This window comes from Lactuca virosa, chromosome 2, assembly GCF_052849685.1.
Source record: "Lactuca virosa cultivar CGN04683 chromosome 2, Lactuca_virosa_CGN04683_v6, whole genome shotgun sequence".
Lineage (NCBI taxonomy): Eukaryota > Viridiplantae > Streptophyta > Magnoliopsida > Asterales > Asteraceae > Lactuca > Lactuca virosa.
Genome location: NC_136427.1, coordinates 103,086,658 through 103,149,292, shown reverse-complemented (window position 1 = coordinate 103,149,292; position 62,635 = coordinate 103,086,658). Strand labels below are relative to the sequence as shown.

General features: G+C 36.9%; 1 protein-coding gene and 2 pseudogenes across 1 annotated transcript; all 3 read left to right on the top strand.

Annotated features, from left to right (window-relative positions):
• Positions 1 to 10,973: 10,973 nt before the first annotated feature.
• LOC145159335 (uncharacterized) lies at positions 10,974 to 12,593 on the top strand. Its single transcript, XM_079078278.1, is given in 1 exon segment — positions 10,974 to 12,593. A coding segment is annotated over 1 exon segment (1,620 nt).
• A 3,329-nt stretch (positions 12,594 to 15,922) lies between these two features.
• LOC145159336 (uncharacterized) lies at positions 15,923 to 17,482 on the top strand (annotated as a pseudogene).
• A 7,822-nt stretch (positions 17,483 to 25,304) lies between these two features.
• On the top strand, positions 25,305 to 34,396 carry LOC145157647 (uncharacterized; annotated as a pseudogene).
• The last annotated feature ends 28,239 nt before the right edge of the window (positions 34,397 to 62,635 follow it).

The following is a 62,635-nucleotide window of genomic DNA, read 5'->3' as shown; positions in this document are numbered from 1 at the left end:
GTAAGACAAAGACCAACTAGAACTAATTGTGTGAAGTGTTAAGCTTGATGAAAAGCTACACTAACTCTTGAATATTTGTTTGTCAAGAAATGTTTCTTGGCAAAAGAAGCTTATATGTCAAGGAGTCAGTGGGAGTCTTAAATGGTCTTGAAAAGATTTCAAGAACAAATCAAGAATAAACCTAAGTAATCATCACTAGCACACGACTTGAGGTTTATAGCCTATCGTGGAGGACATACTCTTTTTCTGTGCCATTCCAATTAAGTTAATTATGCATGTGAGTTCTATGAGTTCTTATTTGTATGCGTAAAGGCAAGCACCCTGATTAATGGAAAGTACATTGATATGTAAGGGTGAGTTGCTAAACTACTTGGAAGACATGGTGGGCACTCGTATTACCATGAGGCAAGAAATCAAGATTGAACAAATTCAGTCCATATGAATTTGGATTTGTCGCAAACCTTCGTTTTGGAAAATTCACATGGATAGGAATGCATACACCATAAAATCTAAGTGACATAAGGTTTCCATCCTTCATGAAAATGATTGTGAGGAAATGTTACACTAAGAGAGATTTTGAGAATATAGCAATTGTGAAAACATGTATTCTCAAATTCGATTATGATTACGGCATCCCTATTCATAGTTCGAATTGTGAGATTTGGCGATTAGTCTGAACTTCTGGGACTTAGTAACATAAGTTCTGAATTGTTTAGACACACATGTGAGCTATGTAAGGCAAAGGTGTATGAGCTTAAAAAGCTTAGATAAAGGCTTATCGAAGCATCTGGTATTAGAAATATGAACTTCAGAAATTCAATAAGCATTGTTTTCTGGAAGTTTAGCTGTTTTCTGAATACATGTCAAAGCTAGTGGGAGCATAAATGTTATGCTAATAAGGAAATAATCATCATGTTAGTGGGAGCATGATTATTATGGTAAGAATTGCAAGTTAGCAATATTAATTATAGAAAAACAAAGATTCAATTTGCAAAGTTGCAAGGGTTGAAAAGTTGTTTTACTATAATTAAGGGAGAGAATATTATACTTCGTTTCAAAATCTAAAATCTTAGATCGAGAAATGTTAATACAATTTAGTCAAGGATCCATAGCACGTTCTCAAATTCGATTATGATTACAGCATCCCTCTTCATAGTTCGAATTGTGAGAACATGGCTAACAAAATATTTTGGCAAAAGACTGGTAAAGTATCACTTTTTTATGTAAGACATTATGAATCGTGTCTCATACGCTTCGGGTATAGGATCGATTGCATATTCTATAATATTTGACCATTCTAAAATTTTCTAAATGCCTAGTGCATTAAGAGGGAAAAGGGACGAGAATCGGTTTTGACTAAAATAATTAAACAAACAATTATCAAAGGACGATCCAAAGTTCGTTGAGGATTGGTCGCTTGTGAGTAGTTGTAAGTATAGTATTGGATGGACCATATCGACATCATTATAAATAGATAAGATTCTATTAAGAAGGAGTTGTCATATGGAAAATATGGAAATGTTTCCATATTGGGAGTTGGAAATTAAGAATTTATGTCTAGATTAGAAAATTTTATGCAAAAAGGATGTTCAAAGGAATGTACTTTGAGTGAGAGACATCACATCTATAGAATTGTTTTGTAACAATTTCTGATATAGTACTTTGTAATTTCATTGGCCAAGTCTTGGTAACTTTTGTGCTATGACTTTACAAAAGGATCGTTGCATAAAATGTTAGAATCTAACATATTCTAATAGTGACAAGAACCTTGTATTCTTACACTAACGATGAGGATTGGGAATTGTGAAATGAACATCATTGGAAAAGTTTTTCAATTGATCTATTTTCACAAAGCATGGACCATAGGAAACATAGTGTGCATGCCTAGTGCATGGGACATCTATTTTTAAAATTCAAGCGTCGAGTTGATTATCGGAAACATTAAACAATGAATAATGAGTAATCAATATGGCGTTTAAATAAAAGTGTTTTTTTTACACTCAAAAGTTTCGAGGCCATATAGGATTAAGTATTATTATTGTGTTTCAGTTTGCATGTTTTGACTTCCAGAATAACTAGGTTATTCGAACCTCTACAGTCGGTCATACATTGGAAGTAGGTATGAAGCAAGACTGTCATGAATCTGTCTATAGATTGTCTGAAGTGTTTAGACATAGCACAAGTTTGCTGCACAGTTCATGAGTGCTTTAATAAGATTAGAGTATTGGATTAAACCCACGCTCATGTGAATCACTTCATGGATTTTATCACGAGTGATTGTGAGATGATAATATTGTATATTTCTAAAACCGAGACGTGTGAGTTGTTATTTGCTGGTCGGTTGCACATTGATAGTAAGTAAACGCACCAGTAACTTGGTGTTATAAAACATATTGTTGTGTGTGATTAAATCAGTAGGAGCAAGCAAGCATTTGAGTCGAAGTTTATCCATTCCTTTTACCCAAAGTGGGATAAAAGCGATATCTGTGGGCCCCTCGATGATTTAGTGATGATACTTAAGCGCTTGGCCAAGCCGGGGCTAAGTTGATGTGTTCAATTGTAGTCTGTTGTCAGTCGTCATAAATCGGATGTCGGGAAAGAATATAGAGAGAATAATTCAAAATCCATGTGTCAGTCTATACGATATCTTGAGAATGGAGGAATATATAATCCCTTATCTAAAGGACACGCGTATCTGATAAGATCAGAGTTGACAGCGGCTTTTGAAAGCTACGATTGCTAATCAGGTTCTGAAGTTATACAAAATAGTTATTAGACTTATCCAAGTGGGAGACTGTTGGATTAGTGTCTAAGTCCATAACTATTTTGGTATGTACTTGACCCGATTATGAGCATGGTCCTTTTAGGTTGCCTTCACCATAACAATATGTAGGATGAATTAAGGAGAGAAAGGTTTAATTATGATTTATTAATATATTATGAGAATAATATATTAAAGGAGAAATCATATAGTTTAATTAATATTAGTCAAGAATTAATTAAGAATTAATTTTGTGGCTAAAAGAGATTAATTAAACTTAGGGGACTGGAATTGTAATTATAAGATAATTGCAATTGGGCTATGGATCACCTTGAAATATAGGTTGGACGAAATCTATGGGAAGCCCATATGATTTTCGTCCAAGGCATGTTCCAGAAGGGGTCCATGGGCTGCTTAGGGCTTAAGCAGTCAAATTAAGGTTTCCTTGTTAGAAAACCCTAATAGCCTACCTATTCAAAGAGCCCCCAAGCCCCAAAAACGTGGCTAAGAGTTTCTCCAGGGTTTTTGGACGTTTTTGGGTGCCTCCTCCCTTCTCCTCTTCATCTAGTTGCTTAGTGATGTTTGTGACTTCATTAGAGGTGCAACACTTGAGGCACTAAGCTTTCTGAAGCCAAGGAATTGATTGTTATTGCTACATAACAATCAAGGTAAGATCTAAACCCTTTTCTTATGTTAATATTGATTATCATATGCTAGATCTAGGGTTTGTAAGTCTTGGAAGTTAATTGCATGTTCAAAGTAGAAAAACTAGATCCAAGCAATTAGGGTTGCATGAACATATAGGATTGATGTTATGCTCAAAACCCATCATGAACTATATAGGCCAGATACATAGAACATTCCTTCGATATAAATTTACGAGCTTTTAGGAAAGAGATTATTTTCAAGACCTTAAGTCTTTGTTCACCGTAGACGTAAATAGGATCTTCCTCTTCAATAGGAATGCGTACCATCTTTTCGTAGCATAAGAGTTCAGCGTGGTTCTTTGACAACCAATCCATACCGAGAATAATATCAAAGTTGGGCAAGGAGATAGGAATCAGATTAGCAAGAAAATTATGGCCTTCAATTTCTATGACACAATCTCTATATACTTTATCAGAGAGTAATGATATACTTCCCGCAATATCTACGTGAAATGGTTGCGCAAGTGCATAGCAAACAATTTGAAAAGAATGCGCAAATTCATGAGACACAAAAGAATTTGAGGCACCAGAGTCAAATAAGATGTGAGTAGGTCTAGAGTTGACATGAAATGTACCCGTCACAACATTCGGGTCCTCAAGTGCTTCCTCAATAGTAATCTGAAACGCACGACCTTTAGCTTTCGGCACCTCCTCCTTTTGAGTTGGAGTCTTCTTTGGTTGTTGAACAGAAGCTTGACTCCCCGCCATTTGACTATTAAGAGTAGGGCAGTAATGCTTCTTGTGGCCAGTAATACCACATGCATAGCAAGTAACATCCTTCCTGGGGAAAGCTGGCTTTATGTGACCCTTTTCTCCACGTCCATAACAAACAACGGACCCCTTTTCAATTTTACATTGACCCGGATGACTCCTTCCACAAATGCGGCACGACAACGATTGCATAGAAAAAGATTGTGATCGACCACGACCACGAAAAGCACTCTGAGATTGCACTCTTGAATTAGAATCAGCTCGAACAGGTCGAGGTGGTGGCATAGAAGGAACAACAACCGTTTGATCAATGTGTGGGTGCTTTGAAATAGAAAGAGTAGCACCACGTATTTCTAAGTCATGCTCACGCTTTCGAGCATACTCAACGGCCTTATCAAATGATAGAACATCCCGATTTATCACGAAATTGCGGATTTCATATCGTAACCCTTCCATAAATAACTGAATTTTATCATCTTCAGTTGGTATGTACTTTGTAGCAAATCGTGCTCTCTGATTAAATTGAGTCTCATACTCATTTACCGTCATTCCTTCCTTCTTAATTTCGAGAAATTCTTTCTCCAATCTTCTCCTCATGTCCAGAGGACAATACTTTTCTAGCAAACGGGTCTTGAACATCTCCCAGGATAAGTTCTCCTGGTCATACCCGTTGAGTGCTTCATACGTTGCTTCCCACCAGAGCAAGGCTTCTCCGATGAGCATTGCAGATACATAATTTGCCTTGTCTTCATTATCCACATGGGAGATACGAAATACTTTCTCTGTGTTATGAATCCAAGTAAGAACTACTATAGGATTAAGGACACCAGCAAACTCTGTAGCACCACTGCTCTTAAAAGTTTTAAAAGAGGGATGTCTCGCCTTCTCTCCCGAAGATTCTCCTACGGCTTTGTCTTTTCCTTTATTATTATCCTTCTTGTGTTCTTCGAAAGTCTGTCGAATAACACCGGAAAGTTTATCCATGAGTCGCACCTCACGAGGGGATACTGGAGTTTCTGCTTCATCTAGATGACGATCCCCTCCCACTTCTGGTGTATGACTACTTACTGCTTCAGCCATTACTCTGAAAATTTGGAGTAATATAGTAATTTAGAATATTAGGATTTATTATAACCTAATACTTCACTTAAGTCTTTCCTAAGGTTTGTATCCATATACTAATAATGAATCAGTTCATATATTGAACTTCCAATAGTTTAAGTCTAAATACTAATCCTTAGAATTTAATTCACTTAAACTACCACTCTGATACTATGATTGAAAGATCTCCTTATACTTTCATGAATTCTACACCTCATTACTCCAAAACATGCTACATGCATATTCATAAATAATATTTTATTATACAAAGATGGTCTTATTACAAAACATTGGATACAAACCGACTAAGTTTAAGTTTATTACAAAACTACCCAGGATATTGTAAAATTTAATACATACTAAAACTTAAATACAAAAGTAATAATATAAACTATTCTAATTCTTCCGACAGTAAATGGCTATACTGGATGCTTATTGCCTGCAATTTATTAAAATATTGAGAGGGTAAGCGGTGACGCTTAGTGAGTTCAATAATAGATAAAATATAACGTTATGCCATATACATACTTCAATATGGCAGAAGCAAAGAGGAACAACTAAGGCATATGTGAAATCATGTGACAAGCTTTCCATAATAATCAGTGACTTGATTCAAAGGTATACAGTCAAAGAGACTTAACAATTTCAATACTTGATAAATATCAATAACGCTTCGGCCCAAATGGCACAGAAGACATACAATTTCTGATAAATATTTTGGTAGATTTCAGGTTTTCACGCCCTGATTAACCATCAGCCAATGCCATAGAATACAAATCATTCTCTTACGGAGACCTGTTCTACATGGCTAGAGGCTTGTATCAGTACCAATGTGAATCTAAGTCCTTTCACTGATCACATGGTCAAAGGTATTACATTTGCTATCAAAATAGCGAATAAAAATAACATGGGAAAATAACCCGGAATAATAACACTGAAAAGCATATAGCACATACAACACATAACATACAATTGTTCCTATATATTGAACTCACCGTAAAATAACCAGGGGTTAAAATAGTAATTTGTGCAGCACTAATTACTATAATAAAGTTTCGTCGTTGAAAACCGGGAGCTTTATTGAAAACCGGGCCTTGCGAGGGTAGAGCTTCAAACCGAAAAGATAAATTTCTCGGGCTTCTCGGGCACTTCGGGGCGTGTTTCGGGTGTTAAAAATAATACCGGGGCTTCGGGGGAAGTGGAAATAGGTAAAATATTAAGTTTAGGGTGAAAAATGGCAATTTTCCCAAAAATACCCTGGAGGTCTCGCAGCCACTATATATAGCTGCGAGCCTCGGATCCGAAGCAAGGAGATGAAGACACGCGTCGCAGATCTTCGGCCGAAGAGAGGACACACAACAGCAGCAGCGAGGCGCGTCAGACGCTGGTTGGGCCGCGGTTTCGGTCCAATCGTAAGGCAACACGCGTCAGTATCAGATTCGACCACTATTTCGGACGCTTCATCAAGTCGGACACTGGGCGGTTCGGGAGAGCAGGTGACGTGGCCTATCCGGATGAGGCTTATCCATGCGAGATTCCTCGGAAATTGAGCCCAAACCTTCTAAAATCCATAACTTTCGCATACGGGCTCCGTTTTTTACGTTCTTTATATGCACGCGTAGGTGAGAATATATTCTACAACTTTAGTTTAGACTTCGTCGGCTAATTTTGAATTTATTTTTAATATTATTATTTTTAATAGACCGGGACAGGAAAATCAGTTAAAAATTCATAACTTTTTCATCCGACGTCCGTTTTCGTCAGTCTTTTTACCGTTGAACTACTATTGACGAGACCTTCGATTCTCGTTTAGGTTGTTTCGGTTAAATATCGCTCGATCTTTATTTAAAGTTTTTAGCTGTCTACTGCGAATCCGAAACTTAGAAAAATCATAACTTCCTCATACGAAGTCAGATTTAAAAGTTCTTTATATGAACGTCTATTATTTTCATGAGTTCTACGACTTTCATTTAGATCACTATGGCTAAAAAGTAGTTTATCAATAACTCACTTTTTACGCGACATAGTGTTTGTCGGATTTGTCACGGATCTTCGATTGGTCATAACTTCTTCGTTATAACTCGGATTTCGACGAAGTTTTCGCCTAAATGTTTCTAACGATATTCTCTACAACCCTCAATAATAGAATTTTACTTATTTCAAATTTTATATTTTCGCTAAATTTCACTATTTGTCTTTTAACTGGAATCTCATAAGACTTCAAATATTTTATGAGTGATTCTAAACATATTTTTACTTCATTTCTAGTAAAAACCATCTGTTAGAACTCAACATTCAATTTCACATAATATTTCATAATATTATTTACTTTTAACAATTTACAATACACGATAACTGAACGTGTATGTTACATACTTCGTAATGTATATTCAATAAAGCTTTAAAAGTTTTTGATGTATATCGAATTAAACTTTGATATTTGTGCTATCAATATCTATACTTCTATACATCTATATCTATGTCTATATCTATATCTCTATCTATACATCTATAGAATTATATAAAGCATATTGCTTCTTTCTTGAATTTTTAAGAGGCATAAGTTTCACTTCTTAATGCACACATCAACTTTGTATATAAACTGCTATGTGGCCATGATCCTTAAAGTAATCACTTCAATCTATATAGCTTGCTAAGCTTAACTCTATAAATAGTTTTGAAGTAGCAGAAATAAAGATTATGTAAGTAGCAATTGACTTTTTTATTATTTTATTTTCAAAAGTTTATATTTATATTCTACCATATACATAAAGTACAATGCTATTTATGGTTACGTCTTTTTTAGATACGAAAGAGGAATGGGTCGTGAAGGTTGTGCAATAATGGTTGTAGTTTTCTTGGTCTTGATAGATTTGTACTCTATATATTAAAGATAATAATATTTTGCAAATTTTAGTTTTATTTCACAATAAATTATTAGTTTTATCGAAATTGGTAGTTATTACTTGTATAATCTTGATCTATAAAGTATATGTGTTGTTTTATTTAGATCACACCCCATTTTGAACACATATGTGTTCTTTTATTTATATGTGATATTGTGAGGAGGTTTAAAAATTATATTAGTTGATTATTTGAGACTTGAGAGCTCTTAGCTTTTGAGGATATTGATAGTTAAAGAATTAGTAACTTCAGTTTTGTAATCATTCATGCATTTGGTTCATAGGAAATTGAATAATTGAATGTAATTTAATTTGTTCAATGTTTCTAAGTATAAAAAATTACGTATTTTATTTTGTTTGGGTAGATGGACTTCCATTTATCCTTTCATTTTATTTGTTTAGAATAAATGTTGGCTTAGAAATTAAATATTAAATATCTTTGATCTTTTTTTTGAAACAACAATGAAATCTTTGTTGATGTTTGGATTGATTGTGATAAATAAATAATAAGATTAGAATTTATTAATAGATAAAAGATATATCATCTTAATTACTTTTCATTTTTAATTATTTTTTTGTCAAAGAAAAAAAAATAATAAGTTAAATATTTTGTGGAACACCTTTGTTAATTTTATTAAAATAGTCAATTTAAGCTTTATAAAAATAAATGATATCTATCGATGGGTAGAGATCCTTACACGATAAATTTTCCTTATAGACAAACTATTTATGTTTTATTAAGTTGTGCAATGCAAATATATAAAACATAAATAGTTATATACAAATCACTACTTATCTATCCTTTATATATCTTTATAGCTGGTTAGTGGTAATTTTTTCTTTTGTAATGTGTTATCGACTTTTCATTCAACTGATTTCAACATACAACTTAATACAAATGCACAATAATAACTATTAGTTATCAGCCTTTTTATCTAAATGACTAATGTTTAAGAATAAAAAAAACTTAAAGCGTTATATAAATCGAAATTGAAGTATAAATATAATGTACATATAAAAATCGATATTCACAATAATGACTACTATTAATTTATATGATTTTTGAAAAACTAACTATCATTTTTATTAACTTAGAAAATAATTTCAAAAGCATAAACCACAAAAAATATTTTTTTAAAAAAAATAAGTAGATTATTTTTAATCGTTTATACTTTCCTATTTTTTATAATTTCAAAATACGAGTCATTTTCTTATTCTCTTATCATGGGTCAGAAGACTATAATATGTTTTCTGTCAACATTATTTTTATTGTCAAATTGAGCACCCCTAAATATAAAACAATAGTATATAATTTGTGAAGTATTGAAGGGGGCTAAATTGGCATTAAAAGAAACTTAATTTGTGAAGGTATCTAAGGTTAGAAAATATAGAATAAACTTCAATGTTTAGGGACTAATCCGTAAAAATTCGTCCATAAGCCCCAACAAGAAAAAGTTCAAAGCCTAGGACCAAATTGGCATTACAAGAAACTTAATTTGTGAAGATACCTCCAAAAGTTTTTTTGCGACTTTTCTAGCCTTTATGCACGGATTAATGGAGTAAACTCAAAATCGATCCTTTGCATCGCTCGGAAGTGGCATAGGAAAAAAAAGGCGAGGTAGGGTGGAGAAGGGAAGAACGAACTGAGAAGAGAGGGGGGAAAGAAGGGTCTGCCAGTGTCGATTTTTGAAGGTGTGTTGAGGCTGCGAAATCGACTCATACAATCCGGTAGTTCCTTGCTTTAACTCGTCTTTTGATTTCATGTTTCAATTGCTAGTGATTAGATTCAAGCAATCTCATTCTTCTTACTTCCAATCCTTGATATGTTATGTGCTTAATCCCCAGCCACGTTTTGTGTGTTTTTGATGGGTGATGGCTGTCAAAATATAGTTAAGAACACTCTGATATATGTGGTAATTGGTGAGTAAGGAATGGTTAGAATTGTAGAATAATTGTCTTTCTTTTTTCTCTTTGGTATCTTCGTTCATTATTTCTTTTGCTCCAATTCTCATAGATTCTTGTGTGATGTTTTTCTATAAAAAGACCATGTTTTGAACCCTCCAAAAGGTCTTCAAATCAGTCCTTTAAGTTTTCATATGTGGCTAAATGGTGGAGGAAACTCAAGCCCTTAATGGTGTTTTTTCTTTTAGCAATGTTTGAATCTGCAAGAAGTATTATTAGTTGGCTTGGTGATTGTGCAAAGGTATAAATTTTATATTTTTATAAGATAAGATTAATACGTTTATTGATTTTATAAATTTTGACAGGCTATAGCAGTGAAAAACAATCCAGTACAATGGACAACTCCTCTTGGACTTCCTGTTGTTCAGCCATACCGCAAATTAGGAAGACATCTTGTGACTTCTTTTAGTATGTCAAATTGTCAAGTAAAGTCCCTGTAGTTTGGCTTTTTTGCTAATATGAACCAAGACTTTTTTGTTGTTTTTTTGAAATGTGTAGATTAAGACATCTATTCAAGTTTTGACACTACAACGAGAAACGGATAAGGTTATATTTGCAACCTTTTCTTTATAATGCTAAATGAAAGAAAAATACCTTTTTTTTTGTTATAAAAGGCGATGGTGAAAAGACAAAGAACAGCCTTTCCTCACAACATTGTCCACTCTCTTGATGGGTCCCACATGATGATGATAGCCATTGCTTGTAAATAGGCTGCTTAAGTTTTGCAGGTTCAAAATCATTATTATTTCATATATTTAATTTCTCCGTTTTTTTTTCCATTAAAAATATATAAATTAAAATCCCATTTCAACTCCGCTTGATTCAGCCATGAAAAGCCCTAATTCTACTCTCCTTAGAAGTAAATGGAGTCCTATTGCAATACCCCATAGAACTATCCTTGAACCCCAAGGTCAAGATCTTGATTACATCAACATAGCTCACAGTCATCTTCTTCACTCTGATTGGGCTAAGCGAGCTAAATTATTAACCAAATCTAATTCATTACGAGTGAAGCACATTCTGTTAAATCTTCAAAACGACTACGTCATTTCCCTAAAATTCTTCAAATGGATTGAGCGTCACAACCCTAGTTTACTCACCCTCGAAACAAATTCCATCATCCTCCACATCCTCCACATCCTCATCAAGAATCCTAAATTTGTGTCAGCTGAATCCATTTTAAAGAAGATCATCGGTTCTTGTTCTTGTGATGTAAACCTCCATTCTAAGCTCTTCGATGTTATTCTTCACTCTTATCGAATGTGTGTTTCCACTCCTCGTGTTTTGGATGCCCTTTTCAAAATGTATGCACAGATGAAGCAGTTCAGGAATGCAACATATACATTTTGTCGTATAAAGGAATATAGATTTCTTCCCACCATTGAATCATGTAACATGTATATGAGTTTACTGCTTAGTTTCAATCGAGCAGACATCGCATTACCATTTTACAACCAAATGAGAAGATCCAAGATCACAATCAATGTGTTCACTCTCAACATGGTGATGAATGCTTATGTTCAATTAGGGAAACTAAAGAATGCAGTCCAAGTGTTCGATGAAATGCAAGGTATGGTAATGAACCCTTTTGTCTCCCCCTACAATACATTGATCACTGCATACATCAACCAAGGCCATTTAACAACCGCAATCAAGTTGAAACTTACAATGGAGAAGAATGGAATCAGCCCAAATGCCATAACTTACAACACAATAATCCATGGATTCTGTAAAGAAGGGAAACTACATGATGCTTTTAAATTTTTCCATGAAATGAAAAGGGTAAATGTGGATCCTAATACTGTAACTTACAACACATTAATCACTGCATGTTCCGAATCAGGTTAAATCGAAAAAGGGTAATCAGATTTTTTTGAAGAAATGATAAGAACCGGGGTCAAACCTGATATTTTGACTTATAACGCATTGTTGTTGGGACTTTGTAACGAAGGAAAAACAAAGAAAGATGCTTATTTGATTAAAGAACTTGATAAAAAGAAATTAGTACCAAATTCTTCAACATTTTCTGCCCTAATTAAAGCCCAATGTGCTCGAAAGAACCCAGATCGTGGTTTTCAACTTTATAAAAGCATGGTGAAAAGTAAATGTCGTCCAAATGAAGATACTGTGAAGATGTTGATCTTATCATTCTTGCAAACGGATGATTATGATGGTGCTCTTGGTGTTTTCAAAGAGATGTTAAAGAGGCCTATTGGGCCTGATTTGGTTGTTTTGAGTGGGTTGTGTAAAGCGTTTTCAAAAGCTTGGAAAGATAGATTGGTTATGGATCTACTAAAAGGGTTTTCAAAAGCTTGGAAAGATAGATTGGTTATGGATCTATTAAGAGAGGTTGATAATGGGTGTTTTAGTTATGAAGGTTATGAGAAAGATAAAAGCATTATTTGTGACTCTAACAATGAAGGTAAAGAACTTGAAGAAAATTTGTAAGTTGATTTATTTAATCATGACAATAATGAATCCGAATGCAGAATGTGTGTGGGAGAAAATAATGCGTTATACTTCGTAATGTATATTCAATAAAGCTTTAAAAGTTTTTGATGTATATCCAATTAAACTTTGATATTTGTGCTATCTATATCTATAATTCTATACATCTATATCTATATCTATACATCTATAGAATTATATAAAGCATATTGCTTCTTTCTTGAATTTTTAAGAGGCATAAGTTTCACTTCTTAATGCACACATCAACTTTGTATATAAACTGCTATGTGACCATGATCCTTAAAGTAATCACTTCAATCTATATAGCTTGCTAAGCTTAACTCTATAAATAGTTTTGAAGTAGCAGAAATAAAGATTATGTAAGTAGCAATTGACTTTTTTATTATTTTATTTTCAAAAGTTTATGTTTATATTCTACCATATACACAAAGTACAATGCTATTTATGGTTACGTCTTTTTTAGATACGAAAGAGGAATGGGTCGTGAAGGTTGTGCAATAATGGTTTTAGTTTTATTTCACAATAAATTATTAGTTTTATCGAAATTGGTAGTTATTACTTATATAATCTTGATGTATAAAGTATATGTGTTGTTTTATTTAGATCACACCCCATTTTGAACACATATGTGTTCTTTTATTTATATGTGTTATTGTGAGGAGGTTTAAAAATTTTATTAGTTGATTATTTGAGACTTGAGAACTCTTAGCTGTTGAGGATATTGATACTTAAAGAATTAGTAACTTCAATTTTGTAATCTTTCATGCATTTGGTTCATAGGAAATTGAATAATTGAATGTAATTTAATTTGTTCAATGTTTCTAACTATATAAAATTACGTATTTTATTTTGTTTGGGTAGATGGACTTCCATATATCCTTTCATTTTATTGATTTAGAAGAAACGGTTGGTTAGAAACTAAATATTAAACATCTTTGATCTTTTTTTTGAAACAACAATGAAATCTTTGTTGATGTTTGGATTGATTGTGATAAATAAATAATAAGATTAGAATTTATTAATAGATAATAGATATAGCATCTTAATTACTTTTCATTTTTAATTATTTTTTTAGTCAAAGAAAAAAAAATAATAAGTTAAATATTTTGTGGAACACCTTTGTTAATTTTATTAAAATAGTCAATTTAAGCTTTATAAAAATAAATGAAATCTATCGATGGGTAAAGGTCCTTACACGGTAACTTTTCCTTATAGACAAACTATTTATGTTTTATTAAGTTGTGCAATACAAATATTTAAAACGTAAATACCAATATTTAAAACATAAATAGTTATATACAAATCACTCTTTATCTATCCTTTATATATCTTTTTAAGCTGGTTAGTGGTAATTTTTTTTTTGTATGTGATATCGACTTTTCATTCAACTGATTTCAACATACAACTTAATACAAATGCACTATAATAACTATTAGTTATCAACGTTTTTAACTAAATGACTAATGTCTAAGAATAAAAAAACTTAAAGTGTTATATAAATTGATATTGAAGTATAAATATAATGTACATATAAAAATCGATATTCACAATAATGACTACTATTAATTTATATGATTTTTGAAAAACGAACTATCATTTTTATTAACTTAGAAAATAATTTTAAAAACATAAACCACAAAAAATATTTTTTTTTAAAAAATAAGTAGATTATTTTTAATCGTTTATACTTTCCTATTTTTTATAATTTCAAAAGACGAGTCATCTTTTATTCTCTTATCATGGGTCAGAAGACTATAATAGGTTTTCTGTCAACATTATTTTTATTGTCAAATTGAGCACCCCTAAATATAAAACAATAGTATATAATTTGTGAAGTAATGATGGGGGCAAAATTGGCATTAAAAGAAACTTAATTTGTGAAGGTATCTAAGGTTAGGAAAGATAGGATAAAGTTCAATGTCTAGGGACTAATCCTTAAAAATTCGTCCATAACCCCCAACAAGAAAAAGTTCAAAGCCTAGGACCAAATTGGCATTACAAGAAACTTAATTTGTGAAGATACCTCCAAAAGTTTTTTTGCAACTGTTCTAGCCTTTACGCACGGATTAATGGAGTAATCTCAAAATCGATCCTTTGCATCGCTCGACAGCAGCATAGGAAAAAAAAGGCGAGGTAGGGTGGAGAAGGGAAGAACGAACTGAGAAGAGAGGGGGGAAAGAAGGGTCTGCAAGTGTCGATTCTTGAAGGTGTGTTGAGGCTGCAAAATCAACTCATACAATCCGGTAGTTCCTTGCTTTAACTCGTCTTTTGATTTCATGTATCAATTGCTAGTGATTGGATTCAAGCAATCTCATTCTTCTTACTTCCAATCCTTGATATGTTATGTGATTAATCCCCAGCCACGTTTTGTGTGTTTTTGATGGGTGATGGCTGTCAAAATATAGTTAAGAACACTCTCATATATGTGGTAATTGGTGAGTAAGGAATGGTTAGAATTGTAGAATAATTGCCTTTCTATTTTCTCTTTGGTATCTTCGTTCATGATTTCTTTTGCTCCAATTCTCATATATTCTTGTGTGATGTTTTTCTATAAAAAAGACCATGTTTTGAACCCTCCAAAAGGTCTTCAAATCAGTCCTTTAAGTTTTCATATGTGGCTAAATGGTGGAGGAAACTCAAGCCCTTAATGGTGTTTTTTCTTTTAGCAATGTTTGAATCTGCAAGAAGTATTATTAGTTGGCTTGGTGATTGTGCAAAGGTATAAATTTTATATTTTTATAAGATAAGATTAATACATTTATTGATTTTATAAATTTTGACAGGTTACAGCAGTGAAAAACAATCGAGTACAATGGACAACTTCTCTTGGACTTCCTGTTGTTCAACCATACCGCAAATTAGGAAGACATCTTGTGAGTTCTTTTAGTATGTCAAATTGTCAAGTAAAGTCCCTGTATTTTGGCTTTTTTACTAATATGAACCAATACTTTTTTATTGTTTTTTTTTGAAATGTGTAGATTAAGACATGTCTTCAAGTTTTGACACTACAACGAGAAACGGATAAGGTTATATCTGCAACCTTTTCTTTATAATGCTAAATGAAAGAAAAATACATTTTTTTTTGTTATAAAAGGTGATGGTGAAAAGACAAAGAACAACCTTTCCTCCTAACTTTGTCCACTCTCTTGATGGGTCCCACATGATGATGATAGCCATTGCTTGTAAAGAGGTTGGCTTAAGTTTTGTAGGTTCAAAATCATTATTATTTCATATATTTTATTTCTCCGTTTTTTTTCCATTAAAAATATATAAATTAAAATCCCATTTCAACTCCGCTTGATTCTGCCATGAAAAACCCTAATTCTACTCTACTTAGAAGTAAATGGAGTCCTATTGCAATACCCCATAGAACTATCCTTGAACCCCAAGGTCAAGATCTTGATTACATCAACATAACTCACAGTTATCTTCTTCACTCTGATTGGGCTAAGCTAGATAAATTATTAACCAAATCTAATTCATTACGAGTGAAGCACATTCTGTTAAAGCTTCAAAACGAATACGTTATTTCCCTAAAATTCTTCAAATGGATTGAGCTTCATAACCCTAGTTTACTCACCGTCGAAACAAATACCATCATCCTCCACATCCTCACCAAGAATCGTAATTTTTGTGTCAGCTGAATCCATTTTAAAGAAGATTATCGGTTCTTGTTCTTGTGATGTAAACCTCTATTCTAAGCTCTTCGATGCTGTTCTTCACTCTTATCGAATGTGTGATTCCACACCTCGTGTTTTCGATGCCCTTTTCAATATGTATGCACAGATGAAGCAGTTCAGGAATGCAACAGATACATTTTGTCGTATAAAGGAATACAAATTTCTTCCCACCATTGAATCATGTAACATGTATATGAGTTCACTGCTTAGTTTCAATCGAGCAGACATCGCGTTACCATTTTACAACCAAATGAGAAGATCCAAGATCACAATCAATGTGTTCACTCTCAACATGGTGATGAATGCTTATGTTCAATTAGGGAAACTAGAGAATGCAGTCCAAGTGTTCGATGAAATGCAAGGTATGGGAATGAACCCTTTTCTCTCCTCCTACAATACATTGATCACTGCATACATCAACCAAGGCCATTTAACAACCGCAATCAAGTTGAAACTTACAATGGAGAAGAATGGAATCAGCCCAAATGCCATAACTTACAACACAATAATCCATGGATTCTGTAAAGAAGGGAAACTACATGATGCTTTTAAAGTTTTCCATGAAATGAAAAGGGTAAATGTGGATCCTAATACTGTAAATTACAACACATTAATCACTGCATGTTCCCAATCAGGTAAAATCGAAAAGGGTAATCAGATTTTTGAAGAAATGATAAGATACGGGGTCAAACCTGATATTTTGACTTATAACACATTGTTGTTAGGACTTTGTAACGAAGGAAAAACCAAGAAAGCTGCTTATTTGGTTAAAGAACTTGATAAAATGAAATTAGTACCAAATTCTTCAAAATTTCTGCCCGAATTAAAGCCCAATGTGCTCGAAAGAACCCAGATCGTGGTTTTCAACTTTATAAAAGCATGGTGAAAAGTAAATGTCGTCCAAATGAAGATACTGTGAAGATGTTGATTTTATCATTCTTGCAAACGGATGATTATGATGGTGCTTTTGGTGTTTTTAAAGAGATATTAGAGAGGCCTCTTTGGTCTGATTTGGTTGTTTTGAGTGTGTTGTGTAAAGGGTTTTCAAAAGCTTGGAAGGATAGATTGGTTACGGATCTATTAAGCGAGGTTGATAATGGGTGTTTTAGTTATGAACTTTATGAGAAAGTTAAAAGCATTATTTGTGACTCTAACAATGAAGGTAAAGAACTTGAAGAAAATGTGTAAGTTGATTTATGTAATCATGACAAAAATGAATCCGAATACAGAATGGGTGTTTTAGTTCTTGCTCTAACTTCTATATCTCGCCCTTTAGGGAGTACTCTTCTATCATCTTTGCTTTCAGGCCTTCCCAGCCTATTGAATTCTCCACCGTGAGGGTTAGGGACTTGACATGGCCATTCCACCATTTGAGGGCCCTGTCAAAGAATGTGCAGGCAGCAAACTTAACTTTGCTTCCTTCCGGGCACGTGCATATCTCGAATACCGATTCTGCTTTTTCAAACCATTGCATCAGAGCAATGACTCCCCCGCTTCCACTAAAGGATTTGGGTTTGAAGTTCATGAAGTCTTTGTATGTACACTCCCTAGAGTGTCCGTGGCTATTTCCGAAGTTAAAGTTGTTAGTACCACTTCCCGCCCCACTGGAACCATTCTCTTGAATTTGAGTCATGACAGCTGCTACAACGGCAGTTATGACAGCTGCTACAGCGGCAGTTATGACAGCCTGGAGTGCAACGGGATCAAATTGTGGTAGAGGCGGTGGTGGATTTGTTAACGTGTTGTTGTTACGCCTGCTATATCTACGAGGAGGCATCCTTCTGTCAAAAGATGAAAGGTTGGTAAGATACTGGCAATGGGTATAAATCGATTGTCATAAGAACTTGGCTATCTTAGCTTTGAATGTATCACGATTCGAAAGTGTTTTGCAAACAATTCATAACAGAGGTTTATATAAAATAAACTTATGAATTTTTTATATTGAATATCCTGAATTGAAATTCCGTGATTCGATTTACTGTTATTTGTCACGTCGGAAAAAGTATTAAGCTTAACACGTAGTGTGAGTAGTGTAATCACTAACTCACTAGATTATATCAATCTATTAGTTATTAGAATGACGCATCAGGTCCTTGATGATTTCTCTATTTCTTTGATCCTCGTCTCTTCCCTTCTCGGGATTCTCTTTATGAGTCTCTTTTTGATCTTCCTAGTCTCTTCTATTGACTGATGTAGTGGAGCGGTTATATCTAACTATGTTGTCGTGCGAGAATGGGGATGCTAAAGAATATCAATAGTTTTTATGGTGATCCTTATCGGGTCCTCCTATAATTATACAGTGTATACCAGTTGTATATAATTGAGATTAAATAGACTTTCGATTAAGTGATCCTACTCTAAAATCACAACCAAACAAGGAACAGGTAGTAGAGTGAAGATCGCTACTTCTAAGTCTATGAAATCTTAATTATATATAACCTTGGAGCATACACCCCGCAATTATAGACCTGCCACTAAGGGTCTTTTAGTTTTCACATAAGTTATCTTATTGCACTAAAAATACTCCCATAGTATTTTAACTTTATGTTTGATTTCCATAGTTTCTTTGGTATGAAGGGTTGGTAAGTTTTAGACCTTGTTGTAACACCATGACTATTCCTAGGCATATGCTAATCATCTATCGAACAATATAGTTGATTAGGCTATATTCATCCCAGACCTGATTATATATTCCAAGGCCTATTCGTGCTATTCAACAATCTTAATACTTTTGTCTTGTTTTAATTATGATACTAACCTTGTGTATATGCACGCGACTTTGATAACAATATTATTATATTTAAAAGTATAACTCTTGTCCAAAGTATTTTTGTCCCATTGTATTTATAGTTGTATATCTTTTATAAGTTGATATACTTAGTTAACTATAAACAATGTTCTGATACCAATCTGTCACACCCCCAAACAAGAACGGCGGAAACATTCGGGGGCGGAGGACATTAAGAACAGTATCATAATAAATTTAATATAGTAATCAAAGCAACAACAACCATTGCATTAATAATAAAGTTTTTACATTGAATACATAAAGTAGATTGTGTGATTTCAAAAGTAGATGACCAAAACAAAGACTTGAAGCTACTATGCTCCATCTTCTTGACACTTGTACGAGTACTTGTTTATTAGTTTCCTGAGAATACAAGTGATTTGGAAAGTGTATCAACATTTAAGTTGGTGAGTTCATAAGTATTTGATTTAGAAAGTAAGTTTATTGTTTCTTGAAAATGTTCGTGTGATATTACACAAAATCCTATATTTTCTTAATAATTTGAAGTGTAGCTTTTAGCCTCGAGAGCAAAATATATTTGTTTCTTACATTTGAAGAGTGATATATGATGCTTGGAATTTATATATGAAAAGTGACCAAATCTAGTTCCTACAATGATTACTTAGTGCATATTGTATCCCATAAGGGTAAAGTTGTGTTGTGAAGTGCTTTGGATGTTAACAATTTCATAAGATAGTTATAAAAGCAACATGAAAGGTATAGCAAAAGATTGATGTTTTCACTCGGGATTAACCAGGTGTTTACTTGTATCCCCCCCCCCCCCCCCGCGCTATAAAACATATAAAGAGTTTAGAAAAGTGTAGGGGTATGAACTCACTTGATAAGTGGTGAATCAGACGGCGTTTCGTTTCTAAGGGTGACCTTTCGTGACGTATCCTCGGGATTTTGGTGAAAAACCGGGCTTCACGTGGGCAGTTCTTCGACTGAAAAAGATTTATTTCTCGGGAACTTCAGGACGTCGGGCCTTGCGTCGTGTGTTAGCGGTGATACCGGAGCTTCGGGGTGGTTTAGAGGGGCTCACGAGGTGTTTCGAGGTGAAAAAGTTGAGAGAAAAGAAAACAAATTCGGATAACTTCGCATCATTTAAATAGGATGGCTGACCCCTCGTACGCAGGGAGTACCTGCGAGGAGCGCAGGGCGTTCCTGGCTCGTACGCAGCGCGTTCAGCAGCCCTTGACGTCATCGCTTACCTTAGCTTCGGACGGAGCACCCTGATGTGACCCGGAGCGACGTGGACAAACCGATACCCAACAAATCCAAACACGGGGCGTTCCTTCGGAACGCTTGGCGTTCTTTTCGGACCAGTCTCGATAATGTGCCCAGAACTTGTAAAATTCGTAACTTTCGCATACGATCTCTGTTTTTGACGTTCTTTATATCCACGCGTAGGTGGGAATATACTCTACAACTTTCGTTTAGACTCCGTCGGCTATTTTTGAATTATTTTTAATATTATATTTTTAACAGGCCGGGACTGGAAAAGTCCGTTAAAAATCCATAACTTCTTTATCCGATGTCCGTTTTCGTCTGTCTTTTTACCGTTGCACTACTATTGTTGAGATCTTCAATTGTCGTTTAGTTCGTGTCGGCTAAAAATCGCTCGATTTCTATTTCGAGTTTTTAGCTGTCTACAGCTATCCCGAAACTTCGAAAAATCAAAACTTCCTCATACGAAGTCAGATTTGGGCGTTCTTTTTATGTTTTTTCACGGTTTAATGATATATACGACTTTCATTTAGATACTTAAGGTTAAAAAGTATTTTATTGGAATTTCGCATTTTACGCTTAACAGTGTTTTACCAGTATTGCCGCAGATCTTCGATTGGCCATAACGTCTTCGTTATAACTCGGATTTTAGTGTTCTTTATATTTTCGGAAACCTTGTTACAATATCTACCACTTGGTTCATCCCAATTATGTTTTTAGAAAAGTTTAATTTTGACCTAAATTTGACGTGTGTTACATTATCCCCCCGTTAGAGAGAATTTCGTCCCGAAATTCGCGTTTCGACTGGGACTTCACTAGTTGAGGAAAGATGAGCGTACTTCTGTTCCATTTGAATATTCTTGTTCTCTAGTGAATCCAGATCCTAGCGCGGGTGTTCCAGCGGACCTTCATTATTCCGTTTGTTTTGATCGGTAGAGGTTATGTGGATTTGGGTTTATTTTCTTATGTTCATCTAAATGTTAGCATGTTTAATCGTAGCTTAGGGCAGCTTTGTCTTGAAGTTCATGGTCGAACTCACTCTTAGCATCTGTGCTTGAACTTGACCCGTTGTACGCGTGCTATTCCTAAATGGTCTGTCGGGAATACTTCGGAAGGCTTCAAAAGATATAGTACTTCTCACATGAGTACTTTTGGAATTTTGAGCTAGAGGCAATTTGGGAGTTGTGTCAGGTTTGTCGTTACAGATTGAAAGGTTTCCGTTAGTTAATAGTGAAAACGAAGGGTATTTCCATAGCACATGGAATTGGTATGGTGAAGACCAAGCCAATCCATTTCTAGTAGCTATTTGGGAACTTCTTATCGTAACAGGTGCGGAACTGATCGGGAAAAGTGTTCGCTAGCGCGATAGTGCATTCTAAGTATTTGTTTCCAGTGCTTTTAGTCTATCTTTGTTATTTCTACCGCGAATTTTGTACTTCGTTTAGTGATTACTAGCAGACGGGTGTTTCGATAATTGAAAATGATGAAATTTCATAGCATAATCCCTACCAAATCTTAATTATAACTGACCCTGATGTACACACGAAATCATCATAGCTTAACCGCAGGGATCCTTAATTCTTATATGAATGTTGCATTTGCTCGGACGAGAAAGAAATTTATAATTACTTTTTATTTGGTACTAGATTTTGATAACAAGTTAAGCTCTATATTTATATTTTATTGGGAAAAGCATACCATTGCTCACAGGGGTTCCGGAGTAGTCTCTCCTGCGGTGATCATTAGTATTCTTCCATCTTCGCCAGAGTTCCTTGTTATTGGACAATCCCTCTGGAAGTGTCCAGTTTCGCCACACCTGTAACAGCCAAGAATTTGCGAGATAATTTGTGTCGGTACTCTATAGAAACGAGTGGTGTGTCCCTTCCTATTGCAGTTCTTGCAGTGCATTGTGACATCCCCAATTTCACGGCCAAAAAAGACCGGTTTGTTTATGCTTTGTTTTAAAATCAGAGTTATCTTTTAAAGAAAACAGTTGCGGAATTTGTCCCAAAAACAAAATATGATAACCATTTATCAAAACATTTCTCAGAGAGAATGTATTTTCATTAAATAATAAAACCTCGGGATGTCATGTTCCGATACAGACCAAAAGCATAAACAGTACAATACAGACCTTACAACAGTTATTTATAACTACTGGTCTATAATCCAAAATCTCTCGTCAAGTCATCCGACTTATACTCTTGTTTCAATACCTGTAATACAAAGAAAACTGAGTGGGTCAGGTTTGGGAGCCTGGTGAGCAGATAGGGTTTTCAACCCACAATAATATAGTTATTATATTTAATCATCAATCAATCAACCCAATTACCCATCCCCATTATCTTCTTTATTTCTTAAGATTCTACCCTAAGAATCAATCATCCTTTATTCATTCATTCCTATGTATTATCTTAAGGAATTGGCACAAAGTCCATTGCTGCCCAAGGTTCATCCATACAGTAATAAATCCATAGCTACCAAGCTTCATCTATACGGTACTAAATCCATATCTACCAAGGTTTATCTATACGGTACTAAATCCATAGCTACCAAGGTTTATCTAACAGGCACGAAGTTCCATCGTCACCAAGGTTTATCTAACAAGCACGAAGTTCCATCGTCACCAAGGTTTATACAATTGGCACTACGTCTCATAGTCACCAAGGTTTACACAATAGGTACTACGTATCATTGTCACCAGGGTTTACACAATAGGCACTACGTCTCATAGTCACCAGGGTTTACACAATAGGCACTACGTCTCATAGTCGCCACTATTTCTACATTAGGCACTACGTCGCATAGTCGCCAACATTTCATCTACCCATGTTCTACCCAACATATTTGTTGATATAAAATACATATATAGTTTTAAATCATTTAAAAACTTGTATGAAACATTCATTCAGCATCCGTCTCAAGTAAACAAACAATATATAAACACATAGCACGTATTTCGTAGCAAATACTTCATATCTATGTGTAAGGTGAAAGTAACTACACACTCACTTGATCAGAAGATGATCGGACAGCACTACGGCTTGTAGAAGTAGTATTTTTCGGTGAAACCGGGATGCTTCCTTGAAAACCGGGCTTCTTGCGGGTAGAGTTTCGGCTCGGGAAACTTTACTTCTCGGGATCCTCGGCGGCTTCGGGACTTGCTTCGGTTCTCGGGATGATACCGGGGGTTCGGGGTTTAATTTTCACGCAAAACGATGTAATACGGAGTGAAAGAGAAGAAAGGGGCAAAAAAATTCGGAAGCCTAGCTTCCCTTTTATAGTGGTTGAAGTCGGCCTCGAACGCAGGGCGTTCCCACATACGTCACTGCTTACGAACTTCGGATTTGACCACTGACACTGTGCCCCGAACGCGGTGCATTCCCTGAACGAACGCATGGCGTTCCCGAACGCAGTGCGTTCCCTGAAGGAATGCATGGTGTTCCCCTCCAGTTCAGCCTCGAAGTTCGTGCCCAATCTTTGAACTTCCGTAACTTTCGCGTACGATCTCCTTTTCAACTTTCTTTATATCCACGCGTAGGCGAGATTATGCTCTACAACTCTCATTTAGACTCCATCGGCTAATTTTGAATTTAAATTTTATTATATTATTTTTAGTAGGCCGGGACAGGAAAACTCTGTTAGAAATTCATAACTCCTTCGTCTGACGTCCGTTTTCGTCTGTCTTTCTTCCGTTGCACTACTATCGACGAGATCTTCAATTCTCGTTTAGATTGTTTCGGCTAAATATCGCTCGATCTCATATTCGAACTTCGGGCTGTCTATTGTTAAGCCGAAACTTCGAAAAATCATAACTTCCTCATACGAAATCAGATTTGGGCATTCTTTTTATGGACGCTCTCGGTTTAACATATTCTACGACTTTCGTTTGGATTACTTAGGCCAAATATCGCTCCATCGTAAATTCACTATTTACGTCACGCTGTGTCGTGCCAGTTCTATCGCGAAACTTCGAGAGGTCATAACTTCTTCATTATAACTCGGATTTCAGCGTTCTTTATATATCCGGAATCCTTGTCACGACCACTACAACTTAGTTAAGATTATTCATTATAAATAATCTTCTATCAAAAAGTCATTTTTGACTCTTATCGTCTTTAAATTGACTAGCCCTGATCTACGGGCATTGCATGCATCCTCCGACAAGCTCCTGTGTGATGAAAGTTACACTTATTGCATTTCGGAAGGTTCCCAGCATATCGACTAGTTGGTGCTGGAGTGGCAGATGTTGTGGCAGCATGAGCAGCGACTATCTATTGTCTTTTCGAGGTCTCTTGTGTTGGTTGTTCCCTTTCCTTACTCCCCGACTTTCGCTTATAGTCGTCCATTTTTGTGAGCTCAGGAGAGGGGGTCATCACGCCTTAGCGGACTCCATGGTTGATGAGTCTCTGGGCCAAGCGTTTAGCGCTATCGAAAGTAGTTGGGTTTCAAGCTAATATATGTCCTTGAATCTGAGGAGATAGTCCCCATATGTATGTTACTTTCTAGTTTTTCAGGGTAACCATCCCAGGGCATAGTGCCGCTAGATCACTGAATCTATCAGTATAGGACACTACTTCAAAGCCTGTCATAATAAGGTTCCACAGTTCTTGCTCTAACTTCTATATCTCGCCCCTTGGGGAGTACTCTTCTATCATCTTTGCTTTCAGGCCTTCCCAGCCTATTGAATTCGCCACCGTGAGGGTTAGGGACTTGACATGGCCATTCCACCATGTGAGGGCCCTGTCAGAGAATGTGCAGGCAGCAAACTTAACTTTGCTTCCTTCCGGGCACGTGCATATCTCGAATACTGATTCTGCTTTTTCAAACCATTGCATCAGAGCAATGACTCCCCCGCTTCCACTAAAGGATTTGGGTTTGAAGTTCATGAAGTCTTTGTATGTACACTTCCTAGAGTGTCCGTGGCTATTTCCGAAGTTAAAGTTGTTAGTACCACTTCCCGCCCCACTGGCACCATTCTCTTGAATTTGAGTCATGACAGCTGCTACAGCGGCAGTTATGACAGCTACTACAGCGGCAGTTATGACAGCCTGGAGTGCAACAGGATCAAATTATGGTGGAGGCGGTGGTGGATTTGTTGACGTGTTGTTGTTACGCCTGCTATATCTACGAGGAGGCATCCTTCTGTCAAAAGATGAAAGGTTGGTAAGATACTGGCAATGGGTATAAATCGATTGTCATAAGAACTTGGCTATCTTAGCTTTGAATGTATCACGATTCGAAAGTGTTTTGCAAACAATTCATAACAGAGGTTTATATAAAATAAACTTATGAATTTTTTATATTGAATATCCTGAATTGAAATTCCGTGATTCGATTTACTGTTATTTGTCACGTTGGAAAAAGTATTAAGCTTAACACGTAGTGTGAGTAGTGTAATCACTAACTCACTAGATTATATCAATCTATTAGTTATTATAATGACGCATCAGGTCCTTGATGATTTCTCTATTTCTTTGATCCTCGTCTCTTCCCTTCTCGGGATTCTCTTTATGAGTCTCTTTTTGATCTTCCTAGTCTCTTCTATTGACTGATGTAGTGGAGCGGTTATATCTAACTTTGTTTTCGTGCGAGAATAGGGATGCTAAAGAATATCAATAGTTTTTATGGTGATCCTTATCGGGTCCTCCTATAATTATACAGTGTATACCAGTTGTATATAATTGAGATTAAATAGACTTTCGATTAAGTGATCCTACTCTAAAATCACAACCAAACAAGGAACAGGTAGTAGAGTGAAGATCACTACTTCTAAGTCTATGAAATCTTAATTATATATAACCTTGGAGCATACACCCCACAATTATAGACCTGCCACTAAGGGTCTTTTAGTTTTCACATAAGTTATCTTATTGCACTAAAAATACTCCCATAGTATTTTAACTTTATGTTTGATTTCCATAGTTTCTTTGGTATGAAGGGTTGGTAAGTTTTAGACCTTGTTGTAACACCATGACTATTCCTAGGCATATGCTAATCATCTATCGAACAATATAGTTGATTAGGCTATATTCATCCCAGACCTGATTATATATTCCAAGGCCTATTCGTGCTATTCAACAATCTTAATACTTTTGTCTTGTTTTAATTATGATACTAACCTTGTGTATATGCACGCGACTTTGATAACAATATTATTATATTTAAAAGTATAACTCTTGTCCAGAGTATTTTTGTCCCATTGTATTTATAGTTGTATATCTTTTATAAGTTGATATACTTAGTTAACTATAAACAATGTTCTGATACCAATCTGTCACACCCCCAAACAAGAACGGCGGAAACATTCGGGGGCGGAGGACATCAAGAACAGTATCATAATAAATTTAATATAGTAATCAAAACAACAACAACCATTGCATTAATAATAAAGTTTTTACATTGAATACATAAAGTAGATTGTGTGATTTCAAAAGTAGATGACCAAAACAAAGACTTGAAGCTACTATGCTCCATCTTCTTGACACTTGTACGAGTACTTGTTTATTAGTTTCCTGAGAATACAAGTGATTTGGAAAGTGTATCAACATTTAAGTTGGTGAGTTCATAAGTATTTGATTTAGAAAGTAAGTTTATTGTTTCTTGAAAATGTTTGTGTGATATTACACAAAATCCTATATTTTCTTAATAATTTGAAGTGTAGCTTTTAGCCTCGAGAGCAAAATATATTTGTTTCTTACATTTGAAGAGTGATATATGATGCTTGGAATTTATATATGAAAAGTGACCAAATCTAGTTCCTACCATGATTACTTAGTGCATATAAGTTATATAAAATCAAAGATCGAACTGACAGTCGAATGAGTAGATCTGCCTTAAGCCCACAACCAAACAAGGAACAGGAAATGAGGCGGAAACCACACATTCCACTATCTATCGAATCTTCATTTTATATAACCCAAACCTATCCACTAAGTGATCATACCAATGTGAAAACATTAGTAAATGACTCCAGAAAATCCGATATTTTCTAATGAAATGAGTTATGATTCGTTGTGTTTAAAATGAATGTATTAGATCCAAAAAATCCCATATTTTCCCTAATAGATGAGTTATGATTTGTTGTGTTGAAAATGAATGCATTAGATCCAGAAAATCCCATATTTTCCCTAATAGACGAGTTATGATTCATTGTGTTGAAAATGAATGTATTAGATCCAGAAAATCCCATATTTTCCCTAATAGATGAGTGGCAGTCTTAAATGACCAAGACCGTGATATGTAAGTAACTATGACATACTTAGCTTTATAACTTGGTAGTTTTATTATTAAGTAAAACTAGTTGAAGTTGTGTTTACCGAATTCTGAAAATGATGATAATACCCTATCATGATTACTTATTCCCTACAAGTTATATATGACTAAGATTGGAACTGAAAGTCGATTGGGTGATTCTACCCTAATTCCACAACCAAACAAGGAACAGGAAATGAAGCTGAAATCATACATCCCATTGTCTATCGAATGAAAACCATATATACCCCTGATGTAAATACTAAGTGATCATATAGTTATTATCCCCCCTATCTTGATTGAGTTGAGTATTACGACGTGTATGAGTCATTGTTTCCGCGCGTGAGTTCCTATAACCATGCTAATATGACGGATATACTTACTGTAAATGACAATTGTAACCCCTGAACTTTCATTCCAACTGTAGCTAATAGTCAGGGCATGGGATTGTCTGTCCCGTATAGATCTATACACAAACTCACGCTCTCCGAACGGGAGACTCTTGTTATAAGGGAAAGACTCTCGTTTAATACTAAACAAAGCCGCTGTCTCACAAATGATTCGCTGACAATAAGCTCATGAGAAATATATGATAAACCTTTTAGTAAATAAAAATAACGATTTTTATTTATAACCTTGTACAATAGAAAAAGTGGATTGAATTGTAAAGTATAATCAATATAATTTATATGATTTTGTATGAAAAGATTATCCTTTCGACAGTGTTAATAACAACATAATGATGAGTTGTATTTACTTGTAACTACATGGTGTTATAGTTGAAATGGTTAGCCTTGATATAATGTAGTATGCAAACGTATAAATAAAATGTATTTCATTTATAAACATATTGTATCCTATAAGTGTAAAGTTGTGTTGTGAAGTGCTTTGCATGTTAACAATTTCATAAGATAGTTATAAAAGCAACATGAAAGGTATAGAAAAAGATTGATGTTTTCACTCGGGAATAACCGGGTGTTTACTTGTATTCCCCCCCCCCCCCCCCTGTAAAACATATAAAGAGTTTAGAAAAGTGTAGGGGTATTAACTCACTTGATAAGTGGTGAATCAGACGGCGTTTCGTTTCTAAGGGTGACCTTTCTTGACGTATCCTCGGGTTTTTGGTGAAAAACCGGGCTTCACGCGGGCAGTACTTCGACTGAAAAATATTTATTTCTCGAGAACTTCGGGGCGTCGGGCCTTGCGTCGTGCGTTAGCGGTGATACCGGAGCTTCGGGGTGGTTTAGAGGGGCTCACGAGGTGTTTCGAGGTGAAAAAGTTGAGAGAAAAGCAAACAACTTCAGATAACTTCGCATCTCTTAATTAGGCTGGCTGACCCCTCGTACGCAGGGCGTACCTGCGAGGAGCGCTGGGCGTTCCTGGCTCGTACGCAGCGCGTTCAGTAGCCCTTGACGTCATCGCTTACCTCAGCTTCGGACGGAGCACCCTGATGTGACCCGGAGCAACGTGGACGAACCGAGACCCAGCAAATCCGAACGTGGGGCGTTCCTTCGGAACGCATGACGTTCTTTTCGGACCAGTCTCGATAAATGTGCCCAGAACTTGTAAAATCCGTAACTTTCGCGTACGATCTCCGTTTTCAATGTTCTTTATATCCACGTGTAGGTGAGAATATACTCTACAACTTTCGTTTAGACTCCGTCGGCTAGTTTTGAATTTATTTCTAATATTATATTTTTAACTGGCCAGGACTGGAAAAGTCCGTTAAAAATCCATAACTTCTTTATCCGATGTCCGTTTTCGTCTGTCTTTTTACCGTTGCACTACTATTGTTGAGATCTTCAATTCTCGTTTACGTCATGTCGGCTAAAAATCGCTCGATCTCTATTTCGAATTTTTAGATGTCTACCGCTATTCCGAAACTTCGAAAATTATAACTTCCTCATACGAAGTCAGATTTGGGCGTTCTTTTTATGTATGTTCACGGTTTAATGATATCTACGACTTTCATTTAGATACATAAGGCTAAAAAGTATTTTATTGGAATTTCGCGTTTTACGCTTAACAGTATTTTACCGGTATTGCCGCGGATCTTCGATTGGCCATAACTTCTTCGTTATAACTCGGATTTTAGTGTTCTTTACATTTTCGGAAACCTTGTTACGATATATACCACTTAGTTCATCCCAATTATGTTTTTAGAAAAGTTTAATTTTGACCTAAATTTGACTTGTGTTACATATCTATACTTCTATACATCTATATTTATATCTATATCTATACATTTATACAATTATATAAAGCATATTGCTTCTTTCTTGAATTTTTAAGAGGCATAAGTTTCACTTGTTAAAATACACATCAACTTTGTATATAAACTACTATGTGGCCATGATCCTTAAAGTAATCACTCCAATCTATATAGCTTGCTAAGCTTAACTCTATAAATAGTTTTGAAGTAGCAGAAATAAAGATTGTGTAAGTAGCACTTGACTTTTTTATGATTTTATTTTCAAAAGTTTATATTTATATTCTACCATATACACAAAGTACAATGCTATTTATGGTTATGTTTGTTTTCGATACGAAAGAGGAATGGGTCGTGAAGGTTGTGCAATCATGGTTGTAGTTTTCTTGGTCTTTATAGATTTGTACACATATGTGTTCTTTTATTTATATGTGTTATTGTGAGGAGGTTTAAAAATTATATTAGTTGATTATTTGAGATTTGAGAGCTCTTAGCTGTTGAGGATATTGATAGTTAAAGAATTAGTAACTTCAATTTTGTAATCTTTCACGCACTTGGTTCATAGGAAATTGAATAATTGAATGTAATTTAATTTGTTCAATGTTTCTAACTATATAAAGTTACGTATTTTATTTTGTTTGGGTAGATGGACTTCCATTTATCCTTTCTTTTTATTGATTTAGAAGAAATGTTGGCTTAGAAATTAAATATTAAATATCTTTGATCTTTTTTTTTGAAACAAAAATGAAATCTTTGTTGATGTTTGGATTGATTGTGATAAATAAATAATAAGATTAGAATTTATTAATAGATAAAAGATATAGCATCTTAGTTACTTTTCATTTTTAATTATTTTTTTTGTCAAAGAAAAAAAATAATAAGTTAAATATTTTGTGGAACACCTTTGTTAATTTTATTAAAATAGTCAATTTATGGTTTATAAAAATAAATGATATCTATCGATGGGTAGAGATCCTTACGCGGTAACTTTTCCTTATAGACAAACTATTTATGTTTTATTAAGTTTTGCAATACAAATATATAAACGTAAATACCAATATTTAAAACATAAACAGTTATATACAAATCACTCTTTATCTATCGTTTATATATCTTTTTAGCTGGTTAGTGGTAATTTTTTCTTTTGTAATGTGTTATCGACTTTTCATTCAACTGATTTTAACATACAACTTAATACAAATGCACAATAATAACTTTTAGTTATCAGTGTTTTTATCTAAATGACTAATGTCTAAGAAAAAAAAAACTTAAAGCGTTATATAAATTGAAATTGAAGTATAAATATAATGTACATATAAAACTCGATACTCACAATAATGACTACTATTAATTTATATGATTTTTGAAAAACTGACTATCATTTTTATTAACTTAGAAAATAATTTTAAAAGCATAAACCAGAAAAAATATTTTTTTAAAAAAATAAGTAGATTATTTTTAATCGTTTATACTTTCCTATTTTTTATAATTTCAAAATACGAGTCATTTTTTTATTATCTTATCATGGGTCAGAAGACTATAATAGGTTTTCTGTCAACATTATTCTTATTGTCAAATTGAGCACCCCTAAATATAAAACAATAGTATATAATTTGCGAAGTAATGAAGGGGCTAAATTGGCATTAAAAGAAACTTAATTTGTGAAGGTATATAAGGTTAGGAAAAATAGGATAAAGTTCAATGTCTAGGGACTAATCCTTAAAAATTCGTCCATAACCCCCCAACAAGAAAAAGTTCAAAGCCTAGGACCAAATTGGCATTAAAATAAACTTAATTTGTGAAGATACCTCCAAAAGTTTTTTTGCGACTATTCTAGCCTTTACGCACGGATTAATGGAGTAATCTGAAAATCGATCCTTTGCATCGCTCGACAGCAGCATAGGATAAAAAAAGACGAGGTAAGGTGGAGAACGGAAGAAAGAACTGAGAAGAGAGGGGGGAAAGAAGGCTCTGCAAGTGTCGATTCTTGAAGGTGTGTTTAGGCTGCGAAATCGACTCATACAATCTGGTAGTTCCTTGCTTTAACTCGTCTTTTGATTTCATGTTTCAATTGCTAGTGATTGGATTCAAACAATCTCATTCTTCTTACTTCCAATCCTTGATATTTTATGTGATTAATCCCCAGCCACATTTTGTGTGTTTTTGATGGGTGATGGCTGTCAAAATATAGTTAAGAACACTCTCATATATGTGGTAATTGGTGAGTAAGGATTGGTTAGAATTGTAGAATAATTGTCTTTCTATTTTCTCTTTGGCATCTTCGTTCATGATTTCTTTTGCTCCAATTCTCAGAGATTCTTGTGTGATGTTTATCTATAAAAGACCGTGTTTTGAACCCTCCAAAAGGTCTTCAAAATAGTCCTTTAAGGTTTCATATGTGGCTTAATGGTGGAGGAAACTCATGCCCTTAATGGTGTTTTTTCATTTAGCAATGTTTGAATCTGCAAGAAGTATTATGAGTTGGCTTGGTGATTGTGCAAAGGTATAAATTTTTAGTGATTTTATAAATTTTGACATGTTATAGCAGTGAAAAACAATCTAGTACATTGGACAACTCCTCTTGGACTTCCTGTTGTTCAACCATATCGTAAATTAGGAAGACATCTTGTGAGTTCTTGTCGTATGTCAAATTGTAAAGTAAAGTCCTTGTATTTTGGCTTTTTTGCTAATAAGAACCAAACCTTTTTTGTTGTTTTTTTTTGAAATGTGTAGATTAAGACATCTCTTCAAGTTTTTACACTACAACGAGAAACCCATAAGGTTATATCCGCAACCTTTTCTTTATTATGCTAAATGCAAGAAAAATAACTTTTTTTTTTGGTTATAAAAGGTGACAGTGAAAAGACAAAGAACAACCTTCCTCCTAACTTTGTCCACTCTCTTGACGGGTCCCACATGATGATGACAGCCATTGCTTGTAAAGAGGCTGACTTAAGTTTTGTAGGTTCAAAATCATTATTATTTCATATATTTTATTTCTCCGTTTTTTTCCATTAAAACTATATAAATTAAAATCCCATTTCAACTCTGCTTGATTCAGCCATGAAAAACCCTAATTTGACTCTCCTTAGATGTAAATGGAGTCCTATTCCAATACCGCATAGAACTATCCTTGAACCCAAAAGTCAAGATCTTGATTACATCAACATAGCTCATAGTCATCTTCTTTACTCTGATTAGGCTAAGCTAGATAAATTACTAACCAAATCTAATTCACTACGAGTGAAGCACATTCTGTTAAAGCTTCAAAACGACTATGTCATTTTCCTAAAATTCTTCAAATGGATTGAGCTTCACAACCCTAGTTTACTCACCCTCGAAAAAAATTCCATCATCCTCCACATCCTCACCAAGAATCGTAAATTGGTGTCAGCTGAATCCATTTTAAAGAAGATCATCGGTTCTTGTTCTTGTGATGTAAACCTCCATTCTAAATTCCTTGATGCTGTTCTTCACTCTTATCGAATGTGTGATTCCACTGCTCATGTTTTCGATGCCCTTTTCAAAATGTATGCACAGATGAAGTAGTTCAGGAATGCAACAGGTACATTTTGTCGTATGAAGGAATACGGATTTCTTCCCACCATTGAATCATGTAACATATATATGAGTTCACTGCTTAGTTTCAATCGAGCAGACATGGCGTTACCATTTTACAACCAAATGAGAAGATCCAAGATCACAATCAATGTGTTCACTCTCAACATGGTGATGAATGCTTATGTTCAATTAGGGAAACTAGAGAATGCAGTCCAAGTGCTCGATGAAATGCAAGGTATGGGAATGAACGCTTTTGTCTCCTCCTACAATACATTGATCTCTTCATACATCAACCAAGGCCTTTTAACAACCGCAATCAAGTTGAAACTTACAATGGAGAAGAATGGAATCAGCCCAAATGCCATAAGTTACAACACAATAATCCATGGATTCTGTAAAGAAAGGAAACTACATGATGCTTTTAAAGTTTTCCATGAAATGAAAAGGGTAAATGTGGATCCTAATACTGTAACTTACAACACATTAATCACTGCATATTCCCAATCAGGTAACATCGAAAAGGGTAATCAGATTTTTTAAGAAATGATAAAAACCGGGGTCAAACCTGATATTTTGACTTATAACGCATTGTTGTTGGGACTTTGTAACGAAGGAAAAACCAAGAAAGCTGCTTATTTGGTTAAAGAACTTGATAAAAAGAAATTAGTACAAAATTCTTCAACATTTTCTGCCCTAATTAAAGCCCAATGTGCTCGAAAGAACCCCAGATCGTGGTTTTCATCTTTATAAAAGCATGGTGAAAAGTAACTGTCATCCAAATGAAGATACTGTGAAGATGTTGATTTTATCATTCTTGCAAACGGATGATTATGATGGTGCTATTGGTGTTTTTAAAGAGATGTTAGAGAGGCCTATTGGGCCTGATTTGGTTGTTTTGAGTGGGTTGTGTAAAGGGTTTTTAAATGCTTGGAAAGATAGATTGGTTATGGATCTATTAAGCGAGGTTGATAATGGGTATTTTTGTTATGAAGGTTATGAGAAAGTTAAAAGCATTATTTGTGACTCTAACAATGAAGGTAAAGAACTTGAAGAAAATGTGTAAGTTGATTTATTTAATCATTGTTGGGCTTATAGTGTTGCGTCATGGGCTCGGTCCTTAGCCCAATTTTGATTGTCGGTTTGGGCCTGTCCAACCGTGCATGTTTTCTCTAGGGTTTAGTATTTAAGCTGCATGCATGCAGTCTTTGAAAACACACGCTTTGCTTTTTATTCTTTTTGAGTATTGTAAACCCTAGCTCGCCTCTACAGTGGAAGTTCTTCATAGAGCTCTGCTGAGGCGTGACTATATTTGAATCATAAGCATATTGTTGATTCTGTTATTGTGTTTGTTTTGTTTGATCTTTATCTTTTACCTGTGAAAGATCTAATCGATCTTAGTTTAATTCTCATCAATTGGTATCAGAGCGGGAGACTGTGTAATTTATACACATCTCTTCTGTTGAAGAACTTATCAGGGTTTTTCCGCATTGATTGATATTAATTGAGCCGTCATTCCATATTGACGTGTCTCATTAATTGTCGATCTTACCCTAACGATAAATTACAAGTCTGATCTTAAACAGGTTATCGATCAAACTTCATCACAATGTCCATGGATGATTTGCAAACCAATCCAATCAACATCTCTAACAGTATCGGATCAACGACTAGGATTCCAATCTTGTACACTCAAGATTATGAGGTTTGGACACATCACTTCGAAGATTATGTGATTGGCTCAGAAGATGATGGGTACTTGATCTGGGAAGCTATCACTGTTGGCCCGTTTGCTCATACAAATAACTCAAGGATTGTCAAAACTCAAAAGGAGTACAATCAGCTTGTGAGTGATGTGAAAGACATTCCTCAAGACGAGAAAGATAAGTTTAAATGTAACATTAAAGCCTTAAGAATGATTAGGTTTGCATTGCAGTCAGATACGTTTCGTTTGGTGAATTCTAGCACTACAGCTAAAGAGATATGGGACATGCTAAAAGAATTGTATTCCACCGACGCAGATCTGGAACATTCGATTCAAACTCTTTTGCTTTCAGAGTTTGGTGATTTCAAACAAAAGCCCGAAGAGAAACTGGTTCAGGTTTTTGATCGTTTTAATCATCTCTTGAGTAAGATGATAAAGCATGGGATCGAAAGGAAAGTTATTGAACAGAAAGTTACCTTCATGAACGGTCTTAGACCCGAATGGATGGCGGTTGTGTCAACAGTAAAGGCACATGAACAGTTTAAATCGTATTCTCTGGCAAAACTGGTGGGACATCTGAAATCCCATGAAAGTGCTCTGACTAAGGAAACGAGTGTGGTGTCTAGCTTGGGTTCGTTAGCCCTTGTTTCTAAAGGAAAACGTTCTGTTGAAGAAGAGGAGGAATTAGATCTTTCTGACTATGATCTAACCAGTGAAGAGTATGCCCTGATGGTGTCTAATCCTAGAAAGTTCATTAAAAGGAAGTTCCCAGCCAACAAAAACCGAAATTGGCAGGGAAGTTACAGCGCTGAAAAGGTCAAGGAGGAACCGAAGACAACATCAAAATCAGAAGAGTCCAAGAAAGAAGTAAAAATTGGTGGAGACTCAGGATTCGATTGCCACTATTATGGAGGCAAGAATCACTTTGCCAAGGACTGCATGCTGAAAAAGAGGGCAGAAAAGACAGATGATGATGATGAGGAAGCAAGCCTCTTGAGACGACCAGAGGAAATCAAGAAAAGAAAGTCTGCTGCTAACAATAAAACTATGAATGCTTTGATTGTGCAGGATACAGACAACCGTGATGAATTCGGTGGTGTGGAAGTATGGTCCACAGACTCAGAGGACGAAGAAGTGAGAAAACCCACTCATGGCAAAGCGATGCTGGTAAAAGAAGAACATGCTATTGGAAGGTGTTTAATGGTGACCGAAGGTGTATCCCAGATGAGAGAATATACCACTGATGGAGGAATAGAAGGCGAGAAGGAGCGAGAGGACAGGTGTTTTGCTGCGAAACCTGTTTGTGCCCATATCAATGAATGTGATGAGTTGATCAAGAAGGTACAATATATTCTTGCTTCTCTAAAAATACCTGTTAATGACTATGAAAAGGAACTAAATAACTTAAAATCAAAATTCTCTAGTATAAGTAGCAGTCTCTCTCAAACCCGTGTCACAAACTCTAACCTGACTAATGAAATTAGCAGGGTATCGTCGAAGAGTGAGGAAAGGAGGATGTGGATTGAGCTGAAGGAAAAAGAGTTGATTAGGTCTAAGGATGAGTCGATTTATTTGCAAAGAGACAATCTTAAACTTTTAAAACAAAGAAATGTGTTTTGTTTGATTGCTAAAAGGCTTTATTTTAATATCACTCAATTGCATCTCGATTGTGAAATAGGAAAGAAGATACATCGCATGATTTTGCCATTTCTTGAGTTAAAGGAGGATGAAATTGATGCTGAAGCATACAACTGTGAAAGAGTTGTATCATCTGATGAGATCTCTCCTGCATACAAAATCGGTCTTGATAAAATTGAATCCTACATAAAGTCCAAGGACCATAAGGACATGCTAAAAAATCTATTAGATGAGAATGATAGATTGAAGTTAAGAGCCGAAACTGTACAGAAATTTGACTCGTTGAATGCCAAATTAAGTTCAGAAAATAAAATTGATGTTGAAAATGCATCTGAACTTAATGAGGATGATGATCTGAGTGAAATATCGGTAGAGGATGTGGTGGACTGTTCTGAGTTTGTCAAAAGCGAAACTAAATCCCACAAAAATCTTATTTCTGAAAATTCAGTGGAATTCGCTCGTTTGTCCAAAAACAAGACCAAAGCCCTTAAAGAAAAAGCAGTTGTGTATCAAACGGTACAATCCACTCCAAATCAGGTATACAAAGTTAATGGAGTAACTCAGCAACAAACAGCCGAACTGACGGCGATAGTAGCCGAAGATAATGCTGACGGATGCGATGAATTTTTCTGGTCAGCACCTATTGACAATGCTGATGAAACAGTAGGTCTGTCACAGAAAACCTCATGGAGAGTGAAAGGCAGATATGTAGCCGAACCACTTAATGATCCTACTCGTTTTGACAAGCCGATCACAAGTGGGACTAAAATGTCCTCAGACGAGCAAGTGGTAATTTCAAACGAAACCAATTCACCTAAGTGCAAAGCTAATATTCAAAGTTCTGAGAAAAAGGCTAACATTCACAGAAACCCAAAACAGGTGAGAGACAGAAAGCATCAAAGAAATGTGAGGTACAATAAAAACCTTACCGAAAGGAAGCTGTTCTGGAGATCTCAAAATCCTAATTATGTTCGCTATGAAAAACCTTCTAAACAAAAGGAGGTAAGGAACAAAAAGGAAAGCACCGGTTCGCAGGAAGTAAGGAACCGAAAGGGTGGTTTCGGTCCCTCGACTGAAATGAACCGAAGGGAGAGCTTCGGTTCTCAGAACCACATCAACCGAAAGAACGGTTTCGATCCTCAACCCAATAACAACCAAAAGAACGGTTTCGGTCCTCAACTCAATAGTAACCGAAAGAGCGATTACGTTTCTCAACCCTGCAAGACCAATCAAATGAACAAAAGATCCGATGTCACTTCTAAACCTAACTCTTCTCGTTCTAATTCTTTCAAGGATTTAAAGGGGAAAGGAAATCTCTTTCCAGAAGATGACAGACGTCCAAAAGAAATCCAAAAGAATGCAGACGTCAACACCTCAAATCGTACGCCTGTCAAATTTAAGTCAAACAAAATTAAAGTTTTCACTATAAAAAGAAAAGATGAAACAACTTTAATTAAACGTACTTATTTGGTTGATATTTCTCTTACTATTCCCTCTCCTGTAAAAGGCTCACAAGGACCCAAGAAACTTTGGGTTCCTAAATCTGCTTAATATTTTGCAGGTTATGCGTGACGAGCAGTTTGACGAAGAATGGTATATTGACAGTGGCTGCTCACGTCACATGACATGCAGGAAGGAAGAACTGAGGGAGTTTCGGTCTCTCAAGGATGGTGGTATTGTGAAGTATGGCAACAACTCGTTTGGAACTATTAAAGGCTATGGACTGATTACGAATTGTGATTTCTCAATTAGAAAGGTCGCATATGTTGAAGGGCTTCAACATAACCTTATCAGCGTATCACAGCTAGTCGTTCGGACTGGATTGAAGGTATCATTTGATGATGAAGGCTCAGAGATAGTCGAGAAGAAGTCAAATAACATTCTACTGAAATCGAAGTGAAAAGGGGAAATGTACCCTTTAAACCTCAATCCAATTCGAGGTAAACCAACAGTTTGCTTACTCACGAAGGCTCATTCAGATGAAAGCTGGTTATGGCATCGACGTCTCTCTCATCTTAATTTCAAGGATATAAACAAACTGGTTTTAGGAGATCATGTTCGAGGTCTTCCAGTTCTCAAATTCGACAAAGAACATCTATGTGCAGCCTGTGAATTGGGAAAACAGAGTAGACAAAGTCATCCCTCCATTATCAATACGAAAGTGATAGAGCCATTGGAATTATTGCACATCGATCTGTGTGGTCCCTCTTCCATTGAAAGCATTGGTGGAAATAAGTACATTTTGGTCATTGTCGACGACTTCTCTCGCTTCACATCGGTATTTTTCTTGAAGCAAAAATCTGAGGCTACTCCAAGGCTCAAGCTCTTCATAAAGCAGGTTGAAATTCAACTAAGGAAAGTTGTTCGTAACGTAAGAAACGACAACGGCTTGGAATTCAAAAACAAAGATTTCGAAGATTTTCTTGCTGAGAAGGGAACGACTCATAATTTTTCAGCCCCATATACTCCACAGAAGAATGGAATTGTTGAAAGAAGAAACCGATCTCTGTGCGAAGCAGCTCGCACTATGCTAATCTTCGCTTCATTGCCTCTGTATTTCTGGGCTGATGCTATCGCTGCCGCTTGTTACACTCAGAACCGATCATATCTAAACAAGCGATTCTCTCACACTCCTTACGAGATCTTAAACAATCGCAAACCGAATGTGAAATTCTTCCATGTGTTTGGTTCCAGGTGCTTCGTCTTCAATTCTAAAGAGAAGCGAAATAAGTTCGATGCTAAGGCTGATGAAGGTATATTCCTAGGTTACTCCCTGAATTCTAAGGCATACAGAGTTCTGAACAAGCGTTCTAAGAAGATTGAAGAAACATACTATGTCACTTTTGACGATAGATATGTTAAGAAGATGAAGGCAACCGAAAGTACAACTCAGGAAATCTTTCCAAAGACTGGTCACGTAACAGCCCCAATTTCAAATCTTTTCGAGCAATACATGCTTCTTTTTGATGAGCCTCAAACGGCAATTAATTCTGAATCAACAGCGAAAGACAACAAGGTTGACAGTCTAAAGCAAATCATTGATGATGCTGCTCAAAAGATGGCTGCTGATCATCCTAAAGCAACCGAGAGGCCAGTCGAAGGCGAACCTTCAAATGACCGCCCTTCAGTCCAGGGGGAGGGTCCGAATCTACAACAAGATCAAGGTCCTTCATTCCAGGGGAGAGTTCAACGTCACAATCATTTGGCTCAACCGAAAGTCCAAACGAAGGGGAGCATTCTTATCCAGAATTCGTGTCATCATTCGAGGGGGAGAGTACACATGTCAATGATGATACTTTATCAGAATTGGAAGAAGAAATCAATGCAGAATTGGATCCCTCTTGTGATCCAAATTATCCTCCACTTATTAAATGGACCAAAGATCATCCTCAGAGTCAAATTATTGGAGAATCTTCAGAAACGGTGTTAACTCGATCACAGATCAAAGCGAAACAAGCTGCACTCTTTTCTCAAGTAGAGTTTTGCATGTTCAACTCCTTTGTTTCCAAAGTTGAACCGAAGACCGTTAGCTCAGCACTTGATCATTCTGACTGGGTTCAAGCCATGCAAGATGAGTTGAATGAGTTTGAAAGAAACAAAGTATGGCGTCTTATTCCAACTCCAAAGGATGCTTCGGTTGTCGGTCTCAAATGGGTATTCAGAAATAAGATGGATAAGGAGGGGAACGTGATTCGCAACAAAGCTCGTTTAGTGGTGAAAGGCTACTGTCAAGAACAAGGTATCGATTATGAAGAGACTTTCGCTCCAGTTGCTAGATTAGAGTCTGCTCATATCTTTCTTGCCTATGCTGCACACAAAAACTTTGAAGTCTATCAGATGGACGTCAAGTGTGCCTTTCTCAACGGTGAACTTGAAGAAACTGTGTACGTTGAACAACCATTGGGCTTCGTGAACGAAAAGTATCCAGGTCACTGCTACATACTTGACAAAGCAGTATATGGCTTAAAGCAGGCTCCCAGAGCATGGTATGAAACTCTCACTCGGTTCTTAAAAATGTCTGGATTCAAACAAGGCTCGGTTGACCCAACCTTCTTTCGAAATAGAGAGGGTAACCACCTTATGATAGTCCAAATTTATGTTGATGACATCATCTTCGGCTCCACGAATCCCAGCTTAACAGCTGAATTCAGGAAGTTGATGGAAACTAAATTTGAGATGAGCTCAATGGGTCCAATTAACTTTTTCCTTGGCTTAAACATTAGACAGGGACCCGAAGGCATCTTTATTAACCAGGAGGCATACACCAAGACACTGCTTGCTAAGTTTGGAATGATGGGAGACTCCAGAGTTAAAGTTCCAATGGCTTTTGGGACAAAGCTTACACCTTCATTGAGAAGCCAACCGCTGACATGACGCTTTATCGACAAATGATTGGCTCACTGATGTATCTCACGACCAACAGACCTGACATCATGTTCTCAGTTTGCTATTGTGCCAGATTTCAAGCTAACCCACGCGAACCTCATTTGCAAGCTGTGAAAAATATCTTTCGATATCTGAAGCGAACCTCCTCTCTCGGTCTTTGGTATCCAGCCAATTCAGGATTCTTTGTTCAAGCGTTCTCAGACGTTGACTTGGGCGGATGTGGATTAGATCGTAAAAGCACCACAGGAGGATGTCAATTTCTAGATGGTAAATTGGTCAGTTGGCAATCGAAGAAACAAACCTGTGTTTCTCTTTCCACGGCTGAAGCTGAATACATCGTTGCTGCCTCATGCACATCTCAGGTGATATGGATACAGAGTCAGCTTAGAGATTACAGGCTAAATATGAAGAAAATCCCACTATATTGCGACTCTGAAAGTGCAATTAGGATCTGTCACAACCCAGTGCAACACTCCAAGACTAAACATATCGCACTGAGGTATCACTTCATTAAAGATCACGTGGAAGATGGCAACGTCGAAATTCACTTTGTAAGGACAACTGATTAACTGGCAGATATATTCACTAAGGCTCTTCCTGAAGCAAGTTTCAACAAGATTTTGCAAGGCCTAGGCATGATGGAATCGGAGTCAGTACCAAAATCGCCTTCGCTTCAATAAAGGTAAGAGGCGAAATAGAGTGAACCGAAATGAACCGAGCGTTCGGTCTATTTCGGGTTCGGGTCGACCATGAACCGAAATGAACCGAGCGTTCGGTCTATTTCGGGTTCGGTCCATCCGAACTCGTTTGCTTCTTCTCATATCAAGGCGTTTTGTTTGTATTCTTTTGTATACTATTTTAAAAAAAAAAATTCCAAAAATATTTTATCTTTCTGTTTTTATTTCTTTTCAGAAACCTTCCAAAAATTCAAAAATATTTCTGTTTCTTTGTTTGTTGGTTTGTGTGGTGTGTTTCTTTGTTCTTATTAGGTAATAAGAGAACCAGTAAATCAGAATATGGAACTAAGGCAGGTATATTTCTTTACTTCAGTACTAGTTAAGTGTCCCTAGAAGCATGCTGCTGTATGTTGACCAAAGCCTCGAACGATTCTGAGTAAAGCCTTAATGACTTGATAAATACAAATCTTGTCTCACCAATCAGGCTATAACATTTACTCTAATCATGAGCTGCCATACTCCTCTCAAATTGAGTTAAGAGGTTTTCTGCTTTGTCAATCAGTTCTAGCAGAGGCACTTTCGTTTCTTTTACCCACCTTATTTTTCTCCATCACTGATTCGTTTCACATTTTGTAACCCTTGAGACTCTCAGCCATAACCACTGAGGTTTATGGTTATACCAATTATGTGTTGTTGATCTTAAGTTCGTTCACCACGACTTAAGTAAAACCCAAAATCCAGCTCCCTTACTGAATTGACGGCGAATACTTTAACGTTTGATCTATATTATGCACTTCTATGAAATCTCAATTTTCGTTTTGCGCGATCCTAATGAAAGTGCTTATTACCAAAGCTTTTCTTCCAAATGGATCCATGTTTTAATTTTTTTAATTTTTTCCCTCCAATTACTATTTCAACAAGTCACTGAATATGTTCCCTACCTACTTGTTCAATAGATTACATTGATCTAACAAGTACTTCATTAAGTTTCGGTCTTATATCAAGTCTCGAATTCATGAATTGAAGCGAAAGCCACCTGTTATGAGCCTTAGATTTAAAAGATGCCTTTCAATACTTCTTAACAAGTATTTGATCGTTATTTAATGGGAAGCCATACAAGCACTTTAAGGTCTCTCTTGACTTTGAAGGAAGAGATTCGAGCCCAGAATCAGTTGCTTTATGTTTTTTTTAAGACATCACAAATTATCTTGCACAAGTCGCTTTATTTCTTTATCTTTTACACTCTATGCACGAATTTTTTTTCCAAACACTAGTTCTATTAGTGGTGCTTCAATGATCGATAAACTTAAAAAGCGATGACGATTCATGTGAAATATAGGGTGACGATTGGGATAGAGTTAAGGCTGACTCAGCATTTCTCCAACCGTTAAGATAATTTGCAAAAGTGCTTTTTATGGAATGGCGTGTACAAAGGAAACGCCCTTTCTCTTTCATGCGTCATCACTGGGTATGACTACTGTTCATCCGTCAAATCAGCCGCCAGTTCAAATAACTCCAAGATATCAGCCGGATTTTTCTCTCTCCTACTTGTACGTATAAAAGGATTTGGCACGCTGCTCTTTACCCTTTTCTCACTTTCAAAACTCTCGAAGAACAAAGGCGATTCATCTTACTGTTCATCTTCTTCTCCAAGTTTCTACAATGGCAGAATCTTCTTCAGTTCAAGATACCTCTGTTCACCCAACCTCTCTTACTATCAAACCTCAACAAAACCTGATCATCGATCTCACACCCTTTGTCTATGAACCCTACTACGACAAAGCCGCTGAAAGGATTCACTTTGAACTCCACAATGAGAAGTCCTCCATCTCCAAGAACCGCTTCTCTGCCCTAATTGGTCTCTCTCAAGAACCAACCAAAGTAAACCCTGAATCGATCACTACTGGTAAGTTGTTCTCCATGTTTTATCAAATGGGGTACACTGAAACCCTAACCACCATCACCAAGTTCAAGAAGTCTTGCCTTCCTCCTCCATGGAATGGCTTATTCACTCTACTGTTCAAAGGACTTTCTGAGCGTAGCGCCGGCTCAGATGGAGCAAGCAAGTCCTTTATGACTGTGCTCTACGGTCTATATCACGGGATTGATCTGGACTATGGTACAATCATCTGGCAACAACTGATTCAAAGCTTGAGTTCTTCCTCAAGACACTCCGAAATCTCGTGTGGACGGTATTGGTCAATCATCACCAAGTGGGTAATGGATCGCCTTCACTTTCCAATCATGGCAGAATCTCTTCTCTCCTCTATTGCTACTTTTCACACAACGAAGATAATTGTCACAGATCCCACCAAGTATTCTTTCACTGGACCCATCCCTGACACCATGCTTGCTTGTCTGCCTGACGCAAGTAAACTTCTGCAACAATACAGGGAGTTTCCTTCTTCGGGTCCACGGGAACTAACCCTAGCCATGGTTCGATCCATTGAAGAAGCTGACAAGCCAGCCAACAGGGGAAAGAAAGCTGCGACTCAGAAGGAGACGAAGGTTGCTAAAACAACCAAGGGGCAAACCCCTACGAAGCGAAGGTCAGACAAGGCCGCTCTGTCCCAGCCTGAACCCAAGAAGCAGAAAAAGCCCGCTCGGAGACTCATACTCCAATCTTCAAGTGATTCAGACTCAGAGTATGTCCCTCCCAAACACACATCTGCTCCTCCTTAAGAATCTGAAAGCGAAAGCTCTGACGAGGAGGCTTCGGGTCGTGGTAATACCCCGCCTCGCTCTCCTAACCCCGAAATTCCTGTTCGCTCCCTCCCTCCTTCTCCTCCACCCGTTTCTGTCCCAGTATCCATACCTCCTACATTTCCCATCTCTACATCTCAACCATCTAACACTACTCCCATCCCTAATCCCATCTTTACCAACACTACCACTACCACCACTACTACACAGGCTCATTCTTCAGCCCCTATCCCACCTGTTACCACTGAACCTCCTGTCACAACCAAACCCTTATCACCTACCCCATCTACTGACACCACCCCTGTTCTTGGAGGTGAGGACTTGGAATTTGATTCCACCTATTTCAGTCCTTACCGTGTCCAGAGTGATGAAGATGAAGATGCACCTGTAACCAAGCGTCATCTCAAAGCAGTCAATGATAAACTTGATCAACTTATTTCCTCTTCTTCCTCTGGGGCTTATTCAGATGCTGCTCTCAAAGCATTATTTTCTTCTGTTGTAAAAGAACATGGCGCATCCCTTTCTGCTACAGCCAAGGCTATCGACGCCTCCACTTCCCAGTGTCAAAAGGCCTCGCTTGCAGTCGAGTCCTCCTCTAACGAATGCAGAGAGGCGACCACAAAAGTCAACAAACTAATTTCCGAGGCTAACCTATTTCTAGATTCATTGCAGGCTGCTGCTCAAAAGAATGCTAAGACAGTAAATGATTCGGTTGCAAATCTTCAGCGTTCTCTAGCAACCGCACGAGCTAATCTTGAAGTTGCCCGAAAAGCCATTGAAGCTGCAAATGTTAATCTGCATGATAAAGTCAATGATCGCTTAACTCAACTGGAGGCAAAATTGGCAGTTGAAAATCGAGTCATGGATGAACTCGACAAGCGAACCTCTCAACTGAAAATCCAGAATCTCAAACTTCGCACTACAACAGCTGAACTCAATGACTTGAAGTCTGAGAGGGAAGTTATTCGAGGCTCAGCTGCTGATGTTCACTCCATCTTACTTCACCTCCTTGAAGCCCATGATCCTATCATCACCATCACCACTCGCAGGCATTTGGCTGATAAACTTCGACCTGCACTGGCCATTCTTAGTCGTATTGAGGGTGTTCCGGTGCCTGGTGTCCAACCGAAACAAGGGGGAGAGAAGAAGAAGGTTAATGAAGCTTCGGTCAGTGATAGATGCAAGAAGAAGAAGAAGAAAATTGGTGAAGATGATGATACTGATGATGATATTGAAGATATTTTTAAACCAGATCCCTCTAATCCTTTTCAGAAAACAAAGGCATCTGATAAGGAACTTGAAGAAAAACTGATGAAGGAATCGATAGAGCTTGAAAAAGAGCTTAAAGAAAAAGAGCTTCTGGAAAAGAAGAAGTCCATTTTTCCTGTGTGGACTCTTGATTCACTTCAAAAGTGTGCTATCGATGAACCTTGTACACTGTGGCTTGAGCCTGTGATGTTGTTTGGGCTTGAAAACTCCAAGGATGCACAGTTTGACATGCCGATCAGGCGAAAGGCATTCATCTTTCACTGCTTTAACTCAACTGTTTCTATTCCCTCTCCAGACCTGAAGGTTGATCGGGATCTTTTGGAGTTCTATCTGGAGTTTGCTCAGCCACAGCACCTGACATGGAGCTTACAGAAGATTACCACTGTCAAGGTTCTGAAGCCTTACTCATCAGGGAAGTTTGTCAATGTGAAATTCAAAGTGACTCGAGGCTCTGAAGGCTCGGTTCATAACTTCACCCTTGCTGATCTACCGAACCTCAATCCCCACGACTGGATACTTCTCAACAACATCCTGATGTCAAATCCACAGGAGTACCAACCGATCATTGACCACATCAAGCGAATGATTGTATGCTACATTCACGAAGTGGCGAAAATGGACCAAGAGATCGTCGCTGCCATTCACAAGCGTCCAACGATCAAACCTTCCGGCAGAATGGGCGATGTGAATGTTATGGTCAAGGGTAGAATCGACCCACAGTCTCACACAGTCATGTTTGTCAGAGATGAAAAGCAAAAATGTATCTTCGCTCTGTGTGATAAGCACTTATTCTCAACTGCTTGCTTGGAACATATCTTGGAGATTATCCACAAGTGCAATCAGAATTCTACAGCCGATAAGAAGCTGTTTACTGACATGCTATGATGGTACATTCAGTTTTGGCAAACACTTCTTGCAGTCATCCCTGGGTTGTTCAAGGTTGTCAAGACTGTGAAGCCTACTCAAAGAAATTGATCTCTCGCCTCATTCGACGCAAATGGGGAGATTGTTGGGCTTATAGTGTTGCGTCATGGGCTCGGTCCTTAGCCCAATTTTGATTGTCAGTTTGGGCCTGTCCAACCGTGCATGTTTTCTCTAGGGTTTAGTATTTAAGCTGCATGCATGCAGTCTTTGAAAACACACACTTTGCTTTTTATTCTTTTTGAGTATTGTAAACCCTAGCTCGCCTCTACAGTGGAAGTTCTTCATAGAGCTCTGCTGAGGCGTGACTATATTTGAATCATAAGCATATTGTTGATTCTGTTATTGTGTTTGTTTTATTTGATCTTTATCTTTTACCTGTGAAAGATCTAATCGATCTGAGTTTAATTCTCATCAATCATGACAAAAATGAATCCAAATACATAATGTGTGTGGGAGCAAATAATGCGTTATACTACGTAATGTATATTCAATAAAGCTTTAAAAGTTTTTGATGTATATCTAATTAAACTTTGATATTTTTGCTATCTATATCTATATTTCCATACATCTATATCTATATCTATAGCTATACATCTATACAATTATATAAATTATATTGCTTCTTTCTTGAATTTTTAAGAGGCATAAGTTTCACTTCTTAATTTACACATCAACTTTGTATATAAACTACTATGTGGCCATGATCCTTAAAGTAATCACTCCAATCTACATAGCGTGCTAAGCTTAACTCTATAAATAGTTTTGAAGTAGCAGAAATAAAGATTATGTAAGTAGCAATTGACTTTTTTATTATTTTATTTTCAAAAGTTTATGTTTATATTCTACCATATACACAAAGTACAATGCTATTTATGGTTACGTCTGTTTTAGATACGAAAGAGGAATGGGTCGTGAAGGTTGTGCAATCATGGTTGTAGTTTTCTTGGTCTTGATAGATTTGTACTCTATATATTAAAGATAAGAATATTTTGCAAATTTTAGTTTTATTTCACAATAAATTATTAGTTTTATCGAAATTGGTAGTTATTACTTTTATAATCTTGATGTATGAAGTATATGTGTTGTTTTATTTAGATCACACCCCATTTTGAACACATATGTGTTCTTTTATTTATATGTGTTATTGTGAGGAGGTTTCAAAATTATATTAGTTGATTATTTGAGACTTGAGAGCTCTTAGCTGTTGAGGATATTGATAGTTAAAGATATAGTAACTTCAATTTTGTAATCTTTCATGCATTCGGTTCATAGGATATTGCATAATTGAATGTAATTTAATTTGTTCAATGTTTCTAACTATATAAAATTACATATTTTATTTTGTTTGGGTAGATGGACTTCCTTTTATCCTTTCATTTTATTGATTTAGAAGAAATGTTGGCTTAGAAATTAAATGTTAAATATCTTTGACCTTTTTTTTTGAAAAAACAATGAAATCTTTGTTGATGTTAGGATTGATTGTGATAAATAAATAATAATGTTAGAATTTATTAATAGATAAAAGATATAGCATCTGAATTACTTTTCATTTTTAATTATTTTTTTCAAAGAAAAAAAAATAATAAGTTAAATATTTTGTGGAACACCTTTGTTAATTTTATTAAAATAGTCAATTTAAGCTTTAGAAAAATAAAAGATATCTATCGATAGGTAGAGATCCTTACACGATAACTTTTCCTTATAGACTAGCTATTTATGTTTTATTAAGTTGTGCAATACAAATATTTAAAATGTAAATACCAATATTTTAAACATAAATAGTTATATTAAAGTCACTCTTTATCTATATTTTATGTATCTTTTTAGCTGGTTAGTGGTATTTTTCTCTTTTGTAATGTGTTATCAACTTTTCATTCAACTGATTTCAACATACAACTTAATACAAATGCACAATAATGACTATTAGTTATCTGCGTTTTTATCTAAATGACTAATGTCTAAGAATAAAAAAAACTTAAAGCATTATATAAAATGAAATTGAAGTATAAATATAATGTACATATAAAAATCGATATTCACAATAATGACTGCTACTAATTTATATGATTTTTTAAAATCTGACTATCATTTTTATTAACTTAGAAAATAATTTCAAACGCATAAACCACAAAAAATATTTTTTTAAAAAAATAAGTAGATTATTTTTAATCGTTTATACTTTCCTATTTTTTAGAATTTCAAAATACGAGTCATTTTTTTATTCTCTTATCATGGGTCAGAAGACTATAATAGGTTTTATGTCAACATTATTTTTATTGTCAAATTGAGCACCTCTAAATATAAAACAATAGTATGTAATTTGTGAAGTAATGAAGGGGGCTAAATTGGCATTAAAAGAAACTTATTTTGTGAAGGTATCTAAGGTTAGGAAAGATAGGATAAAGTTCAATGTCTAGGGACTAATCCTTAAAAATTCGTCCATAACCCCCTAACAAGAAAAAGTTCAAAGCCTAGGACCAAATTGGCATTACAAGAAACTTAATTTGTGATGATACCTCAAAAAGTTTTTTTGCGACTGTTCTAGCCTTTACGCACGAATTAAAGAAGTAATCTCAAAAGCGATCATTTGCATCGCTCGACAGTAGCATAGGAAAACAAAAGGCGAGGTAGGGTGGAGAAGGGAAGGTCTGTAAGTGTCGATTCTTGAAGGTGTGTTGAGGCTGCGAAATCGACTCATACAATCCGGTAGTTCCTTGCTTTAACTCGTCTTTTGATTTCATGTTTCAATTGCTAGTGATTAGATTCAAGCAATCTCATTCTTCTTACTTCCAATCCTTGATATGTTATGTGATTAATCCCCAGCCACGTTTTGTGTGTTTTTGATGGGTGATTGTAAGGGCCTAATTACTAGGAACCTAACTGATGATCAATTAAATATCAAGTAAACAATAAGAATTGAGTAGAAACAGATTGGATTCAAGTCTTGCACGCGTTACACTATTGAAAACGTCAGGTACAAACTTGACCGCAAACAGCTAAAATAGCAACAACCTATTACAGACTCATGCAAGATCCTTATATAGTAAATGAGTCATGACCGTAAACAAGACCGTAAACATTTTCACGGTCAGCCAGACCGTAAACGCACAATTGAACCGTAAACACAAGAATGGACCACAAATACATGAAAACAAACTATCAAATCTATTACAAGAGATATCCTAGCCCAAACCATAACCAGGACCCTTCAATCTCCCCCTTGGTTTGCGGCTAGCTATGAATTAATCCTTTTGCACCACAAGCACGTCAGACCCCTCCATTGACCCTTGCCACATTACTTTATTTATGATCTCAGCAACCATGGACGTGTACTCTTTAGCAGCGCATTCAAAAATTTCCTCAGCAACCTGGATCTGATGAAGAGACAACTGATGAATGTCCCATTTGCCAAACTGAACAAGATCCCGTTTGTCAAAAAGACGAAAGCAACGATTATGAAATTTGATGACGGCAGTTGCAGTGGTTTCATCAAATACCCAATAAAGCATCTTCTCAAGTGATCCATCACGAAAGTTTTGTAACACTGGAATCTGCCTTACTTGGTTTATTGGAGGCCACATAACTGTTTGGAAAGGTTTGTTTGTTTTGGGATCCAGTACACTAGGGAATTTCTTCACAATGGACTCAGCAGTCTTCATGATAGTGAATCCCTTCATAACCTGATCTTCCAAAAACAATTTAAAGTGCGTAGCCTTGGGATCATGTGATGGATTGATGAATGGTGCACTGACCAACTCTGAGATATCAACCCATGTCCAAGAATCGAAATCATGGGTATCTTTATAGTACGCCACACTACCGCTCTTTCTTTTCACGATCCACATGTTGATTTTGTCGTGGAAGCCCCATGATATAATTCCGGATCTGTCACCATATCTATGCCCAAAACGTTTCCTTTCTAAATCTGTGACAGTGATTTTGGGCTGGTCACCAGGAGCATTTTGATCCGAGCTCTTCTTAAACAAAAGTTTTCGTTTCATTGAGGAAGCTGCGATTTTGGAGCGTTTTAGAGCTGTAACATTTGGTGCTTGGACAGGCTCCTTTTCGAATCTATCCATAATTTGAGTTCTTCTGATGACAGGTGGGTCAATAGAGGGTTCTTGAGAAGGTTGGCTTGCCCTGAAGTCTTGAATATTGGATTTGAACTTGTCACTAATTTTTCAGCTAGCTTGTTCTTCAAATCATAATAGCACGCAGTTAGCGCACCAAAATGAGTCTGCAGATCTGAAATTGTCTTTGTCTTTGAAGTCTTATCCGCTTCAAGATCTGCAATGCGTAAGTTTAGCTGAACTTTTTTGGCTTCAAGATTAGCCACACGGATATCAAGCTCAATGTTTTTCTGATTGAGCACACTAATTTCCTTCTTGAGCTCGAATACCGTGGGATCATCATCCTTTGAAAGACCTTCCTCAATAGATATGCCTTTCGGACTAGAGGAAGGTATTGAACCTTGTTGTTGAGCCAACAACATGGCAAGCCTCTCAGAAGCCGCATCGTGAGAAGTTCTGGGAGGAGATAACTCAGGGGGAGCAGAAGAATTACCAACTTTGAATGTGGTACTTGGTCCTTCATGGAGTGGAACAGGAAAAGTAGCAGCTACAGTAGTTGTTGTTGTAGCAGATGTGATTAATGGTTGAGTCACAGAAACTTGAATTTTATCTGAAATTAGTACTCCCTGCCGCGGATCACGTCTTCTTCTTTTCAACGGCGGCTGGGAGGTCTGAGTAGTTGCAGGTTCACTCATTATAGGCTCAAAACTAGAAATAACACCAACAAGGGGAGGAATCCCTGAAGATGTATCCATAGGAATAGAAGTATCAGCCATCTGGTTAGAAGTAGGAGTCAAAGTCTCTTGAACGTCTTCCGACTCTCTTGTCTCCATTGCTGGTTGAGCAACATCATCGAGTTTGTTAAAGAAAGAATCGAGGTCATCATGGGACAAGAAATTGTCATCTTCACTACAATTCATGGGAATGTCATCTTTATCAAAACCAGAAAGATCAAAATTGAAGAAGTCATCATCCTCTTCATTTTCTATAGCACCTTCCATCGATTCCTCATTGTAATTGCTTTCAACACATACTGACTGCAAATCATGTTCTTCGGCAACAATTGCATTTGGTGTGATCACATTATCTTCATGGTCGGAGACAGTGATTACATCATCATCGAGAATGACATTATCTTTTGAAGATAGATGCTCTGACGACCCATGAGATTCTGAAACCTCACTAGAGTCAGCAAACATACCGAACTTCTCTAGACGATACTTTCCTTGAAAATTGACCTTTCTTTTCCGGTTTTGCTTGACAAGTCCTACAGTGTTTGGACCAAGGGACTTCATGTCAAAAGTATCTCCAGACTTGATTATCTCAGGAAATTGCTGGTCAATAAACACTTGAATGAATCTTGGATATATTAAGAATTTCTCCCTGATATTTCCATTGGCATTGGCAGACATTTCTTCAAATATGAACTTTGAGAAGTTGAAGTCAAGTCCTGCAGCCAGAGCAATAATGGCTTGAGTGTTACGGGAAGAAATCTCATCAAATCTTGATTTCCTCCCTGAAATGCAGCTTACAAACACATGAGCCAGAAACCTGCAATATGGTGGAAGTAGTTTCTTCATGGTTGGTGGAAAATCCCCTTCGTAGCCCATTTTAATTAAAAATCATTCAATCTGGCTGGTCTCGATCTCAGTAGGGAGGGATTTTTGATCATCAATCCTTAGAGCATCCCTGATGAACTGTTCAGTGATAACCACTTTGCACTTTTTGGCAGTGGCTTGAATCGAGATCACACCATCATTTCTTTTTATCACTTCTGCAGAACTCCAAAATTCTTTTATCAAGTTTTGAAAAATTGTTGGATTCACAGTGAGTGTTGTAGTGTAACATCCGAAATTTCAGGTATTATATTTTAAATATTTATTTTTGCCAAAAAGGAGGGGACTCGACGAGTCAGAGCATGAACTCGTCGAGTCGAGACGCAGTGATGACTCGGATTAATGAGGCGACTCGACGAGTCGGGAAGTGGACTCAACGAGTCGGCGCTGGGAAATAAAACCCTAAATTTTAGGGCCTGAGCCCTATTTAAGGGCCCTTATAGCCTTCATTTGCGGCTACCAGACCAGAGAGAGAGACCGTAGTGTGCTTGAGCGATTTGAGCAAGAGAGGAAGCCATTGTTGATCCTTGTAGTGTTGTTTTGCAAGAGGAAGGTGTTTCTAGCCAAGAGGAAGCCAAGGAGGGTGCTATTCTGTGGATTTCAAGCAAGGAACTTTATCTTTGAGGTAGTAAATCGATCCTTCTCCTGTTTTGTTGAAGAGTCCTTGAATCTGGGGTTTTCTATACCCTTTATTGGCTTGATTTGATGAGTATATGGTCCCTTATTGTGATTAGACTTCGGATCTGGATCCATAGAGGTCCAGAGACCTTTACCCACCTGTCTTTATGAAGAGTAATGGAAGAAATGAACTTAGATTGTTGTATTTGGGGCTAATTCATCAAATAGAGTCATATGGACGTTGCATGAGTGTCAAGATTGAAACTTTATGTGGTTATTGAGCTTGGGAAGGTCAGATCTATAGGTTAGAGGAACAGATCTGACCTCAGAAGGTCATTTGAGCTTGAGCATGGAAGGGACTCGCCGAGTACATGAGCAGACTCGACGAGTCGGATCGAGTTGTCCCGTGACTCGCGTCAGTTGATGACCAGCCGAGTTGGGTGAGTGACTCGGTGAGTCAAATGAGGTTTAGAGGATCTGAGTTCACGTGTGGACTCACCGAGTCGTTGCACGACTCGACGAGTCTGGTCGAAGGTTGACCGTTGACTATTGTTGACTTAAGGGTATTAGTCAAGCTGAGTCAGAAAGGCTTAGTAAAGGGGTAGAATGGCCTTATTGTTGGATAAGGTGTCTAAGTCCATAACTATTTCTGGTATGTACTTGACCCGAACCGGCATGGTCCATTTGGGTTGCGTGGCACCATGCAATTGGATAAACTAAAATGAGAGAAATAACACTTATGGTTTATTAATATATTATAAGTTCTAATATATTAATAATATTATTTAATTAGTTTGATCAAGAATTAATTTAGAATTAATTAAGTGATCAAAAGATAACTAATTAAATATATGGGTAGATTATGTAAATCTACCATATCTTATATAGTGGGTTAAGAGGCTCCATGGATTATCAAGTTGGGTTCCACCCATAGGATGCTCCATGGATGCTCCATGGGAGTTACAAACCCATGGGTCATGGAAATGAAGAGTCATGACACATTAGGGTTTACATGGTGTAACCCTAGATGTGTAAACACTATATAAGAAACCCATTCTCCACCAAAATTGGCGACACATAAGAAACAAGAGGGCTAGAGCCGATTTTGCAAGTGTAAGATTCTCTCAAAGTTTACTCCTTTGCATTTGGTGTTGTGTGAAGTATTTGAGGCATCACACTTGGGGTGCTAGGCTCACAAGGTTTCAAGGATCATAATCAACAACAAGGTAAGTTATTCTATCTTACATTCAAGTTAAAAATGTTCCCCATGTATGCTAGATAGGAATATAACCTTGGAATTCAACTTTGCATGATTATTAGACAAACATAGATCCAAGGTTATTAGGGTTGTATGTACACATAGGAAGTGTTAGAATGCTCAAAACGCATCAGTGGTATCAGAGCCTAGGTTTGTTTGTTGTTTTTTTTTGTGTGCAAACAGCTTGAAAAAAAATCGTTTTTCTGTTTTCTGCTCGTATGAAAGTTTGCACATTTGTTGCTGGAAATGGACTAGAAACATTACCCTAAACTGTTTTGATGTTTTAAAGCTTGTTTTAGATGGTCTAATGTTTATGCTAATCCATTTACAATGGCAATTATTAAAATTACAAGTTTTTTTAAGTGTAATTTTTTGATTCTTGAAAGTGTTCATATTCATGTTCTTGAACTTATGAAGATTAGATGATCATACGAATTGTTTGTAACCTTCATGTTAGTTTAATTCATGATCATAATGTGTTTTAATGGAGTCCATAACTTGTCCTCAAGTTATGGAAAACCAAAAGTCTCACTTTTATTAAAGCCATTAAAAGAACACAAGAGTTATAAAAATGAAGAGTCTTCATTTTTATTACTCAATTAATTCATAAGTTATAAGAAATGAAAAGTTTTGGAAGTTTACAAAACTTGCCCTCAAGTTTTGGATCATGTAAAGTCTTGATTAAAACTTTAGTTCCAACCCTTAGAATTTTAAAAGTTAAAATTCAACCCTTATACTTTATAATATTATAAGTTACTAATATATATATGTATAACATCAAGTCGTCTTACCGCTAGTACGCCTCATTCACGAAGCCAGTCTATAAGGGGGGTATAAGGTTGTTGCCTATAAAATGGCAACTTAATGGGTGTCCACTCTCACCCACCGCTTCCTTGATCGGTGGAGGGTCGTTAGCCGAACGAGTAAGACAAGGACTTATAAATTCTCATTAAAAGTATGATGAATATTATAAAGTAACTAAATGCTTTTATTAAATTCCCAATCTTAGTTACTTTAGGAAAATGTGAATAAGGTGCTAATCCATGAAATTACACTTTACACTTTGTTTAAGTCGTTGGTGGAGTGTGTGTGGTTAACCGGCACACTAACTTGGACTTAACAAGGTAGGTAAAGGGTGACTTAAGGTTTACCATAGCATCGGTGGAGCGTGTGTGGTTTACCGGCACATTGATTGAGTGATAAACCTTTAGGGTACCAAGTGATTTGCATGGTTACTTCACACTTCGTTTTGTGATCCTCGGTATCCCAGTCACAAAACTTGGAGGGCACACTCAAGTTTGAAACATGCCTTTGAAAATTCATTGAATCTCAAAAGAATCAAGGAATTTCTAAGAACCAATTAAAAACCTAATATCTATATTTCGTTTTTCATGGTGGAAATTGGTGAATCGTCATTCACCTACCTTTCAAATATGTTATAGCTTGGATTACGGCATACCTCTTCTAAGTTATAATATATTGTGATTGGATCTAGCCTTAATATTACATTTGGGTGTTTTATTAAGGACACTCTTAATATCTAAACTAATCTTGTTCTCTTCTTTCAGATGTCTTCAAACAATGTTGCTTCTGGCTCTAATCCTAATGGCTCCTTTACCCTTATTAACTTGTGTGGGAAAGTCACTTTTGATGGATCCAACTTCAATGAATGGATCAGAAACATCAGAATGATTACCCGCTACGAGGACAAAGAATATGTCCTTAACAAGGAGCTTAAGGAGATTGATGAGACCACTGCAACTCCCCAGGAGATCGCTGACTTCCGGGCACATGAAAGGGATGCTACAAAAGTGGCATGCATCATGTTGGCCACCATGACAGCGGAACTCCAAAAGTCCTATGAGGACTTCTACCCTTTTGAAATGCACCAAGATCTGATGGAAAGATACCATCAAAGTGCACGACAAGAGAGGTATGAAATCATATGCTCTATCATAACAACCATGATGAAGGACGGGGAATCCGTCACGAGCCACATGCAGAAAATGCAAAGGTATGTGGATCGGTTGCTGAAGCTTAATGTGAACTTCTCTGAGGAGCTTGCAATAGATATCATTTTGCACTCCTTACCATCGTGCTATGATCAATTTCGCATGACATATCACATGAATAAGGAAGAGGTCACACTCAGCAAACTTCAGGGACTCCTCAAGACCGCAGAAACAGGTCTTAAGGGTAAGTCGGTTGTTAACACTCCTACTCTAATCTCCGCCCCGGTTTTGGCAATCGGGAAAGGTCGAGGGAAGAAGAGGAGGAGCTCTTCGAAGGGTACCAAGGCTAGGACCCTTGATGGCTCTTCTTCAAGTGGAACCAAGAAAGGTTTCGTCACTCCTTCTTCTTACCCAAAAGAGGTTGAATGCTTTTATTGCCATGAAAAATCACATTGGAAGCGGAACTGCCCAAAATACCAGCAAGATGTGAAGGATGGGAAAGTTAAACCCAACCATGCAGGTATTTACACTATCTTATCTAATACCTCACCCCATTCTAACTCTTGGGTCCTTGATACCGGTTGTGGTATTCATATCTGTTCTGATTTGCAGGGACTAAGAAGAAGTGAGAATGTGGAGCATGGAAGAATAAACTTAATCATGGGGAATAGGAAAGTTTTACCTGTCACCAAGATTGGAGTTTATACTTTATCGCTAAGTAGTGGGTTTAGTTTAGATTTGAATAAATGTTGTTATTCGCCAGAAATGGCAAGAAATATTATTTCCTTTCATGCATTGTATAAACAAGGTTTCACCTTTTTATTTGATAATGAAGTTGGTTCGATTAATGCTTTCTTTAATAATGTTCTTTATTTTAAAGCATTACCTTGTGATGGTGTGTATGAAACTGTATCTGTGGTTGATAACTTAGGAAATAATGTATTGTGTATTGATTATGTTAATGATAATAACTTGGATAAAGCATCATTATGGCATTGTCGTCTTGGACATATAAGCAAGAAACGCATAGGCCAACTCCAAAAGGATGGAGTATTGGAGTCATTTGACCAAAAGTCAGATGATAGTTGTGAATCATGCTTACTTGGAAAAATGACAAAGTCACCATTCACAGGCTCTTGTGAGAGGGGTGAAGGTTTGTTGGATCTTATACACACGGATGTGTGTGGGCCCTTCAAACATGCCACAAGGGATGCTAATCGTTATTATTTGACTTTTACTGATGATTACAGTAGATATGGATATGTCTACTTAATCAAGCATAAGTCAGAGACTTTTGAGAGGTTTAAAGAGTTTAAACAGGAAGTCGAGAATCAATTGGGCAGGGACATTAAGATGCTTCGATCCGATCGAGGTGGTGAGTATCTTAGTTCAGAGTTCCTCGACTATCTTAGGGAATGTGGGATTGTCTTACAATTGACACCTCCCAGGACACCGCAGTTGAATGGTGTAGCTGAGAGGCGTAATCGAACCTTGTTGGATATGGTTCGTTCCATGATGAGTCGAGCTTCGCTACCAATCTCATTTTGGGGGTATGCCTTAGAGACTGCCGCCCATATCCTTAATCTAGTTCCCACAAAGAAAGTTGCCAAAACTCCTCATGAGATGTGGACTGGTAAAGTACCCAAACTAGACCACTTTAAGATTTGGGGTTGCGAGGCTTTCGTGAGACGCGAGACTCATGATAAGCTCGAACCTCGAAGTGAGAGGTGTATTTTCATCGGCTACCCACAGAAATCCTTTGGTTACCTCTTCTACAGACCTAGTGAGAATGTGGTCTTTGTAGCTAGGAGGGCTTTCTTTCGAGAGAGAGAGTTCATAAGCCAAGGAGACAGTGGGAGGCAAGTTGACCTTGAAGAAATTCAAGAGTCAAGTGGTGAAGGAACTTCAAACCCTAGCACTCAACTTGAGGAGGAAACTTCTGTTGAGCCAATTGACAAGTCTGTACCTCTGAGGCGTTCCACAAGGGTTAGGAATGCACCTGAGCATTACTATGGATTCCATATTACTGCGAAAGGTGATACACTTATCAGTGATGAGACACTGATAGGTCTGGATGAACCTAACAGTTACGCGGAAGCCATGGCAGGCCCTGAGTCAGCCAAGTGGAAAGAGGCAATGGACAGCGAGATACAGTCCATGTATGACAATCAAGTTTGGAACTTGGTTGAGAATGTACTAGGTCGTAAGACTGTAGGGTGCAAATGGATCTTCAAGAAGAAGACCGACATGGATGGTAATGTACACACTTATAAGGCACGACTGGTTGCAAAGGGTTTCTCACAAACTCCGGGAGTTGATTATGATGAGACCTTTTCTCCAGTGGCCAAGATTAAGTCTATTAGGGTTCTGTTAGCCATAGCCGCATTTCATGACTATGAAATATGGCAAATGGATGTCAAACCGCTTTCCTTAATGGAAAGTTGGCTGAGGATGTTTACATGAGTCAGCCAGAGGGTTTTGTTAACACAGAGTACCCTAATAGAGTGTGTAAGCTTGAGAAATCCATTTATGGGTTAAAGCAAGCACCTCGCAGATGGAATCTTTGCTTTGATGAGAAAGTCAAGGAATTTGGCTTTTCTAGGAGTGAAGATGAATCTTGTGTATATGTCAAGGCTAGTGGGAGTATAGTTAGCTTTTTGGTATTGTATGTGGATGACATACTACTCATAGGAAATGACATCCCAACTCTGCAGGAAGTTAAGTCCTGGCTTGGGAAGTGTTTCTCTATGAAGGACCTAGGAGAAGCTGCCTATATTCTAGGGATAAGGATCTTGAGAGACCAGAGTAAAAGACTAATTGGACTTAGTCAGAGTACCTACTTGGATAAGGTGCTGAAGAGATTCGGCATGCAAGACTCCAAGAAAGGAGAGTTACCCATCCAGAGTAACGGCAGATTGAGTAAGACACAAAGCCCTAGTACTGAGGCTGAGATAGCAGAAATGAGTCGAATACCTTATGCTTCGGCTGTAGGATCGATCATGTATGCTATGACGTGTACTCGACCTGATGTAGCCTTTTCTTTGAGCATGGTTAGCAGGTATCAGGGGAACCATGGCAAGGCACACTGGACTGCGGTAATGAATATCCTCAAGTACCTACGGAGGACTAAGGACTGGGTCGTTACCCTCGGTGGGAGTGAAGACTTGAGAGTTGAAGGGTATAGTGATGCTAGCTTTCAGACTGATAGGGATAATTTCCGCTCTCAGTCAGGCTGGGTCTTTACCTTAAATGGAGGAGCAATTTCTTGGAAGAGTTCCAAGCAAGAGACAGTGGCTGATTCAACTTGCGAATCAGAGTATATAGCAGCTAGCGAGGCAGCAAAAGAGGCGATATGGCTGAAGAACTTCATTGGAGACCTTGGAGTTGTACCAGCTATTAAAGAGCCAATGGAAATTTTCTGTGATAGTGAAAGTGCAGTTGCGTTAGCCAAGGAACCAATGGATCACGGGAGATCCAGACACATCAACAGAAAATACCATTTAATCAGAAATCGAATAGAAGAAGGACTCCTCGTGGCAAAGAGGGTATCATCAGATGAGAATCCAGCAGATCCCCTCATGAAGGGACTGACTCGGGTTAAGCATCTCCAGCATGCTCGGAGCATAGGGCTGAAGGATGATATTAGATTTAGTAGTTAGATAACCTTGAAATTTGTAAAGTGTAATTGACATTAGATGATGAATAAAAGGTGTTTTATTTATGAGTAAAGTGTTGCTATCTCTTGTCGATCGTTTACTATATTTCTTTTGCATGTTTTGACTTCCATAATAATGATGTTTGGTATATCATATTATTCGAACCTCCACAGTCGGTCATATGTCGGAAGTAGGTATGAATCAAGACTGTCATGATTGGTTGCAGAGGTCTAAGTTGTTGGACATGGCTACAACACTCATGAGTGCTCATAAGTTCTTAGCATTGGACTCAACCCACGCTGTGATGACTCGGATTAATGAGGCGACTCGGCGAGTCGGGAAGTGGACTCGACGAGTCGGCGCTAGGAAATGAAACCCTAAATTTTAGGGCCTGAGCCCTATTTAAGGGCCCTTATAGCCTTCATTTGCGGCTACCAGACCAGAGAGAGAGAACGTAGTGTGCTTGAGCGATTTGAGCAAGAGAGGAAGCCATTGTTGATCCTTGTAGTGTTGTTTTGCAAGAGGAAGGTGTTTCTAGCCAAGAGGAAGCCAAGGATGGTGCTATTCTGTGGATTTCAAGCAAGGAACTTCATCTTTGAGGTAGTAAATCGATCCTTCTCCTGTTTTGTTGAAGAGTCCTTGAATCTGGGGTTTTCTATACCCTTTATTGGCTTGATTTGATGAGTATATGGTCCCTTATTGTGATTAGACTTCGGATCTGGATCCATAGAGGTCCAGAGACCTTTACCCACCTGGCTTTATGAAGAGTAATGGAAGAAATGAACTTAGATTGTTGTATTTGGGGCTAATTCATCAAATAGAGTCATATGGACGTTGCATGAGTGTCAAGATTGAACCTTTACGTGGTTATTGAGCTTGGGAAGGTCAGATCTATAGGTTAGAGGAACAGATCTGACCTCAGAAGGTCATTTGAGCTTGAGCATGGAAGGGACTCGCCGAGTCCATGAGCAGACTCGACGAGTCGGATCGAGTTGTCTCGTGACTCGCGTTAGTTGATGACCAGCCGAGTTGGGTGAGTGACTCGGTGAGTCAAATGAGGTTTAGGGGATCTGATTTCACATGTGGACTCACCGAGTCGCTTCACGACTCGACGAGTCTGGTCGAAGGTTGACCGTTGACTATTGTTGACTTAAGGGTATTAGTCAAGCTGAGTCAGAAAGGCTTAGTAAAGGGGTAGAATGGCCTTATTGTTGGATAATGTGTCTAAGTCCATAACTATTTCTGGTATGTACTTGACCCGACCCGACATGGTCCATTTGGGTTGCATGGCACCATGCAATTGGATAAACTAAAATGAGAGAAATAACACTTATGGTTTATTAATATATTATAAGTTCTAATATATTAATAATATTATTTAATTAGTTTGATCAAGAATTAATTTAGAATTAATTAAGTGATCAAAAGATAACTAATTAAATATATGGGTAGATTATGTAAATCTTCCATATCTTATATAGTGGGCTAAGAGGCTCCATGGATTATCAAGTTGGGTTCCACCCATAGGATGCTCCATGGATGCTCCATGGGAGTTACAAACCCATGGGTCATGGAAATGAAGAGTCATGACACATTAGGGTTTACATGGTGTAACCCTAGATGTGTCAACACTATATAAGAAACCCATTCTCCACCAAAATTGGCGACACATAAGAAACAAGAGGGCTAGAGCCGATTTTGCAAGTGTAAGATTCTCTCAAAGTTTACTCCTTTGCATTTGGTGTTGTGTGCAGTATTTGAGGCATCACACTTGGGGTGCTAGGCTCACAAGGTTTCAAGGATCATAATCAACAACAAGGTAAGTTATTCTATCTTTCATTCAAGTTAAAAATGTTCCCCATGTATGCTAGATAGGAATATAACCTTGGAATTCAACTTTGCATGATTATTAGACAAACATAGATCCAAGGTTATTAGGGTTGTATGTACACTTAGGAAGTGTTAGAATGCTCAAAACCCATCACTTATACCCATCCCTTAATGGGTAAGGACACAAGAAAGTATTAATTACAGATGTTATTATGTAATAGGAGGAAGCTAGGTCGGAAGATTGAGCTAGAGAGATTATCTGACATCTTCGAGGTGAGTCTTCTCACTATGCCTTACCCGATGGGGTAATTATGTGTGACCGGAAGGTCTTATGTGAATATGTGATGTATGCTGTTATATTTGTATATGTGATATGTTCTGATATGAGTATTATGATATGGGCCGGAAGGTCAGGATGATGTGGACCGGAAGGTCAATCAGGATTATGGGACGGAAGTCCCCTGAGACACATGGATCGGAAGATCCCATAGAGTTATGGCCTAGAATGGCGTATGTGCTGTATGTGGTATTTTGAGGAACTCACTAAGCATTTATGCTTACCGTTTGTGTGTTATGTGTTTCAGGTACCAGTGATGATCGCGGGAAGGCGCCGACATGATCTGTACACACTAGTAGCGGATATGTTTTGAGATTCTGGGATTTGTGATTATGACATATGATTTGTGAAAATATTTGATACATGATTTTTGGAAGTTATGAATGGGATGTTCTTATTATATTAAAAATGAAAAATTGTTAGGAATTGTCACGGTGTTACAAATTGGTATCAGAGCCTTGGTTTAAGGGATTCGGATTCACCTTCGGGTGTATTTGAACTCAAACTGAGGATTTGAGAAAGTTTTTCATAAAATAAACAATTTTTCTAAAAAGTAAAGGAACTTGAGAAGAACAGAAGGAAGTAGTGTGTACGATCAGCCAGCGCCCGAACGGTGATTTCCCAAAATACCCTTACATTATGTGTTATGAGATATGTTATGATAAG